Raw genomic sequence first — 72,089 nt, 5'->3', positions numbered from 1 at the left:
GCACAAAACTGGTTAAGCCATGTCCAACGCCTCACAAACCTTGGAAAAGAGCGCTAATATCAGATACAAAAATACTCAGTAAATGGACATAGATTTCTGAGAAAAACAGAACATATTCATAGCTTAAGCATGGAAATATTTCAAATACTAAGCATGATTACCGCTGTGCCACAGTCCAATCCCACAGTTAAGTAAATATGCTTCGCAGAAGGCAGTTGCCAGGCAGTTATCACCTGTATCTGCAACCAAGCTGCAACTTACAAACAACAGATCAGTAATCTGCTTGATTTCAGTTCTTCTTCAAACCCAGCTATGAGTAATCCTAACAACACTGATTTACAAAAATATTAGATGACATGGGAGTATTGCAGCTTAAAGAAAACAAAAATACCCTGTTCTACTAAGAAAACTGCAGAAGCCTTGATGTTTCCAGCAGCTGACAGAAAGACACACCATGCTCTGCTGCTTACCAGATGTTTGTAGTTGACAGAGTTGATTGAAGCAGAAGATTCACATGGACATGAAAGTAAGTGACAGTTACCATGACCTCTTACTGACAGTCTGGAACATGTGACTTATTTCAAGGAGATGGACACTACATAGCAAATGGAAATTAAATATGAAATACATAGACATTAATCTTAGGATGTATATGGATACCTACAGATACCTAAGGTCAATTATGTTTCCATGATTGGTGACTATTATTCAGAAACTTGTGAATATTTCACATGGCAAACACATTTTATGGAAAAGGTCAGTGATCCAAGAATTAGTACACAAAAGAGGAGACATCTCTTTCAACTTCATCTGTAAATATCTTAAATCATGCAGCTTAGAAGAAAGTGAGCTCTGCCTGATGTTGACCCTGACCTGTGGGCTGACATCCTTGCACGGCCTTGACTCATCCTATTCCCCATGGTCTTGCCCAGACATTACGGGACTACCTCTAACTCTGGTTCCTCTCACTGGGCATGATCCTGAGCCACACCTGTGGGCTCATGTCCTGACCCATCCTTGAGCCATTCCTGTCCTCAGGTATACACATGATGATGGGGCTGGGAGAGACTCAAGCACTATCTGGCTGCCCCGTCCTGGCTGGAATGATGGAATGAGTCCTGGCTACCAGACTGTGCCCTGACAGACCCCTGGGGAGCCCCCAGCACTCCTAGTTTTCAACCTCGTGGAGCCATCAGCCTCAGCTGTGTCCTGACAATGTCTGCTGAAGACAGGTGCATCTTATAGGGTGACATAAAGCATATTTTCTCCTGGAGGATTCATATAAAATCACCCAGTGCCATGACAATTAATTTGTACTCAATGGAAAGGGTAGGTGAATGCTACCACCTTATCTCCAAGCCCCAAATACTATGTAATCTTAGCAATAGAGGCTTATGGGGTATACTGACATAAATCCAGCTGTCTAGAACATTTATTGTTCAGAAATTTTCCATACACAAGGGACTGAAAGAGAGAGGGGAAAAAATGTTAATTGTGGTCTTAGTATGCAACAGTGATCTCTGGCCATATCCAGGCTTACAATAAAAGTATAGATAAATCAGAAGCCAACAGTAACTATGGAGAGACACAGAAACGTGCCCCTAAGTACAGTAGATAGCACTGAGACAGACATTAGTGCAGTGATATGAGGATACAAGATCAAGAAAGTAGTTTCTACTTAAGTAAACTTTGAATCCACCACAGCCAGTCTAAAATGCATCTGTATCAGTCCACTTTCATCAGGCAAGTATTGAGGTGGAAGACCTTCTGGAGGACCTCCTGTCTTCACAGAATTTGCCACTATAGGTTGTACCCAGGTGTCTGCATTTACTTTGAGCAAAACTGCTTTGTACATATCATCAGGAGTCCTCCCAACTGTATTCTTCAGGACACTGATTACAGATTGAGTGTGAACTTGCACTGAAAAAGAACATTTGTACACTGAATTGCTGATGCAGACACACAGTAACATACTTCATACCAGACAGCTGGCAAATCTGGGAAGTGTATTGTCAGGCATGAATGTGAGTTATAACTTCATGATAGGTGTGCATGTAACAGAGTTTATTGCAATAAATTTCAAATAAACTGTTTTACCAGTCAAAGCTGATTCAATGAAATTGAGGGGTTTTTTTCTCTGTAAAAGCATGCAATTGTTCAAAAATTTATCATGAAATATATTGGAAACTTCTGAGCTTTAAACACTTGCAGTCTCATTTTGAAAATTAAAAATGCCCTTTCAAAAGTTACTTTATTAATCTTGTTGATAATCTTTTAGTGGTATGGATTGATAATGTGGCACAGAACATCTGAAAATATGTGGCAGGAGAGAGCAGTACAGATGGGCTCCTTCCTCTCATTTCTGTTTATAAATGAAACGAACTACATCTCCTCTTAACTGCTTTTCAGAGTACCTGACAGGGATAAAGTTTAATTTTAATCTTAAAGCATATTATTGAATCCTTTAATGTCCTAAATATTCCTTTTTGGAAAAACCACACGCAGTAAAATCAAATCTAAATTAATATTTTTCTTTTCTGTAGTTGTAGTTTTAATTTTTCCAGTGGCATGGGTCAGGTAGAAATTAACTATGTCCTTTAATTTTAATGTCAAGTGGTAATTCAATTAACTGAACAACACACTGATCTTTTTTGCACTTTTATAATCTGTAGAATCAGTTCGTATTTGTTGCATAGTTCAATTGATTGCATAGTTATCTGTGACAGATGCACTCAACCCTTTAACCAAAACAGCAATAATCTGGTATAAGCTCCAAAGGAGGTAAAGGCCTAAGCGATAGCCAGCCCAAGAACTCCTCTAGTTTCAATCTCTCCTCTGAAAACCCACAAAAGGCCTGAGATAGATGTGTATGAGCTTGAAAACCAGTCATGTCAGTAGCACATGAATAGCCTTTGGCTTTTCTAAGACTCATTTATTTAGGAACAAAGAAAGTTCTGGATGCAAGTGGTCACATGCCTACTTTTCCCATCACATGTAGTTCGACTATGAGTCAACCACTTTATCCCATAGATATGACAGCCTGACTGAGCCTTTTTCAAGCTCTCGCTGTGAGGCAGTGTTTGGTGCGTGGCTGTGATCTCCTCTTGAGCTGGGATACCAATGTCAGACCTTTGGTAAGGCAACCAATATCACAGATAACCCTGTAGTGTGGTAACTTCAATTTGTGCTTTGATAACTTTAAATCATTGTTCAAATGACTGTGCTGTAATAGAGTGAACCTTGCCATCAAACTTTCCTAAAATGCACTTTTACAACATCATCATAATACAACTTTTGCTAATACTTTGACAGTGGTTCTTCAAGCAATCTAAATCACCCATTCATGACATTATGCTGAAAATGGTTGAATAATTAAATCCTACTTGGTTGAATAATGAAGTTTGCTCCAGGGCTCTTGGTTATTCTGTAACATGGGTACAGTGTTGCATTTCTAATGTGCTACCCCTTTTTGCCATGGAGTGTATGTGTGTGTGTAGAGTTGGGGAAGTGGAGGTGCAGTTACTGCCATTATGCCTTTAGCAGGCTAAATATTACTTACTCCCACCAGGCTTGTTCCTGGGCAGTTCACAACTTCAGAGCTAGGTTTGAAGCTTCTGATTACCTTCTGAGAGATCTAGTTTGTGACTAAACCTCTAATTCAGTGCATAAGTTAGTTACTGTATCTAGCCCAATGAAACAATTATGACCCTGATTCTTCTTTATTGATATTCCAGATTCTCTAAATAAAACCAACAAATCCACTGTAATTTTAGGTATTGTCTCCGCTACTGCACATGTAGTTGGCAGGCAATGGAAAAATAGCACCTCTTGCCACCTTGGCCAGTTAAAGACAAGCCAATTTTCAAGCACAAACAGATTCCTGAGTTAAAAACCTCTGTTTTCCTAAATCAGCAGCCAAATAATCCACAGGACTGGAACAGTAGCCTTTATCTTATTTATCTATGCTATGTACACATGGTCTGAACTTTCTCAGGAGACCACCATATGGCTGGACCTCAGACCAGACAAAATAAATCTGCACATTAAAAAAGATACTATGAAATCTGAATTATTCTGTGTCATCCAGAAAGGAAATGGAATTTCAAGGGTAGTTAAGAGAGTGAACTTGGTTTCTACAGCTGTAGAAGTATATGCAGGTCATCTGCTGAAGATATTGAATCCAGGTAGTTCAGGTCCTTACACAGAGACCTGGGGACTGCATACAGCCTTGAAAATGTCCAGAATAATTAAAAGATCATTTCTATACACTGGAATGAAATACTAATTCTAATTATATCCCTCTTTGGTTTACTTCAGCCTCTCTGTAACAGTGAAGTACTATAGGAGTACAGCATTTCTGAAAGCACAGTTCTCATCAATGAACTGAAAATTACTGCTATTATTTGAAACTGGGTTCTTTGACACAGTTTGGTTGAACTAAGATATCTCTAAATTCTAATATGCAATTTGATATCTGTATGCAAGAACATTTAATTAATTAAGCATTTGTTAAACTGTAATGGAGAAAGCACTTATTAGCCAACCACAACTGAATTTCCATTATTCCCTCTAGATTTATACTCAATTGTGCTTTTCTTTCCTGCTGAAATTTTTGAGGCAGAGATATCTTCATTATATCATTATTATATAGTTCATACACTGTTTTTCAATACATTAAAATTACAACTATTAAAAATCTATTGACAAATCCAGGTGTTGTAATCAAAACTAGATGCCTTGAAGTTATGACTGAAGTTACTGAACCCAAAACCACGATTTGGAACATGTAATTCAGGGACTGGAATCAGTTTACTGTGCACTGAAAGAAATAGCTGCCTTGAAAAGATGATCTATAAAATTCACCATCTGTAACTACTTGATAGAGAAAAAGATGTTCATTAAACTCCAGTACTGGTCTTTCCAAGGCCTCAGTGCATGAATCCAGACTTCAAGTGTCTTCTTCCTAGAAGGGCCAGGTATCAGTAAATATTTTTTGAAACTATTAACTTCTTTGGCAAAATTACTGAGTTATGATGTTAAGTACCCCTTATAGTTAGAATACTTCACCTGAATACAAAGGTTAATTCAAGTAAAATTTAACCTCTACAAGAACACAAACTAAATTCCCAGCTGCTTTGTGAGAAAGACTAAAGTCTTCAAGAGTTATTATTCAGTTGAAATTTCAGAAATAAATAGAAGACTGCGAAACTGGAGTAATACACTGTACTAGTTTGAAAATAAACCACTGGGAGGCACCAAGTCAGAATAACAATTTAACGGGGAAATTAAAGAAAAGGAAAGAAACTAAAAGAAAACACTGGTTCAAACTGACAGAGTCAAAATACAACCTGAGTCCCTGTTAGGCAGGGTGGTGGTAGCAGTCTGGTAGAATGGTGGCTGCAGTCCTCTGAAGCAGTGATCCTGTAAAAAAAAAAAAGGCCTGCTCTTCCTCAGAGGGTCCAATGGTGGCTGTGTAGCTCCCATCCTCTGGAAATCCAGTGGAAAGGGCTGTCTCTGGTGTTCAGAGTCCCAGATTATATCCACGATGGGATGCTTGGTTCCTCCCTCTGGGTGGAGCATCTCACAGTGGGGTAATGAGTCATGAGGCCAAGTGTTGATTAGGCTCATTAACAGAAGATAGTCCAGAGGGAGTTATCTCTGAGTCATGTGGCAGAACAATGATGGGCAATTAACAGCAAGATAGTCTGGGGGGAGGAGGCAAGGAAACACTGCCCCACCTGGTTTCAACAGCTCATGAGGATGGCAATAGGATACACTGCAACCCAGGACATACACACACACAAAAGGAATATGCTTTTTTGAACGACTGGTTTGACTTTTCTTTTAAAGTCTAGGGATTTAAACATGAATAGTATATAAAAAAAAAACCTCAAAGGCCAGCCCAGTCCTCCCTTTTCCTAAGTAACTAGCTGATAAATAATTTCATACTTCCAATCCTCAGTACAGCCAGTACTCATTCTCCTTTGGCATACTGAATCTTATGTTAATTTATGCAGAGCAGCTCTGCTTGAAGAGGAAGGAGCAGCATTATTCTACATCAATCTAATAATTATTTTTTCCCATAAATGGATGTTTGGGTACTGTCTTGCATCCCAGAGTTGCTTTTATCTGCAAAGAGTTGTGGTAAGATCCTTGGTGCTGTGGTAGTACGCTCTAACCAAGAAGTACATAAAGAAAGGCAAAACTCCTACCAAAATTTGTAATAGACACAAGAATCTTTGAGGTGGATGTTCCTTATAACAATTTTTTTTAGGCATTATGGGATATATTTATCTGGTGACCCTTTAATTAGAAAATTCTGTGCTTTCAGCAAATGGTTAGATATCTGTGGATGTGCTTTCTGTGCAAGACTACTGTTTTTCCTGCTTTTTTACTTTCTAAGGTCTCAAAAACTGATGATAGCCTTGCTGGTCCCAACACCCCAGACAAATTTCTGTGACTTGTTTGTTTGAAACCTCTGTATAAAATTAGGTTTTAAACTCCCCATTTTTATTCAGCATGAAGATCAATTTTTATATGTAGCAGTTTTGAAATAGGTGTTCCATGTTCCCTTCATCCCTCATGCTGCTTCAGTGCATATCATAAATAGGTATTCCAAGTGACCTAGTTTTTAGTACTTATCTCACAAAAATGAAAAAACTCTCAGGTGTTCAACCTAATAGTTGTAGCTAAGGCACACAAAGCCAGCACAGATGTTTGAAAATTTAATCTCAAATGAAATTAGGATATCTCAGAACCTGAGTAATCATACAATATCTCAAAAAAAAAAAAAAGTTTTTAAGCTGTTAAAAATATTTATCTGTAGGTAAATTAGATACTTTCCTATTTATTTACTGGAGAGAAGGTTTTTAAAGTAATACCAGATATGTGGGGATAAAGGTGATGGTACCAGAGGTGTGAATAAAGTCTAAACATAAGAGAAAAAAGGCTTAAGAAATTTTCACCAATAAACGCATTCCTTCCAAAAGTTCTTGTTCAATAGCTAAGGTATTGGAACTCCCAAGGTTATAGATTATTTTTTTAAGTAACTAAAATTCCTGATTTTGGAATGTTCATCACCAAATTTCCAAGTTGGAAGCCACCAAAATAGATCTGTTAACGCTCATGTTCTTTTCACATGTGAAGCCAGAAGGAAAAGACAACTAGCTGAAAAGTTTTAACATTGGTTTTTGTTCTTGTCTTGAACTGATTTGTTAAACATCATTTTAAACCTTTGCAAGTCTAAGTACATATTTCCCAATGTAACACACCCTTTAAAAAATATGGGATAACATATTTAGCTAATAATATGAAGTGCCTTTTTTTAATTCCTAATGAAATTTATACAGTTGAAAGAACTTTTAAAAAGCATTTTTTAAGGATTTTCAAAATCAATTCCTTTTAAAATGCCTAAATTTGATTATAAAATACAAATGTGCAGATTTGTTGATAATTTTAATATCTTAGCATTGTAAAAAATCACAGTGTATGCACGTTTAAAGTTTTTTGATGGTAAAATAGGATAATTATTAGCATTATTATTCTAGGACATTTATTCTCATGTCCTTACTTATAGGACAAATCACTAAAGTTTGATTCTTTTTCTTGAGGAGGCACATAAAATTTACTTAAATTAACTGGCAGGTAGGTAGGTTGTAGTAATGTTAGGAAGACAAAAAATCTCAACCATTGATGGAGACTCTGAATAACACTTGAGAAAAAAAACCAGCAACAATTAAACAAAACACAGGATGTGGCAGTGTAGGGAAACTGTGAAAAAAATAAAACATTCCTGGAGCATTGGAGAGAAGTCCTAAATATCATGGCGATGTCTGAAAAAGACCTGAGGCAAAGAGAAAGTTTCTAAAATCAAAAGACTAAGGCAGAAAACCCTATTTTAGCCAAATATTTTGTCTAAATCATTTAATGTTTCTAGGAAAAGCCTTTTGATACATCTGAAATTTTACAGCCTTATGTGTTAAATTGCAGCTTTTTCATACTGCCACCTATCATCCCCAACAGGTAGTTTAAATGTTAGAAATAACTCCTATAAGAGATTGATTCTCTGGATTTGCCAATATATGACCCCACACACAGAGCATAGAGTTCAGGCCAAAACACAGCTAGAATTAAGAAAAGTACTCACTTCTGCTTGCAAAATAGCGTGCCAAGAAGAAAAAAAATTGAGGTAGTGAGGAAAAAGGCAATTGAAGTTAGAAAATAAAACAACAATCTGAGTTTTAATATTATATAACATAAATATTTAGTTGGATAATTGAAAATGAGGTTTCTAGATCTTTCTCACAGTCCAATAACCTTGGACCTGAGTATTTTAGATAGTCTATGCATGGGAGGTGCAATGTATAACATAAAATTTACTTATCTGAAGATAGTTGATGTTACACAGGATTTCTGATATATCAGAATGATACAAAATATATTGGAAAAACAACAAAATTTTAAGATACACTTAACAAAACATAGTGATGGTAATACACAGTTCAATCACAAAACCCATGCCATCCCTGTTACCAGTCTCTATAATATACTTACCATCACAACACTGTGTGCTCCTATTAGTCATGAAGAAAAACATGACTTGACATCATCTCAAACTCCTTGCTGTCTTCAAAACTCTTTTGTCAGGTTTTCAGGTTTTATACTCAGTGTTAGGCTGAACCATGTGTACTCTCTCCACATTGCCGGTCAACTAACTCAGGGATACATTCGCATTCTTAACAAACATAAAAAGAAACTTGTAATCCACCAGCTGATCTAATCAAATGACGTAGCTTTTTATCTAAAACAAAACTCACCTGCTATGCCTTCTGTGTTGGGATAAAATCAGCTTTCATTACAGCAGCTCTGGTCAGTCACATGCTACCTATTCCCTGACCTTCATGGGCACCTTTCTCTGCCCAGTCTTCACTGAGGGTCTTTTTCCACTGTAGAAGTTTACTGCTCAGTCACAGTCTTCTTGGTCTAAAAGACCTAATGCATAAATATACTTAGATTGCAACAAATTTTCTAAGCATTATATTAAAGGGTGCTTAGCCATAAACAGCCAGTGTCTGTGAAGATTACATAATGCAGCGGAAAGCAGGCAAAAACACACAACAGATGTCTGACGTTTAGCTGGAAGTGAGGCACTTGAGGATATTCATTACATCAGAACATTATTGCTTCAACATGTTATTGCTTTGTAAGTGTAATACTATTAAAAGTTGTAAAAAAACCCTAAATTCACTGAAATCCCCAAATTAAGCATAACAGCATATCTGGCAATATAAACCTTAGTTAAATTTACTGGTATATACACAGAAATTGTAATTTAAATAAATGAGGCATATAGAAGGGCAAACTTCCAAAAAAGGGTAAGCCTTACTGGTATCACACAGTATGTCACCCAAAATCCAGTGTTTTATTTTCCTGGTGTGCCTTTCACTGTGTCATCTTGCATGTGAATCTTTTAAACTGTGCAGTTTTGGCAGAGATAAAGTTGATTTTCTTTACAGTAGCCAGTATCAGGCTGTGTTTTGGATTTGTGCTGGAAACAGTGTTGATAACATGGGGATGTTTTAGCTAATGCTGGACAGCCCTTACATAGTATTAAGACCTTTTCTGCTCCTATCCCTGTCCCACCAGAGAGCTGTCTGGCAGTGTGCAAGGAGTCGGGAGGGAACACAGATAGGACATCTGACCCCAGCTGACCATATGACATCTTGCTCAGCATATAAAGTTGGGAGAAAAGTTGTCCAGGGCGTTGCTGCTCATGATCTGGCTGGGTATCAGTCAGCTGGTGGTGAACAGCTATTTTTATTTGCATTGCTGATCTTTCTGGGGCTTTATTTCCCTCTCTTTGTTGTTTATATTAATATTATTATTAATAATAACATTAATATTAATATTATTATTATGAAATTTTCCTTATCCCAATTCCCAAGTTTTCCCCATTTTAGTTTTCCAATTATCTTCCACCCATCCTGCTGGGGCAGGGGGAGTGAAGGAGCATCTGTGTGATGCTTAGTTGCCAGCTGGTGTTAAACAACACTATAAACAAAGGTACGTTCAGAGTTTTTTTAATTAGGATACCTAAAAATCCTGCAGAGATGGAGATAAACCAGTCAGGAACCAATCCTGATTGTGACCCACCTGAGAAATTTAGTTGTTTGGCAACCCAGAATAGAGGTTTAGCAACTGGAATGGCATAGAATTGTAACAGTACAGCACTTCAGATCTCCTGAATCATGAGCTGCAAGTGGCCTGAGTTGATCTCCTGGTGGACTTAAGGTCATTATAACTTTGAATAGCTCTAGGTTCCTCACAAAATCTCTTCCAGAGAACCTGAGACATTGGTTTTAGGTGTAATCCTTCAGGTACAATCTTGACAAGTTTCCAGAATAAACCAGGAAGGGTTTATTATGTGTTCAGTGTGTTTAGTTCTCTCTCTATACTAAATAGGACTTCCATTCAACTTTTTAGGTTTTCTTTTGGGCCTCATTGCTATATTGGTTTATTATTTTACCTTGATTCTTGACAGTTCTTTCAATCAGAACCTACCTATTCCTGTACTTTGATCTGTCTAATAGGTTGAAGTCAGTTTTTCATTTATATGACTCCCTTTATTTCCAGTATTTGGGCATTCTTGGTTAGGGGTGAGCTTAATTTGAACAACAAGGATGGAAGCACTCAGATCTTGCATATAACTTAGCCTCATGGCTAGGCGAACACTCCTGGAATGAGTGCCGAACTGAGAAAAAGCTCAGATTTGAAGCACCTTATTTCTCAGGCAAGCAATTGAAAAATGATTTTATTATGTATATGTTTTTATTAATTTTTATTGTCATTTTTAAAAACCCTAGTGGAATTAATCAAAATATATCATTAATTGATTCTTGTAGATTTCTCTAGAGAGGAAGTAAGTAAATCTTCATATAAACAGAATTGTGTTAAGAACATGACGGCTTTGATTCCATTGTATTCTCGTGCTCCAAATGAAGAGAACTGAAAATACTGCATTTTTTAATACTTTTTAGTGTACCTTCTTAACTCTATCGTAGCTCTGGTAAAGTCTACTTTACCTCCTTTCTCTCTGTGTACAACTCCAACAACAGTAAATGCTAAGCCAATTTATGATAAACATCCATTTTACTGCTAAGCACTGGTGAAGTGATTTAGAAAGAGGTGTGGGAAGGATGAGATGTAGGATGAAGGCTATAAAGCTGAAAATATATGGGGCTAATTTTAGAAAAAGATGAATATAACAGTGAAGCTAAAATCAATAAAAAAGAAAAGTATTGTGGTGGAAACAGAAAGTCAGCTTTAAGTACAGCATAGAAACTCTGCTGGGTGCTGCCATACAGGATGATTATAATAAATCCCGAAGAGTGAAAGGAGAAAAGATCCTGAGTAGAGCCATTTCTATCCTGAGGATAACCTTACTTTGATTTGTGTCTCTATGCATGCTCATCCTTTTTTTATTGCAGATATTTTACAGTGCATTGACTGCACCATACTTTGAGTTTCAAACAGAAAAATTATGAATTTGGCTATGAGTGCCTAGGTGTAGGTTATTTTACTACATATATTAAATTAGTAAAGAGATATACCAAGAGGTAAATTACTATATCTATACCTAAATGTATGCTAATAGTCAGATATGTTATGAAATATTCTCAGGATATTTTCATAGTTCTTAGTTCTTTCATAGTTCTCTTGTCTACAATTTTGCCATCTAGTTTTTCCTTTCTTTTTTTTACCCTCAGAAATGCTTATCAATATGTAATTAAAATTAATTGTAAGTATGATGGTCCATTTTGAGTAATACCAATTAAACTTATATATATTTATTTTTCCTTACAAACAATTTTAAAGCTTAGTATATTGTTGAGATTGGACTAACATGATCATACTTACTGAGAACACAGCCTTCTATTTCATAAACAAAGTGCAACATATTTTCCCATCACTTCATGCATACTCTAGCAGAATATTTTCTATAAATTTGTTTGCTTCATTTCTGAAAATCAAGTTATTAAGGTGGGGATCAGTTTACTGCTTACCCAATATGTGTAAATACTCTCCTCATTATATATAGCAAGCTATGCTTTCATGTACTTAGTTCTATTGGTGTCCAGCCATAACTATTACGCTTCCTGAAAACCTCAAGCTATTTCTGGTTATCTTTCACCTTACTCTATCCTTTCTGATAAGCTATTGCTATCCTCTTTTCATTTATACATCCAGAAACTATTTAACTGCTATATATATATATTTATAAGCTCTTTAAGCTTGATATTTTCCAGATTTCTCTTTACCTTTCTTGAATTTCTTGACTTCTGACAACAGGGATGCAACTGTTTGAGGGTTTTGTTTGTCTATTTTCAATTTTTTGTTTACCTGTTGTTTTCCCAGGTGCTATTTTTATTAGGGACTTTTTTTCCTAAGTTTATTTATGACTTCAGCTCAAGAGTCCTTTTCTGGGATTACTTCAACCTAATAGATTGGTGGGTAGAATGGGTAGGTTGTGAGTTCAAGAACAACCAAGAATCAAGGTAAAATGACAACCCTATATACTAGATAGTGTAACAAATATCCCCAAAAGAATACTTATGAAATTAATTGTAAGGTGAATCCTCTTTAATACTGTCCATCTAGAGAACTAAACTAATCCCATCCCTTCGTGGTTTGCTCTGGAAATTTCTCAAGCTGCAGGCTGGGCAAGAAAAGCCCTGGCAGAACAAGCCTGAGGAGTCTCAGTCCTGAGGCCTTGCAAGGTCAGCACAAGGCTTACAACAATACTCTAACCACATACATGATTACAAAACCCAGAAGTCTCAAGACTCACAAATTGCAGAGAAATAACCATTTTGGCAGAGGAGAGGGAGCTCTTTTAATTGTTCCAGTGGTAATGAAAGTTTTTTGTGAAACCTATTCTTAGTCACTCAGGTCAGTCAACAAAAGACAAAACTGTAAGAAACCCGTCCTAATTTTCTAGTCCATATGAATCTTCTAGTTTCTTTTTTTTCTGTCGTACTGTCTGCCTACTATGTTTTTATTTTTTACCTCATTTCTGCCAGTAACTGGCTGAATTTGGTGCTTTATAGTATTGGGGGTAAAAAAAATCATAATCACTAAATCTCTTATGCTGGGAAGCGAAAGTTCTTTGAAGGATTGTAATAATTTTCCATTTCTTTTAAAGCTACAACTGTAGTCTCTCCGGTTGATAGTACAAAATAAATATACAGTGTTCAGTATTTGCTGTGACATATTTTATTCCTTTGTTCATCCTTTACATATGGCTTTTATCCTTTCAGACGAGAACATGTATTTATACATTATGTGTCACTTTTTAAGCAGTACTTTGGAATTTACTTAATACCTTAATAAAAAACCATGAAGGAAATGAAAGACTTTAATAGATGCCAAGTTAAATAAATTTTAAAAAAGGCTTAGGGTTTGTTTGGGTTTTTTTCCCCTTGTTGCTTTATAACATTTCAATCATGCAAGAGTAACCACTGTTTCATTTTACTTTAACTGTAAGCTAGATACAGTATTCCTGTTGGTCCTTACACAACAGAAACACTTTATATGAAATGAAAATTACACCAGTTTTTAGAATGGTAAAAATGCTATTAAATTATTTTAAAGGGGGGAATAATACGAATCCAAATGGGATTAGACATTTATAATAATAATAATAATGACAATATTGACTACTAAATAAAGATGACATAAAACTTGCTCTAGCTATCTATGAACATGAACAAATGTTATATAAATAATGACTTAGCTTTACCTGTTGCCTTTACCATTATTCAATAAAATGGAAAAAAACTATTTTTCTATATCTAAAGGTAAAACACCTTCCAAATAAATAACTACCTCCATACTAGCTTTTCAGTGTACTTTGCAACTTGTGGTAGTTACAATGCAGTATATACATAGTCTTTTTTCTGACCGTGTTACAGGTACTAAATCCAGTAGAAGCCAGCCTGTATGAATTAAGGGGAAAAAAAGGAATAGTTCTATGATTTGCCGGGAGACTACCATCTTTGTCAGCAATTGAACCATGGACACAGTCTGGCACGGAATCTGAATCATTTATTCAAAGGAGTGAGTTGGTTTTATACACTTTTCTAAGGCACAGTATTTCCTTATATGGCATGACCCATCCCGTGTTGCCACATCAGCAACACGCTCACTCAATGTCCTTCTGTGGGATGGTCACTCGCTGTTCACCCGTGGGTCAGCTCCCTGCAGCCTCCTCTCCATAGGGGTCTGCTGTGTGACACCTCCTCCCCCCAGGGTACGGTGGAGACAAACCTCTGTGTGCTGCCATGTGCTCCTTTGTGCTGCCATGTGCCTCTGCAGGCAGGTTTTACAGCTCACAACCCAATTCTACCTTATAATTCCCCGTACATCTTGTTTAAACTTGAGCTTCATTTGCTGCCTTTATTGTGATCTCCTTGTGTGATCATGTCCAGAGTTATAAATATTAAGTTATAGATAGTAATACAGCAATTCCCACTTCTGTACTGCTAATACTAGTAGTAAACATAAGGAAGATACACCTCACTTTTGTTCCACTTACCTTTGCACCCTTTGGGGATGAAATACTAGAATTATGAATGTTTCAGTGCACAAGAAACAACTTTTGCTTTTGATGCCTTCACAATAACATTTGCATATTACTCTGCTATAGTATTCTGATTTCATTTGATTCATCTGCCTACCTATTTGAGAATAAACTATTTGCATCCTGTTTGTATCACTTCATGCTTTATATATTACATGCTCCTATGTCCTGTGAGAAGGATTAATGAAATCCAGCCCCAGATCCACATCAAAACAGGCTCCCCAGGGAAGTGGCCACAGCACCAGCCGGACAGAGTTGAAGAAGCATTTGGACAACAGTCTTGGGCACATGGTGTGACTCTTGGGGATGGTGTTGTGCAGGGCCAGGAACTGGATTCAATGATCCTTGTGAGTCCCTTCCAACTCAGCATATTCTCTGATTCTGTGATTTTGTGATTGTAGTGAGAACTTTAGCACCTAGCTCACATGTAAGCATTTTAAACTACAGTGGAATGCCATGATGAATGTTGAAAATGTAATTTAGTTGCCCATATGCAGACAACTGCATTTGAATTGTTCTAGTGTACCTGGTTGAGCTCCAGCTGTCATTCAGACATACCTTGAGGAGGTTACCTACATGTCACATCTACCAACCCCCTTCAGAAATTTTGAACACCCCAAAATATTAGAGATGCTGTTAGATGTCCATATGTGGTAACTAAATTGAGACCAAATATGGAATTAGCATTTTATTTTTGTAAAGCATACACATATTTACACCCCTCCCCTCCATGTACTTGACATCAAGTACTATGGGAAGATATAAAAGAAGATGAACATGGTTAAAACAAACTGGATAGCATTATTGCAGATGTTATTTAGGTTTTGAATGTTGGAAAACTATAGCCTGGGATAGCTAAAAAAAGGCAAATCAAAGTTCTTGGACAGATCAGGCATCTGAGGAAGGGTAGACTGCAGGAGGAATAACTTTTGTCAGCTGTCACAGCGATTCTGAGCTACGCCCCACTCATCACCCCGGCCACTCAGAAAATGTATGAATGTCATAATTTTAATATTCAGCTGTCCTGCCCCTTGGCAATTTTTATTCCCACTGTAGGAGTATATGAACTTTAAGTAGCAGTGACATCATTCCATTGCAGTTTATAAGTGACTGTATTAAAGCTGGCAACAATTTTGTGACATCTGATAGGATGAATTCAAACTGCTACAGTTCAGAAGTTGTTAGATGAATACCTGAGGCAATTTTATACTATGCAAGAAGAAGCTACTAAATAAATGGGAAAACAAATGGGGAAAGAGCAACCATGAATGTTCTGTAGGAAGTCATGCTCACTGCTTTGTCAGAGCCCAAAGCTTTATTGCCTTAATCCAGCTATAGCCATTTTCTCACTAAAGTGACTAAATGTCGGCAGAATAAAGAACTCATTGGTTATAGCTCTTGATATTTGGCCCACAAAATATGGCAGCTGCATGGTCTTTAGAAAGGCAATGTCCATAGCACAATATTGCACATTATTATTATTATGAAATTGTCAGCTTACACCCACAAGTAGCTCCCACATACAAAACCCACTTATTAATGAGATGGATAATGGGGAAGCGGTGAGAGAGGAGGTTGGGACAGCTGAACCCTCAGAATGTTTTTCACTAAAACCATGCATAAATGAACTCAGGAGGGATTAGTTTGCAAAAGGGAAGATGGCAATGGTAACTGGGGATATAACTAGGTCAGCAGACAAAACATTCCTAGTTGCTAATGAATGAAAGTCAGTACTTTGTGTATTTCTATGTAAAATGATGTGGTCCCCAAAAAACTTATTTACAGAAGAAAAGCATTCCTATAATTATATTAAAAAGTTATCATTCCTTCACTGTTCATGTTGTTGCTAAAGGCTGAATGGTCAAGCACCTGAGTTATCACAGGGGCATTCAGACTTTCAGGATGCAATTCTAAACTGAACATCTTCATTCCTGGCATGGGAAAAAAATTTAAATGGTAGTACTTTGATTTACTTCTTTGCCCAGTAAGAATGTATCCTGTTACACAAGAGTTTGCAAATTGCTGTGCAGGTCCATGACAATTCCCCTTAAATGAACAAAGAATATTGTTCTTAGCTAGAAAAAGAGTTTTTCCAAAGCAAAAAAGAGATTTATGAGTCTGCCTCTGGACATAGTTGAAGTTTCTCCACTTAAATAGAAGAACTCAGGCTTTTTATCATTGCATTTTACATGCATATCAAGGACTTTTCAAAAAGAAGAAATGATTTGTGAAAATAGGAATAATAATCCAAATAATTTTTGAGAGTTGTTGACTTTTTAAAATTTTCCTCTTTTAAATATTTATTTCATAGATTTTAGATTGTAATTTTATAATATTTGCAGGCCATATGCTGGTGCAACATCATCCCTGCCCTTCCTTTGTTCCCATACTTTGTTATTTATGTACTGTGAATCACGTAATTAAACTTGGCATTACCAAAAAAGTAGTTAGCAAGAAGTAATTTATATTCACGTAGAAAGTAATCACATAATTTTTAAATTATTATTAAACAGACTTTGTTTTTAAAAAAGGTGCTACTTCATTTCTTCCATTCATATTTCACATGTTTTAAAGGGAGAGAAAGAAAGCCTTTCAGTATTTCCTCATGACAACATCATAAAACAATTTTTGTTTTTTTTTTTGAGCTGGAAAAATTCAGATATTTGCGTATTGACACAAAGCTCTGCTGATGTCTGAGGGAAGAAATATAAGTGCATTCACTACTTTATGAGACTACATTAGGCACATACAGTGTTTTTGTAAAAAGCAATGAAAATCATAGTAGTTATACTGGTAACTTATGACAAATAAACTTGTATTTTTAAACACGTGGCAGGTGCTTTTGTTTCACAGTGAGACAGGGTAGAGAATTGGAAGAGTAACAGTGAGAAAAGTCATGGGCTGAGATAAGCTGCATACACAAGCAAAGAAAACAAGGAATTCATTCACTGCCTCCCACGAGCAGGCTGGTTTTTAGCCCAGGAAAGAAGGGTTCCATCACATCTTGGCTGTTCCTGGGGAAAACACAAACTACCACAGTGAACACTCTTCTCGTTCCTTCTTCACTGAGTTTTATATTCTGAGCATGATACTATATGGTCTGGGATATCCCTTTTTTCGGTTGGGGATCAGCTCTCCTGGCTGTGTCCCCTGAAAGTTCCCTGTGCACCCCCAGCCTTGTCACTTATGGGTTGGGGTGAGGAGCATGAAAGGCCTTGGCTCTCTGTAAGGGCTGCTCAGCAATAACTAAAACAGCCCTCTGTTATCAACACTGTTTCCAGCACAAATCCAAAACATAGCCTGTACTGGCTACTGTGAAGAAAATTAACTACCCCAGAAAAAATCAGCACATGGAGACCAAAAGGTTTTAGTTTAGGTAAGTTCATGTACTTCAACACACTCATGTTGCAGATTTATCTCTAAATACTCTGGATATTATACATGATAAGGTGAGATAGAATAGGCCCACAATCAATGTATGATGAAAGTGTTATCTTTGAACTGTTGTTGTGCCTGTGATCAGATGGAGTCCATTAGAATATTCAAACACATCTCTCAGGATAATTATAAGGTTACTGACATAACAGCGTTGAAACCCAGGTGCATTCCCTTGATCTTTTTAGATCTTTTGTTAATAAACTGAAAACTTGAAAACATTATTGTTAATTAAGATCTGAAGAAAGATTCATGACAGAAAGAAAAATGACACCTTTTTGATGTTTTCTTTTATGAAATGACTGTGCTGATTGGCAAGACTAGATACTGTATATTAAGCATGTACCACACTAAATCAGCAATTCTCTTTGTTTTGGAACCTTTTCTTTCCTTAGCTTTTTTGATACTACTTGTCAAAAGCTTCCTGACATGAATATTTTTCAAATAAATACACCTTTTTTAGCCTTCTTTGCTGTCAAGCTCCTTAGGAAATTTTTTTCATATAGGGAATGTGTTTAGACTAATTCTCTATTATCCACCTCCTCTTGATATGACACCAATGTTTTCATTATTTACTACTTTTATTTGAAAAGCTGTTACGGTCCCTGGCAATGTGTGAGGACTGCAGAAAATAGAAATTAAGATTCTGAACACATATTTCCCTACGTTTCTTTGATTTAGTATCTCAAATTCCCTCTTCATTTGCTAAGAAGGAGTATTTCCTTATTTTGGGTCACTAATTGCCAGGTTTTCCTAGACTTACAGTCTCTTTTTAATTGAAATATAGTATTCAGTGAAAAGAAAAAAAAAACTAGACAAGAGAAAAATGGACTTTGCTGTAACAGGCATTGTTTAATTTGGCTCTCTGGGGCTGCCTACAAATCCTCATTCTTAGTTGTAGAAACTGCTAGCCTGGAAACAAGCTAGTGAAGAAAGGAAATCTAATTTCTTGCTGTTTAAGTTTTTACACAAAATATGAGGTCACATTTCTAAGCATCTGCCTTTACTTGATTAAATTGCTATTAGGTTGCTGGTGGCTCTATCTAAGCCTCTTTGAACTGATGACAATGATTTTGGTAATACTAAGGACATACCTGTAAGGACTATATAGTTATTAAATTGAATGGCAACTGAGAACAAACCTGAAGATGAGCAAAATAATTTAAATCATAAAGTAAAATGATCAGTTGATCATTTATTATAAGCAAATTTCAGTGTTTGTAAAAAACCCTGAGAGCCCAAGAAAGTAGTCAAGTGTTTACTCAGCCTTTTTGGTTAAAGTCAGTATTGGTTAGCCCTGAGCCCCAAAGATTTTAACTCAGCTTAATGTGAAACATGTTTTATGACACATTATGCTTCTTCAAAATTGTTGTGTTTCTGAATGTGATTGTGCCAGTAGACTTACTGATGATCTCCGGAATACAGACTTGGCTCTAAAACTCAGATTCTTGTTCAACTTAACAGTATATAGGAAATAAAATCTTAGTCAGAAAGGCTTTAATTTTTTAATGCCTGCCAGGACAGAACATTACAAAAACACATTGCAAACAATTCTAACTGCCCCAGAAATGTGACCCAAATCTGTGAGTACCAGAATATTCTTAAAGTTTGAATCTGAAGCTGATGAAGTGAAGCCCTGTTACTATCAGAGAAGGTTATTTTTCTTAATGATTATTCCATCTCTTATTTTCTACAAAATAACTCCACATTTTAATTAAATAATTTAGAACAAAAGTCCAGATGGATGAATAAAATGAAATTAAATGATCATTTTATTTTCTTAGTCTCATAATAAAGTTTATAATGAGAATTTTTTCCAACAGATTATATAATTTTATTTTGCTGGCTTTGCTTTGGACAAATTGAAATATAAAGAAAAAAAAACATTTTTTAACATCAGCAAATAAGCTGTATCCTTGAAAGTACTGTTGATAAAATGTTCAGTGCAGGCCTTAATGTTAAAATCTAAAGATAAATTTTTTTAACGGTAAAACTGGTGAAACACAGGAACAACAGAGAGAGGATAGAAAAGAATGAGAAACATCTGAAAGAAACCGAAGGAAAGCTCAGGAGGAGGACAAGCTCTCCATGTCAGAGCAGATATCCACACCACAGGGCATGGAGAAACCCATGCCAGATCAAGTTTGCATTTTCTAAAAGAATTGCAACCCACGGAGAGCCCACATTGGAGTAGGGTATTTTTTCCCTGAAGACACTGCAGCTAGTGTAGACTGCCAGCAGTGGAGCGGTGAAAGGTGAGAGAGAAAAGCACCAACAGAGAAGAGGAAACAACTGTGTACTAACCATGCCTGTAACCATGCTGGTCAGTTGGGGATAGAGGAGTCAGGAGCTAAGGAATGAAGCTGAACTCTGAAGAGACAGTAGTGAAGGTGTTGTTTTAATGTCTTTGTTTTTTACTACCCCAATCTATTTTAATTGCCAGTAAATTAGATTATCTTCCCCAAGTTTAGTCTCTTTTGACCACAGCATTAAATGACAAGGGGTCTCACTGCCTTTACTTAGACCCATGAATTTTCACATCCTGTTTTCTCCCACTGAGGAGGGAAAAAAAGATGGCAACAGGGTGCAAGTTGGGCACTTAACCAAGACTAACCCACTATGGATGCCTAAGTCAGATGACGACCTATACATATTTTCTATAATGTATCCAGTCAACCCAATGTTGGTGATTTTAATTCACTCTTTTAACAATGAAGTAATTAATTTACTTCCAGTCTCTTCAAATCAGTTTTCAAAACCAGATCTTACTATATTCACTAAAAAAACTAATGAACAGAAAAATTACAAACTTCTTGAAAATTCTGCAAACTGTATTTATAGAATTAGTGAATTTCAGAACCACAGAATGGCTGTGTCTGCTGAATATTCCTTGGCTCAACCTCCCTGCTCAAACAGGGTCACCTACAGCCAGTTTTCCAGAACCTTGCACAGATCGTTTTTGAGTAATTCTATGGACGGAGACCTCACAACCTCTCCAAAAAAGCTCTGTCTGTGCTTAGTCACCCTCACACTGAAAAAGGGCATCCTGTTGTTCAGATAGAGCCTCCTTTTATTCATTATGAGCCCATTGTCTCTGGCCATGTCACTGGGCACCACCAGAAAGAGCCTGGCCACATCTTCTTTGTACCTTCATTTCAGGTATACTTTGATGAAATCCCCCCTTCTAGGCGAAGCAGCCTCATCCTTTTGTCATAGGAGACCTGCTCCAGACCCTTAATCATTTTAATGGTCCTTTGCTGGAATTTCTCCTGTGTGTCCATGTCTCTCTTGTACTAGGGAGCCCAAAGCTGGACACAATCTGTCAGGTGTCACACCACCAGTGCTAAGTAGAAGAATCACCTCCCTCAATCTGCTGGCAATACTCCTAATGCATCCCAGGATACTATTTTTCTTCTTTGCCACGAGGGCACATTGTTGGTTCTTGTTCAAGTCAGTGTCTGCCAGGACCCCTAGGTCCTTTTCTGGAAGACTGCTTTCCAGCCATATATTGGCATATCAGAGAATATATAGATTTGCAGTAGATCAAGGAATTACCTAATGGAGGAAAATCCATCTTTTCAAGTAGTTAAAACATTTTATCCAGTTCAGTTATCAGAAAAAAATCAAAAAATTCTTTTCCTGGGTAGAAAATACCTCAGCATTTATACCCCCAGAAATGGACAGCAGAAAGCGGATTCCTTTGAAGACGATGATAAAACCTCCATTCTGTTAAGGTTCTGAATATTCTTATGCATATATATTTATATAAAGTGTATGATGATCTCTACATTTCAGTGAATAGTAACATAAGGTACAGAAGATTAGATAATAGATTGTGCCAACATCCATCTGTCTTGATATATCTGATAGTCTTTTGCCTAATAAAGTCAAACCCATCCAGGGGTATAAATATAGTATCATAAAAACATTAAATATATGACTGCAAATTTAAAGGTCACTACTTGAGTATTAACCCTTTTTTCTGTGTGTGTATTGATCATAGACTCACCGAATGGTTTGGGTTGGAAGGGACTTTCCAAGAGATCACCTATTTGCAACTGCTCTGCCATGGGCAGGGAACCTACTACTAAACTGGGTTGCTCAGGGCCCCATCCAACCAGGCCTTGTTCACTTCCAGGGATGGAACATTATTCAAAATGCAGTATGAGGTCTTACTGTACAAACACTGTTTGATCTAAAATCAGTTTGTTTGTTTTTTTTCATGACCTAGTTTATAGACATTTAGTCTGTACTTCATAAATTTCAGTACTAAAACATTCTCCACTTCTCAGTTTGCGGTACTTGCTATTCATATTTATTTTCTGTGAATTCGTGAAACTTAGTCTTAAAAGTTATTGAAGCTGCATCCTACTGACAGAAAAGAAAGCTTGTATTTTTCATAAATTAAGACTGTGAGATCAAAGATTAACCATCCCAAGAGACAATATGTTATTCTCAGCACTTTGTTAAAATGATCACGAGACACTGGGGAAGAAAGAATTTTCTCCTACTTGAAACTAGCAGAATTGTTAGGATTTTCATGCCTTTATCTGTAGTGTGAAGAATTCTGTCTTCCAAGGATCATCTGGACATATTTCACTCACTTTTGGGGGGCTTAAAGCACTGCTTGAGCTTTTGATCTATTCAGAAAGCTTTTGTGCTGTTTTGTTTGTCTATTCTGTGAACTACAATATATTTGTAGGATTCTAGGGATGACTAGTTCAATGTTTAATGTCTATGTGCCCACAACTGCAGGAGACATATTCAGTGACCAAATCACCATTCTTACTTTCTTCAGCATGAAAGACGATACAACAAGGTTATATATATATATATATAATATATATATTAAAATGTTATATATTTAACAATAATATAACATTTACACATGCATAATTTAATTATGTTAAAGCAGCAAAATTTTAGCATTAAAAAATGTTCCATTTTCATAGTCTAGGAACTCTTTGTGGGGGGGGGGGGAGGGGGTGTTAAGATATATTTATGCAAATCTAAGGTTTGTTTTATTGAGTTATAGTTTTGTACAGATTTTTAAAAACAAATTGGGACAAAATTCCTCAAATCGAGCAGTCTGAAAACAAGAAAACTGCGAAAAATTTGGCAGTAGTTCAGGTTCACATGGGTATTATATCTGGTGATGTTACTTCAAAGTCTTAAGAATCTGATCCTTGTACTGGAGTTTGTTATAATAACCTAAATGCAAGCTCTCTATCTAAACTATTTGGAAAAAATATGTATTCAAAATATGATTCACAACAAACACTTTATGAATTGGAATTACGAAACAGTGCATTTCAGAATAATTTTTTTTTAGCCATTAAGAAGTATAATTTCTGTATTATTACCTTGGCACTCCTGCAGACACAAATTTCTTCCAAACACATGCCTTATTTTCTTGGAAGATGATTAACTGTTTTATTTAAATGTATAGCAAGTAAAGCAGTGGTTCTGTGACTTGCCCAAAATATAGCACATGAGAATTTTTTTTTTTTTTTTTTTTAATATGCTTTTCTTATCTACTTGAGAATATTTTAAATCTTGATTCAGTCTTGATTCTACTTAGGGTACCTTATTTTGCAACTTACAGAGCAGGTCATGTGGATGAAGTAATCAGTCTAAATCACTCTGTTGACTTATTTTGATCCTAGACTAAATAATTAATTTATGCAACATATGAAAGTAGATTTGAGACTAGTTTTAGCTTCCACTGAGACAAAACTGAGCTCTGGATCCAGGTCTTTTTAGTTCTGGGTAGGTTATAGGGTTGTAAACTTGAGATCTTCCACACAGAACAACACAGCTGAACTGAAGACAGTAAACATTATCAGTATCAGTAAAAGAGTGTATGCAGTGGGTTTAGATGAAGACAGAACAATTTTGAATTCAAACATATTTACGAGAAGAAAAGTAACAGTCTAATCAGAAATGTTTCTGTTTAAGTTTAGGTGTGCTTTTCCTTGGACAAAGAAATACTTGTCCCACTCTTGACTTTCATGCACCTTTAGCATCTCAAATGTGATTCTCTAACCTAGTCCTAGGGTAAAATTTACAGTCTTCAGTTTTTAACAATTCTCAGATCTTAGCTATGTAGTCTTACTCATTTTTCCTTCAGCTGTTTTCTCCTCTGGGGATTCCATTTAATAATCTATTGACCAGATCCACTGGGTATTCTGTCTGACATATGTTCATCCTGTCAGCTTTTTTCTAGTCCTGTTAGAGTTCATATTTCAAATGACTCTTCTTAACTTCTTTTTCAGCTAGTTTCCTCTTCATTCCAAACTTGTTTCCTCTCTTTTCTTGCTCTATATTATAGGTCTCTTTTCTTCATGGTTCTTTTTCTCTAAACCTTTGTCCACCTTCATGTGCATCCACTTTCAACAATCCCATTATCCTAAATCCTTCCCCTCTGCAGTTTTAGATTCTATCCCTCACAGACTTCCAATCACAAAAGTTTCCCCTCATTCCACATAAGGGCAATTTAGCCTAATATAACAAGCTAAGCATGTAGTGATAATTCCCCAGATAATTCCATAATTTTCACTAATGAAATTCTTGAGCCATTATAGTTTTTCCAAATTTAAAACAGCAATATTGTCCTAAATACAAATATAAAATATTCTACAACTCTTTCCAACTTTACCAGAAGAAGCTGGAAGTCAAATAAGATCAGCAGCAGGTTTCCTGGTGAAATTTGTTGTCAAATCAATGCTAGATCCTTGGGTAGAATTAAGCAGAAGTGAAAGACAAAAATGTCAAGATGTTCAGAAAAGCAGGCTAATGATGATGATCATATCCTTATTGATTGATTTATTTTATAATATTTTAAATTAGGAACAATTCTGAATTATACATCAAGCCATCATTGAATGGCAATCTATGCACATCAGAGATAAAAATGGCACATCTGAAACTTTTAGCATTTTAATACTTATCCCATATTAGCTGTCCTATAAAAGAGAACATAGCTTTAATGTAACTTTGGGTGACATTCCAAATCTTTCTTTCTTGAGACTTTAAATTTCTTTGAAATGCTTATATTTCTATCAGTAAGGTATTTTTTTTTTTTCAACACCATCATATAAAAAATTATTTTTAATTATTTTATAGAGATTTTTAATAGAAAACAGTGTTTGAAATACTAGTTTATTGAAATGTATTGGATTTTGCTTATTATGACAGGGCAATTTTGTTTCCGAAAGCCCCCCAACAAATGCAAATATCTTACCAAGCTAAATTTTGTCAAATGTTTTTGACATGGATTTCAGCAGGACCACATAGAATATTCTGTTTAAGCTGCATGTTATCAACCCAGCTGTACTTAGATCACATTAAGATATTTTTTTGTATTATATAAAACATTTCAAATTTAGACTTGTATGCACATAAACCTGTAGAGTATTTCTCAGTGTCATTCAGATTTCTGTCTGGAATACTTATATAGCATTAGCCATACACCAGTTTTCATGGCAAAAAAATGAAAGATATTAGAAAAAACTTATTTCAATTTTCTTATCACTAAAATACTGAATACTCAACCTATGCTTCATGTTTCTATACTGCTACTATAGAAGTACTTTGTGATATCATGAAGTAGATTTGACTTTGGGTCCTATGCTCAGCAGCCTAATTTCCTGATAGAGTGGTAAAGCTAGACCTTAACAACTTCAATACTGGGAGGATTTGGAGTTTCTGAAATAGTTCTTACCACTGAATTGAGCTTCATTCAGATAAAAACTTTTTTACTAAATCACAGAAGGCAAGGGGGCGTGTTAATATATGTGTAAGTTGTTGGAAAACTCATGGTGTTAGTTCAGCTTTGCTTTGTATTAGCTTTGACAGTTTAAGGGTTGATCTTTTCTGTTCTTATGCACATATATTTGAATAATATATTTTTGTTCTCAGGATTCTATAAAATGTGCTTGAAACCTAAAATAAAGTCAATATCTTCTCCCCAAAGAACGTTCATTTTAGATTTACTGTAACATCATCAACAAAAGTAAGAAGCAGGTAATTGAGAAAAAGAAAACACAAAGCTTCTTGTTGAAACTAGTATATCTCGATAGTTTTGTTATTTTAACAGTGTTCTAGCTGTTTGGGTTACTGAAGCATCTTCAGAAACTAACTGAACTACTCGGTCTGCTGAAAGGCTTTTCAGTATTTTGAAACAAAGGCTGCTGCAATGGCATGTCTTAATCTTCTGGAACATGAATAAAAAAACTTTTGCTGAAATAAGGAATACATGCCAAAGTTCCATGTGGCAGAGGAATGCTTCTTGATATTTACTCAGGATGCACAGTGGTATCTCAACATGCAACTGTAGGGGCTGCTGTAATTAAAGAAACACACTTTGTAAAAAAGAAACTATGTATCTTTTACTTTTTGATTTTGTTAAACAAACAAAATAAAATATATCATCATTATTAATTATTCCTTATTTCTATTCTTCTTTTAACATTTACATCTATGAAATTTCTATTATTAATGTCAGAAGAATTCTTATGTCCTTGAATTCACACAGTGGCCATAAAAAAAACAAAAAACAAAAAACCAAAACCCAAATGAAAAAAGCCCCAAAAAATAAAAGGAAGAAATTAATAAATACGATAAAACTTTACTCTCTACTCAGTAAAGGAAGTATCACTTAACTAAGAAATAACACTTTATTTTTCTCACATAATACTTTTTCTCTCTCTAAATCTAACTGTCCTTGCAATTTTATTCTTTAGAAACTGTCTTCATTTGATTCTTCATTGCATGCAAAGAGCTTTGCAATTTTATCAGAGACACAATTTCCACATTTTATATTTTCAAGTGGAGTAAGTAAATTACACATATGTATATGAGATCCTTGCTTTTGGGATTCTCCCTGCAGGTCCTGCAACTTCTCTACATGGCCTTTTCACAAGGTTTTGTATAAATGTATGCATATGAGCAATTAACATTTAGCAGGTAATTTCCCCAAATTTTCCCATATGTTGTTTACTGACAATTAGGGATACAGCAGTTTTCTCAGAAACAAACGGAAGGTAAGAAAATGTCTCCATTCCAAAACTCATATGCCTAGACGACACTTTTGTCATCGTACCATTTTCATGCTCAATAGTAGAAAAATGGATAATGATTCTTTGGAAAACGAGTATCAGAATTATTTTCCTAATTAAACAGCATATCAAGGTATTCAAAGTATTCAAATATTTGTTTCTTGTCCGAAAGAAATTATAAACATGTTTTCTGAATTTCTTTTAAAAATTAACTACTCAGTAGAGAGGAAGCAAATAACTTTGCACTAAAAACTCCTTTTGGGGGAAAAGAATTTGGTAGAGACACGACAACTGCAGCCCCTCAATATCTTCTACTTGTACATCAAAACAAGATTTTTTGGTTTTAGAAATGAAATAAATTCACCACAGTGTTAATCTTCTTTAATTCCAAAATACAAAAAAACCCACACACCCTATTCCTAGGTAAATGCATGTTCTCCAAAATAAGTATATCTTTCCATCACTTTGCTAAATAATTAGCTAAACCATAGCCTATGAAACATAAGTGACTTTGGAAAAGAAAATTGGAATAAATCTAATCTTTTCCTGCTAAATTATTATCCCCTTGTGATGACATCACATGTGAGTATGTAGCAGGGGCATACGAGTTACATAACAACTACACTATTTATGGCTTTGCAGAAGTGAATCACCTTTTCTAGAGTGCTTTACAGCTCTCCTGTTACTATGGAATGAATAAATTGAAAAATGCTTGTAGAAAAACTGCAGGTTTTCAAAGCACAAAATGTAGGTAGAACTTGAGAAAATAATTCTCATTTTCTTTCTTTTATTTCTCTGTTATTGTAATCTTCTACCTCGGGAACCAACTTCTGCAAATGATCAAATAAAAACTCGAAAGAAGTTGTTTTTCTTTTTTATGTTAATTTATGTCCAAAACAAGCAAGTTATTTTATATATCCCTATTATTATTCAGATAAAATTTAACACTAGAAAATCTAAAGACAAAAAAGACAATTGCCTGTGATAACTTCACCTGACTTGCTTAAATAGATCAAATCTTTATTTGAAATTTGATGTTAATGAACTCTTCCTGCCCTGCCTCTTCTACGTGTTGGTGGTAACATTTGCACTAATTAATCCTGCTTTATAGAGCACATTCTATTCTGTGCTTGTATTAGTTCCAGAAAGAAAGCTTTCTTACTACTTATACTATTCTAAGTTAATTCCTATCTCTTTTGTTTTTTGAGAAATTATTCACTCATAGATTTCAGATGAAGAAAGACATCGAAGCTAGTTACTCTTGTGCAATTGTTTGTTAATCTGGGTACTATGATGCTCTTGATGGAATTCCTCTATTACAGAGGAGATATAGAGAAATAGCCTATATTGATCTCGCAAGTCCAATAAACCTTTTAAATTTTGCTTACACCACCTATGTACAGTACTTCATATTGTTTAAAAATGAGAAAAGCTTATTTTTATGGGCTATCTCAAGACACAGTATACATTGTTTTAAACTCTAAAAAGTTTATGGAAGAGAAAAGGATACCACCAGGAGGAAAATATTGTTTGAGGTTCCAATCTTAGTATCAATTTCAGAAAATGACTCCCCAGAAAAAAAGATAAACAGAGATATAAATCACCGTGTGAATAGAAGTTGATAGCTTATAGTCTTTTCTACAGAACTGAAGCTGTGGACTCTGTCATGAAGAAATATGTCTACAATAAATTTGGAATCTTAGCTTCATTCCCTGTCCTACAATGTCTCAAAATACGAAGCAGACACCTTATGCGTGCAAGGCTTTATATAATTACCCTTATTTTACAGAATTAACAGGGGAAGACAGTATAAGCTGTTCAAACAAAACAGACAGCAGAACAGACAGAGTGTGAACTCCTGAGTTCTGTTCAGATTGCTGTTTTACTGGAGGGAAAGAGAAGATGATTTGTTACTCATTCAAGTCAGTGCTGCATCTTCCATGTACTAGCAGATATTTTAAGATAAGTAACACAGTGAGTGAATTATCTAATAGGTGTGTAAAAAAAGAAAAACCAATAAGCAAAGAACTTTCATCAACATCTGTGTTTGGGAAAAAAACCCCAACCCAATACCAAAGGGGGAAGTGGTAGAAGTTCAGCTATAATACTAAAGGATAAACAAGGATACTACAAACAGGAAAATATTAAAAACTTAGTCAACTTTCAAATAAAGTTCAATATTTCAATGCTGTTAATATTACAAGTCAATAAAATTTAACACTGGGAGTACAGAAGAATCAATTTTTTTATGCTGCTCAGATGAAAGCACCAAACTTCTGCCAAAAAGAATATATGCCTTTGTGATGACTTCAGGACTGCTAAATTATTATGTTGACCTGAGCAATTTCAAGAATGAAAATAGAGACATACATTTTACAACCATTTGATATTATATTCTTGCTTGTGAATAATGGAAAAAGAGAGAGAATGTAACTGTGTGCCACAATCTGAAATGAATATGGAATACTGAGTGTTTAATTTTGAGTTCATATTAGAATATCCTGGGTTAAATTTGTTATGTATGGTTATAGATATGAAGCAATGCTGCAGAGGCCAACATTTCTGGCAGCTGTGCTCTAGCCTGTTTGAAGGAAGGTGCATAGAAAATCATAGCCAGTAGATATTATCTGCAATGATGTAGCTGGTGTTTTTTCAGGTAATGATAGTGCTGCGCCAAAAAGAAGTAAGGCTGCCAGGTTATACAGAATGGTGGAATGTGGAAGGTTTAAAATACACTTAGCCTTGTAACAAGGTTGAATGGGAATTATATTTAATAAATTTTGCAACCTGGAAATGTTCAAAATTTTTTTGGCAATGAACATTGCTATAGAAAAAAAGTCTGCTAGGTATTTAATATATATCATATTCCAGTACACATGAAAATATTGTATTGTGGTTTAAAACTAGACAACAAGTGAGTACCAGAATCCCCTGATTCTCTTTCTTCTGAGAGAATCAGAAGAGCAAAAGTTGAGAAATATCATGGGTTGAGATAAAGACAATTTAACAGCTAAATCAAAAACCATGCATGCAAGCAAACCAAACCAAAGAATTCATTCCCTGGTTCCAGCTAGAGTAGAGTCAATTTTCTTCACAGTGGTCAGTATGTGGATGTGATTTGGATTTGTGGTGGAAACAGGGTTCATAATATAGAAATGTTAAAACAGTTAAAAAAGGCAGTGGGGACTGGAAAAGGGTACTGTTTAACTAAGCGCTTATTTGGAACCTTAGAGAAAAATATTCCTGTCCAAGTGTGTGATTTATAATGCATTTTGTTTTCAGTTTTAATCAAGTTATTCCTTTGTGTAAAGCCAGATATCAAGAAAGCTTCTCTTTCTCCTCTCTGTTTGTATACAGTTCCTATTAGTTTTAATAAAACTTATCTAAAGCCTCCTAAAGTCAATGAGCCAAGGCTTCTTTTCATTTTGGACTGGACTAAAGTTGTCAAACCAGAAGCAGACCAGTCAAAGTTCCAGTTCTATTGCAGAAGATATTTTGAAATAACTGACAAATCCTATTAATATTTTGAAAGTTAGTTTCTGGACTGTGAAATGAATCCCAAACTGAATAAGACATTTATGCAGACTTTGAAAAAATTACTTACTATGCACATAATGTCCTATTCAGGCTGTTTTGTATAATGAAAATTGACTGTAGCACCTTTTTTTCTCCACTATTAGGGGCTTAACTGATATGTTCGATTACATAAAGGTGATTGTTATTAGCAACTCAGACAAATAATGGGACTAAATAGGACTTTTTTCCCAACTAATCAGTAAAACTCAGATCTCACTTCTAGAATCAAACCAAATCTAGTTTTCACAGATGCCTCTGTAGAGGCACTAGTAGCAAATATATCTAACAAAGCTTCTAAAAGATAGTATTTTGAAGAGGGTGAAGATTTGTTCTAGATGGACATTTGACAAGCTCTCTGAGCATCCTAATCCAGTGCTTAACCAACCAACCTGTAAAATATTCTCTATTCATGCTGAGTTGGTGTTTTTCTTGTTACAACTTATGCTCACTCTCAACCTGAGAAAAGCTCAACTCTTTCTCTTCTGTGTCGTCTCACAACATACATCAAGACAAATTACAGCGCCTCAGCCTTCTGTTCTTCATCCTGAACAATCCCAGCTGTCTCAGGCTGTCTTGATACATCAGGAGCTTCACATGCCTAACAATTATGGTGGTTTCTCAGAAGGTTTGCTTCAATTCGACAGCCTTTCTTTTACTGGTTAGTTCAGCACTGGACCCAGCACTCCCCATCTCACCAGCACCAAACACAGGAAAGACCTGCCTCAACATGCTGGAAAAGTTCTTTCCAGTGCAGAAGAGGATGCCCTTATCCTTGACTGATGCTGGAGCAGAACGCTGGCATATGTTGAAGTGTTCGATCTGTAGGGTGCTCTCTGCCAGCCCATCCTATGCTGGTACATTGAATTATTCTGTTCTCATTGTAAGACATAGGTTTTGCCTTTGCTGAATTTAATGCAATTCCTATTGTCTCACCAGCAATGAAGATTCCACTGAAATGGGTTGCCACCATTCTCTTTCACATAGCCAGTTAAAGGTTTCCACACACTGGGGAGAGAAAACACAAGAAGAAATTTCTCAAAAATCCAGGCAGATGAGCTAGCTAGATCAAGTTACAACATCAAAGCAGTATTGGGTACTGAATTTTACGAACTATTGAACTTACAGGTTTGAAAATTTGTCTGAATTTCACAAGACCTCTCTATAACCCAAAACAAAAGAAGGAACTACATTCTAGCAAGATGTTAAGCACAAATGCTTAATTTTAAATTGATATAATATTTTTAAACTTCAGTGAGGCTAATGCATGCTTGAAATTAAATGTGTATTAAGTGTCTCGAAGAATTAGAAATGTGAACAATGACAGAAGTTCAAACAAGGTTATTTATGGAAACATAATCCCAAAATCTTTGGAGGTTGAGATCTTAATTATTGATACCTTCATTTTTTCTTATGCTTATAATCCTAGTTTTAGTATGGTAAACTGATGAGTTGTTGAAAATATGTATTGGCAATAAATATATGTAAGAAATCAGCATTTCTATGTTTGAAAGATCTTGGAACACATAATTTCTCCAGCAATACATTTCAAACAGATGAGATATGAATGAGTCATTTATGGTTTCACATCATAAATAGAAAACAGAACAGAGGAAAGTACAAGTTTTAGTGTTTTTAGTATTTTGTGTCTGATAAATTTAAAATCTTTTCCTGATGACTAGATATGCCTAGTATAATATCTCAGCTGCACTTCAGATACAGCAAGGATCAGAAATTACAGTTCCCTAGAGAAGCAAGGATAAATATAATTAACAGAAACCAAGAGATGACAATAATTTACAAATGTTTGCTCTCTTAGTAAAGAGAGTGTTCTTTTCCTGTGGAGCAGCTCTTTAACTTACTATTTTCATTGACTCACTTTGCCAAGAACCTGCAATTGTGTAATGAAGTTCAAGAGCTGCAGAAATCTAGGGAGTAATATTACTTTCAGGAAGGAAACTGTATCATACTCGGGCAAGGAAATGAGGCTGAAAACTATAACATGTAGCTCCCAGCACTGTGGTTTAAATTAATGGGGGATTTACACCTTGAGTTACAGTGGTGGGTTTTCTTGGCTGGATGCTAGGTGCCCACCAAGTTGCTCTATCACTCCCCCTTCTCAGTTGGACAGGACACAGAAAATAAGATGGAAAATAACTCGTAGGTTAAGATAAAGCAGTTTATGAAAGTAAAAGCGAAAGGTTGCCTGCAAAGGTTGAAGCAAATTTAAAACCCAAAAATTTTATTCTCTACTCCTCCCATCAGCAAGCAATGTCTGGCCACCTCCTGGGAAGCAGGACTTCAGCACATGTAGCATCTGCTCTGGAAGATTAATGTAAATGATGAATGCCCCCCTTTCCTCCTCCTTCTCTTAGCTTTTATATCTAAGCCAATGTCCTATGCTATGGAATTGGCCTTTAGTCAGCTTGGGTCAGCTCTCTTAGTTGTGTCCCCTCCCAACATCTTGCCCACCCACAGCCTTCTGCTGAAGGGGCAGAATGTTGGACCGTGCCAGTGCTGCGCCAGGACTGCTCAGCAGCACCCAAAACACTGGTGTTTTATCAACACCTTTCTAGCCACCAATGCAGAGCACAGCACAGTGAAGGCTGCTATCAGAAAATGAACTCCTTCTCAGCCAGACCCAGTACAGCCACACACACAAAAAAAAAAAAAAAAAAAAAAAAAAAAAAAAATTTCTTGGCATGCTATCAGTGACTAATGTCCTGACTACAACATAGTCACAAATAATGCAAATAATATTAGGATGCTACTAAACCCAAGAAAAGCAGAAGTACTATGCCATTTTACAAGGTTGTGATAACACTGAAATACAGAAAAGTTTAAAAAAATTTAAATATTCAAGTACAGCAAATTATCAGCTAAAGTTCTATACTAAACAGGCCCAAAAACTGTTGGGAGAACAGTCCAAAGTAAGCCTGGACTGTTTAGCCCAGGAAAGAAAAAGAATCAGAAAAAATATGATGACTTGTCCCTAAATCATTAAGGAAAAACACCAGAGAAGAAAAGCTATTAAGCTGATGGACAAATGATGTCATGAGAGAAATGCCTATAACATAAGTATGAATTAATTCAGTTTGAAAAATAAAGCTTATTAGGATAAGATTTTTTATAATGGTAAGAATGATCTCAGAACAATCTCCTACAAAGCTAGTGTTTCTATCTTTCCAATAGATTTGCCACAGCCAGGGACCAGTATACACGACCTCAAAGACTGCTTTAATTTTCATGTTCCTATGAAAGATACCACAATTTCTTTGATGTATTGCTACTGTATCTATTGTTTTCTAGCTTTTTGCAGAGCACAGTTCAATTTCAATACATCCCACTATGTTGCTGAAAAGTCAATTGTTACGATTTTCTTCTGCTTCTTTGAAGATATTCCCTACTGTAATACTGCTTTGTTACATATTATTGTGCCAGTAATATTTGAAAAATTTAATATTGTTTAAAACCAACTGCATTAATACTTATGTTTAATCAGTTTTTTAAAATGGCTGATTGCCCATTGCGATTTGGTAAACAAAATGTTTAAAAAATTATTTTTAGGTGAAAATAGAAAACCGAGAAGAGTCTAATTAACCTAACAGAGTAGTGACAAAATTATACAGAAAAAAAAATCAGACACAAAACACACAGTGTCAAAACTAGTGACATATTTTTTTCTCCTGAATTAATTCAAAATTTGTTGTCAGAACATAGGTGATTTTCCTGAGTCTTGCTTTTTTAAGTTCAAAATCTTTTGTACAGTAGATATTACTTACTAATTTAGTATTGTTTCAAAAATGTAAATATTTCCTGATTCTAAAGTGTATTCTTTCCTGAAAACATGAATAAATATACTGTATGTAGGAGTATACTCTGTGATTGTAATTAATTTTGATTTCTCAAAAGCACCATAGTTCACTTCAATACTGCAGAGCCTTTCTCTAGATAATTAAAATACTGTATTTGTTGTAGTTATACATAAATACAAGTAACAGTAATTTTGAGAGTGGGACTGACTTTAACATTATGTAGAATTTACTTCTGATGTTTTGGCTCCTTCACCAAACATCCCACATGTTCAATGAAAGATTTGACAGCAGATTGAACAATTTATTAATTAGATCTGGAATACCTTCTTTTATATACAATCACATCTGACCTCATAACCATATTATATACAAGTCTTTTTCTAATAACTAAATGGGTCTTTTTTTTAAAACAAGTAAGGTTTTTTTTTTCCCAAGTTCCATTTCTATAGTAGTTTAGCTCTTATTTGGATTCAAAACTGAAGCTGTTATCTAGCCTGCAATGCTGCAACAGTGAGTTCAGAGTACCAGAATATTTCTGTTAGGCCTTGACTAACTGCATTTGTATTTCAGTTCATACTGAATTGCAAATATAAACACAGCTAGAAAGCAAATAATTTCTAAAGAAAAATAATAATAAGGTACCTGATGCTTCAGTGTTAAGATAAAACAGGTTTTAACTGTTTCTAGTGCTAATGCATGCTACTCTCTGCAATAAACAGTTATAATTGTCAAAAAATCACTTGTTTTTCAGTGTCCAGTGAAATCAATTACAAGGTAACACCTTCAGAAAGGTTTGGGATTATGGCCTCATGCATTTGCTGCATTTAATATGACCCCTACATATGTCACTAAATTTGAAGTCAAGATGAAAACTGCAGTTTTGGCATTAATGCAATTTTGGTGTAACTGGTTCTGCCTTACTATACTTCAAATTTTATTGAAACTATTCACTTTTTCATTACTGATTAAAGGATTCATTCAAGAAATATTATCTTTTGTAAGCCTTAAAGAGCTTTTCTAGAGCCATCAAATTTATTGACATAACCATATTTATTTAAAAATAATATTTTGTCCTAATATATTTACTTTGAAATAGATTCCATATGCAGATATGAAAGTTTTCCAAATCTAGACAGGTTACAATTTAATTTGATCTCCTTTATCTGTGATACAGAGATTCCATCACAAAAGAGCATTTGAATAAGTTTGCATTTGAATAAGTGGCAGAGAAATATTCTCGGCACTCTGGGTTCCTACAGGTTGACTACACCCTCTTGGATAGGACTTATGTTCATAGCCGTGGTCTTAAAATGTTTTCAGCTGGACTTGCAAATTTTAGAAGTAGATTGTGATGGGCTGATCTTGACAGGCTGCCTGACCCCTGCTAAGCTGTTTTCTCACTCCCTCTCTGCAACTGGACAGGAGAAAAGAGAATGAAAAACCTTCTGGCATAAGATAAATACAGGGAGATCACTTAGCAATTTTCATCATGGGCAAAACAGGCTTCACTTGGGAAACATTATTTTAATGCATTGCTAATTAAAATTAAGTAAGGTGGTGATAAATGAAGACAAAATTAAAATCACCCTTTCCTGTTCTCCCTTCTTCCCAAACTCAGCTTTAGTTCTTCACTCCAGAATCCTCTGCCTCCCCACTCCAAGCAGCCCAGGAGTTGTGGTCAGCCCATAACACTTCATCTTTGCTGCTCTGTCCTCCTCGCACTTTTCCCTAGTCCTGCATAGGATCTCTCCACAGGCTCTACTCCTGTAGCCCTGCTCCTTCAAGGGCCCTTCATGAGCCAGATTTTCTTCAGCAAACAGCCATCCATTCCAGCAAGTGGACCCTACACTCTTCCATTGGCTGCAGGGGAATCTGCTCGTGTGCCTTTCCTCCTCCTTCTGTGGCCTTCAGGTTCACAAGATTGTTTCTCTTTCTCCCACCTTCACTCTTCACACTGCTTGGGTGGCATTTTCCTTTTCCATAATAAATTTTCTCAGATGTTCCCTCACCTCAGCTGGTGGGGTTCAGCTGTGCCCTGTGGCAGATGGGTTGGAGCCAGCTGGAAATGGTCGTGTCCAGCACAGTGCAGCCCCAGCCACTGCTCACAGATACTCCCTGCAGTCACTGCTGCTGCCAGCACTTGTCCATCAGCACCCTATACAGAGAATTAGAGGTGTTTTTTTGGGGTTGTTTTAGTCTCTACTGGAAAATAGAAATGTCCGTGTTCTGTATTGTATTACAGTCTGAGTGAACTCCACTAACTGCTTCACTACATGAACTGAAAAATGGCAAGAGTGAAATGGATGGTTCAAAGAAGAAAAAAAGAATGTGAATATTTCACCAGAGATACTTGATTTGTATGAGTTGTTATAGTCCGAGTACGACTTCTAAGTGGTGAGTGTCTCAGTATATTTCGGATTTATAGCTCAGTTTCAGTGAGAAAGGCATAGTCTTTCTGGATGATTTTCTTTGTGTGTAGCACCAGATTTGGCGTTTGTAAGTAAAGAATTTCAATAGTAGGAAATGTTTAAAGGTGATTCTGTGATTTGTACAAATGTTTTCCAGGGACTAAGCAGAGATTATCAAACTCATTTCTCTTTTGACCCAAAGCAGATCTCTTAACCTAGTTCTTTGGTGTCCAAAGGCTTGTGCACTAATCCACTAATCCTCCTAGCCTCACAAATTATTGAAAGTCTATTATCTACAAACTCAGACTGAAGATTTATTGGAAAGACTGTGAACTCAGGGAAGCCCAGATAGTGACATATTGTGGGGGGAAACATAGTGACTAAGGATGAGGAAAAGGATGAGGAAAAGGCTGAGGAACTTAATGCCTTTTTTGTCCCAGTCTTTAACAGTAAGACCAGTCTCCTGATCTGGAAGACAGGTACAGGGAGAAGAATGAAGACCTCATAATCCAAGGGGTAACAGTGACCTGCTATACCATTTAGAAGGCTCCTCATAGGGCTCTGGACAAGCTGAATCAGTGGGCCAAGGCTAACGTTATGAGGTTCAACAAGGCCCAGTGCCAGGTCCTGCACTTGGGTCAAAACAACCCCATGCAGTGCTACAGGCTGGGGCAGAGTGGCTGGAAAACTGCCGGGTGGAAAAGGACCTGGGGGTGCTGGTCAATAGCAGCTGAACATGAGCCAGCAGTGTGCCTGGGCGGCCAAGGCAGCCAATAACATCCTGGCTTGTGTCAGCAGTAGTGATAAATTCTTTCCAACTACCAGTCTGAATGTCCCAAACTTCCACTTCTTTCAGCTTCTTTTTCATTTTTCATTCTAAATGGATAAGTATCTGTGGTCTTCTCAGCACACTACTAGAAAATGCATAAGAACAATGCCACATTGTCTTCTGTTTCTTTGCTCTTTGCTAATAAATATATCACTTATCTGTGAGTGTGCACCTTTAATATCAACACTAGCTTGAAGCCTTCTTCAGAACTCCCTGGTTCTAGCAGTAGCTAATATGAGTTGTGGTGACATAGTGAAACATAAAAAGCCTCATTATATTTATAGGATTCCACATGTTGTACTTATGTGGAGTTTCACCTAGTTGAGAGAATGTGGATACATAAGAATGACAGTCAGAAAATATATTAGTAGAAAAAGCACTATGAACAATAGCTTGTGATAAGAACTGGAATTATGTGTGTGGTTGGTTATACATGTAACGTTTTTGTGTAACTTAAAAGGTGTATTTACTGACATAATAAACACTTGCTGACCCAGATACTTTGCTGAATTATTGGTAATCTAGGGGAAAAAAAAGCTTTCACTTTTGAATGTTGTATGCTGTAAGATGTACTGAAGCTATGTATTGAATTCATTCTGCATTCACACCTAAAGAGAAAAAAAAGTGTTGGCAATTATAATGTCAAAACCTATTTTTTCATTATTGCTTCAAAGAAGAAACAACAGCAACTATTCAAGGCTGGCTTCACAAAAAACCATGAGGGACTCTGCCTATGACAACACCACTGGACAGACTGACCAGATTTCCCTCTGCCCACATTAATTGTGATAATGAAATACTGAAAAAGGATAATGCAAATTTGAGCTACCGCATTTGAATCAAGTTAACAGTGTTTATTCAACAGACATAGGAGGGCTTGTCAGCTCTTGTTATCTGTCTCTGGCAATGCACCACTCAAACACAATTATTTCATGGTGAAAGTGAATTGCAACTTAGTGTATCTCTCACTAATAATAGTCCTTTCATTCACAACAGTGTCCAGACATCTGCCCAATTACCCATCAGTGTCACAGGTTTAGATCGCTGCTACTAACTTAACCTTGACTTTGTAATGAATTTTGAGAATGAAATCTTAGTATGTGTCATTCCTATACTATAGCTAGCATGATATCACCTAGATAGTTTTGCCCTCTTGCCTAATGCCAACAACACGTATCATGACACAGGAAGCCTGGAAAGAAGGGAGTGGAGTGGTGCAGGAGAAAGTTTTCTGGTTTTGTCCTAACATATCACTTGATATATCTTACTGCATTTCATTAATAGATTAATTCAAATTAAAATTCTCTAAGTTTATTTTGCTGTGATAGTAATTGTTAAGTGATCTCCAGTCTTTATCTTGACGTATAAGCTTTTCTTTCTCCCCCTGTTCTGTTAAGGAAGAGGAGTAGTGTGGGACTCTGGCAGCCAACTAAGGTCAACCCAACACAAAGGCATATATTTACCTTTTGTAGGATGTCAAAATTTAAAGAATTTGTCTGCTTTGGACACACACATAGGATGTTAGCTTTATTTAGCATGGTACTAAAATAACAGGGTGCAACTTCACACGCACCTCAAATACAGGAAAATGTATATGTAAAATGCATATCTGTAGCCCAATATTGTGGAACCAAATAAGACAGTAATTGCCACACTCAGAAATCTCCACTGTCTTTTCCTAAACTACAGAATTTCCCTATCCCTCATGTAAAAGTATCAGGATTTTAGCTCCAAAGCTTTATTCCATGTATTTTACCTCTGAAGCCAGGCCCTGGTGTAAGGGATGTGTGCTAGCTAACACACCTAAATGGCACATATCCCAGACAGAACTCTCACAGGATTACCTCACGAGGCCATTTGCTCACAGACTCCAGTTATGCATCCCAAACTCTCATTTAAAGAACAATTCCTTGCATGAGAGCTCTGATTAGATGTATCTTTTTTCTGAAGACAGAGTTGTGTTTTTTGTAGATGTGGTTTTTCTTTCTTCTGTAATATTTTACAGTTCTTGATTCAGATTTCTCTAATCAAATTGTCTAACCTCATCCCTGTTTTAACATCAGACAGTGTCATTCACTTAGTTCTGCCACATGAGAATCTTCACTGGGAAGTGCTTAAAACCCAGGTGCCAATCTACTAGCAGAGAAATTTTTTGGCACTTTCTTTTTGGCACTATTCTCTGTCCACTCTTCATTTCCCAGCAGGGCAATTAGCTTCTGCCTTTATTTCTAGGAGACCATTTGTCGTCATGGGAAACCTGTCTTCTTGAGCTCCCTGACTACAAAGATGATCACCAAACCAGGGACAGTCCTACCCCTTCTTTGCTTTCTGATTCCTGAGGCATGGGTAGTCAGGATAAACTCTCTGATCCCTTGTGGGAAGCTGATGCCTAGAGTGCTGGCAGGAGTTATTTAGCTACCTGAAATCCCCCAGATACGATGATGAGGATGAGAATTCAGAAAACTCCAAAATTATATGGAAAAAAACTCCCTTATGGATTAGATATCATCCACACAATACTGTCAACTTGTTTCAAGAATGGAGGAATCCAGGTACCAGGGGATATCTAAGGCCAAAGTGCAATTTACCAGAAGTTACAGGAGGTACAGCTTTTTTGTGCCATTCCTTGCTTGGATTTGTGCCATTCCTTCCTTGGATCTGTCCCCCAGTGCTTGCAGGGCTGCAGCTATAGAAGTCTGGGTTTTCTGTTCCTTAGCAAAAGAGCAACAAGCAATAAAACTTACCTGTCCCAGTTGCAGTTATATCCTGATAAAAATGTTCATACCATGCATTAGTACTCTAGAACCAAGGACTGAAATCAAAGATTATTCCCTTCCGAACTGCACACTGCTCAATGCTAAACAATAGAAATAGGTTTTTTCTTTTTTTTTAGACACAGGTCACAAAGCTTTAATTCTCTGCTGAATCCTGACAAAGTTTCAACAGAGAAGTGGGAAGGCATTTCCATGATCTCTATTACTGATTAATGTATTCTCAGAGTAGTAGGTTTCAGGCTGTCAATTTGAGCCTTGTGTTCCTGAAGTGGATCTATTACTATTTAGAAGCGCTGATAGGTGCCTGTTTTGAGAAACAGACCACCATATAGACCAGCATAAATTTTGCAGTCATGAGTTATTTTCATAAATGACAAAGAGGTATGGACAAATCAACCAGGTACTTCACATTTCTTCAGTACAGACTGCACTCGGAATAGATTGAGAGCAGCCCTACAGAGAAGGACATGGGGTATATTGGTGGGTGAAAAACTAAACATGAGCTGAAAATGTGCATTCACAGCCCTGAAAGCCAACTGTATCCAAGGCTGAATAAAAAGACGTGACCAGCAGATCAAGGGAGGTGATTCTTCCCAGTGCCATACTTGTGAGACCCTGCATTGCATACCACATGCAACTCTGGGGCCCCTAGCACAACATAGACCTGTTAGAGTGGGTCCAAAGGAGAACCACAAAAATGGTAAGAGGGCTGGAATACATCTTCCTTAAAGAGAGGCTGACAGAGTTGATATTGTTTAGCCTGGACAAGTGAAGGCTTTGGAGACACCTTATTGATATTTAAAAGGGGCTTATAAGAAAAATGGGGAGAGACATTTAACCAGGACTTGTAGGGATAGGACATGAAATATTGGTTTTAAACTGAATGAAGATAGATTCAGATCATATATTAGATTAGCTATTAAGAAGAAAGTATTTACTGTGAGAGTGATGAGACACTGGAACAGGTTGCCCAGCAAAGTTGTGGATGCCCCATCAGTGGAAACATTCAAGGCAAGGTTGGATGGGACTTTGAGCAACCTGATTTGGTGAAAGAAGTCCCTGCCCACAACAAGGAGGTTGAATTAGATGATATTTAAAGATCATATGTGGACAAGGTACAACACATTTTTTCCAGAAAGAACTAACACATTTTATTGCTTTAAACATCAATTTGGAATTCATGCCACACTTTTATGTTGGAATGGGACTACAGTATTCTTATCAACAAATGGTGTAAGGTGGTGTTATCTTTAGAATTTGTGGGATTTTTTTCTCAGCTGCAAATTTTAGCCAGTCATCTTCATCAATATTTTCAGCATACTAAAAACTATATTTGCACCAGGCAATCAAATCTTCACTCTACTTTTCTGTTCTTCCTACTTAGGAATTTAATAAAGCCCATTCCAGCTTTTGAAGGCCAACCATCAATCAAGTTTTAAATAGTGGGATATCATACTGAGAAGTGAAAGTTTACTGTATTGATATGGAGCTTTAGTATACTCTGGAGCTGCCTGAGATTCACAAAGCAATTAGCCAATAATGTTAAGAAGTAATGGCTAATTTAACTAATGCTTAATGAAGCCTACTAACGCTGTCAGGATTGATGAGTCCTGTGAGATTTTGTGCAAGAACACATTAAAGTTAGGGTCCTCATCTCATTTTGTCAGATTAATTATTATCCTAAATGATACTGTTTCTTTCTGCTGATATAAAAAATATGTATTTTCTTCTTTCTAAAATATCTTAAAGATATAAGTATGCGTAGTAGGACATGGATTTTATGTCTAAGGAAGCGGTCTCATTCTTATAAAATAAGTATATATATATATATTTTTATATATATATAAAATAAAGTAGATATATATATTTGAATGTCATAATTACTGGGACAAGTAACAGTTATGTGCATTGGCGTCGATATTTTCTTAAACGAATCATTAGGATTCAATGAAAATATGAGATAATAAAATAATACTAAACAAATAAAATGCTATAGAGGAGAGTTAGCCCCAAAAAATATTAAAAGATAAGAAAAATTGCATCATATCTTAAAGACGGAAGCCTGAAAGTTGTAGTCTAAGGAATGAAGACCTTTTGAAATTGGCTTTTTCTTTCATTCATGAAGAGGTGTGTGCTTTTACAAGCTGTTATGTTTTCCCACACAGCTCATGTGACAGTGTAGATATCCTTCCTCTAGAAAGCTCTGTAACCACTGTGTATATTTCACTTGCCTCCAAAGTGAATTTCTAAGTTTACAAATTCAGGTAATGCATCAGACACGGGATTAACAGATAAAAACAGCTTCAATAAAGATCTGTATTCCACACTGCATATACACATGCATACTAAGACAAAAAGGAGATCTTCCCTAAAAGGAAGACTTGCATCTGGTAAGTTCCATATTTGATGGAATTATGAAACATTATTTGCAATTAGGTGAAAATATATAAAGCATTACTCCTATGAGGGAAAAAAACATTGAAAAAACCAAAAACTAGCCAAACATTTCTTTTCACTTAGCTATTAATGTTGGTGTTTTGCTTATGGGACTCAGGCTTGTAGTGCTATGAATAATTAATTTTATTTAGGCAAAAAATGCAGACGTGATTCTGTCATTAACCCTGTAGCTACTAAATGAAATGTGTTTATCAAATCTAAAAAAACTATCACAGAGATAGGAAACACAATTTTCAAGACAAGTATGGAATACCCAATTATGATTAATTATTTATTTCATTTATTTTATTTTTAATTTATTAACAGGAAAAAACACTCATGAGTTGTGGAAAACGTCTTGGTTTTATTATACAGAAGCAAATGATCTCCTTTCCTTTCTTCAGCAGCATTTAAAAACATGTGTAATTAATTAATAGTATGGAAAAAATACAGAAAACAGATAATACTAGTTGTTAAAGTCTAAATGAAAGCCCCATATAACACATTGTAGCCAATATTCAAATAAAAATAAAAAATACCATTTGTACCATAGGAAAACAGAGCTGGAATAGTCTAAGCTAGTAATTTCTGAAACAAAGGACATGCTAAAAAAATAAGAAGCCTCAAAGTAAATTTGGCCTGTCACAGCAAGGACACAGCAGCATTGTAAGCACTTATTTTCTCCACAAAGAGAAATTGCTATAAAACTATCACATGCAAATTATAGGGACATTTTATATTAAGGAAATTTATTATTAGGGTTATTACTTTGCATAAGATACTTGACAAAGGATACAATTTGAAAACATCCTTATTTCCTGTTCATAAACTATTTATAAATTGTATAATGTGATCAGTGTATTTCAGTGTTTCTTATATTTAAAATGTTTGTGGATTGTTTACTGGTGGCTTCCTGTAATTACATAGTGAATTCATTTTTTTCCGAGAAATCTTAGGAACATTTCTTCAGCAAACAATGCTTATGTGAGCACTCTCCCATTTAAGCAGAAATTTGCACAGAATTCAGAACTGTTGATTTTAAAAGGCAAACTTTCACATCTCAGGACCATGGACAAAAGGCTGATACTTTTATAATATTATTTCTGGTCTTCACAATTTAATAAATACATTCAGATAAGAAATATTTGTAAACCAGAAGATAATTGGAAACAATATTTTATTTCTTCTAATTAATCAAAATAAGTGCTGTCAGGTTTTTTCATATTACCGGTTGTCTACCTCTCCTTTCCTTCTCAGACATAAATAAATCTAGTTTTTGTTTTATAATGGTGTTATTAAAACGAATAAACAAACAAAACCCAGACTGACTGTATAATTCTCTGAATAATGAAACATCAAGGTGAACAAGATCAGTAGGATGAGATGGCGTTCAGAGGGATGTGGACAAGCTCGACAAGTGGACCTAAGGGAATCTCATGAAGTTTAACAAAATGAAATGCACAGTGTTGCTCTTGGTTCAAGGCAACCCTTGCTATCAACAGAGGCTGGGGGATGAACAGATCAAGAGCAGCCCTGCCCAGAAGGACTTGGGGTGGATGAGAGGCTGGACATGACCTGGCAATGTCCATTCCTAGGCTTCATCCAAAGCAGCGTGGCCAGCAGGGCAAGGGAGGTGATTCTGCCCCTCTACTCCAATCTTGTGAGAACCCACCTGGAGTGCTGCATCCAGCCCTTGAGGTCCCAGCACAAGAAGGACATTGACCTGTTGGAGTGAGTCTAGAGGAGGGCCATGATGTTGATTAGAGGGATGAAGCACCTCTCCTACAAGAAAAAGCTCAGAGAATTGGGATTGTTCAGCCTGGAAAAGAGTAGGCTTCAGATGACCTAATTGCAGTCTTCCAGCGCCTGAATGGAGGCCACAAGAAAGATGGAGGGAGACTTTTTACAAGAGCATGTAGCAACAGGAAGTGGGAATGGCTTCAAATTGAAAGAGGGAAAGTTTAGGTTAGATATTAGGAAATAATTCTTTTCCCTTAGGGTGGTGAGGCACTGGAATAGGTTGATGATGGAAGCAAGTGTTTAAGGCCAGGTTGGATGGGGTCTGAGCAACCTGGTCTAGTGGAAGGTGTCCCTCTTCATTGCAGGGAGGTTGGGAGTAGATGATCTTAAAGGTTCCTGCCAGTCCAGTCCATTCAATGATTCTGTGATGATTCTGTGGTTCTATGAATTCAAGTCTTTGCAGATATGAGGGACTTTATTGGAAGGGTAAAAGTGAGAAAATGTGTGGTTTACATAAAGACAGTTTAATACGTAAAGTAAAAGCTGCACATGCAAGCAAAGCAAAACAAGGGACTCACTCACTGCTTCCCATTAGCAGGCAAATGTTCAGCCATCCCCAGAGAGGAGAGTTCCAGCATGCATAAAGGCTATTTGGGAAGACAAATGCCCTCACTCTGAACACCCTCCATTTCTCCTTAGATGACAACCTTGTAACAACCTCATATACTCATTATTATGTATAGACACCTTAATAATGTCATTGATAATTTATTTTTATGTATTTATGCTATATGAGAGAACTATCTGCTATCTTAGAAATTTTACTTTGTCACCTAGGATGTTCAAACCCTTAAATGAATAACAATGGTTGCAGGTTTTAAAAAAATAATTAAAAAAAAAAGAAATAGAGAAAAACACTAAGCATTTGGTATTATATTTCAATAAGTGTTTAATACTCACAGTCTTAGGTTTTAACTAAAATGATTGTGATATAAGTAATGCTATAGCTATAATGTAGTGTAAACAGTGTAATGTTATGGAAAAATAAAGGTAGAAAGGAAATAGCAAGAAAATAAAAAGAAGCACAGCTGATAGTTGTTCCAGTGATTTAGGGACAATTTCTAAGAAGCTCTTATCTGAAAGGCTGAGAATATTTGTAAGAAAACAGGAAACGTTTTAATGTGTTTCTGAGAAATGAAACACTTGAGTTTTCTTCACTGTAAATGTAAAAACTTGGACCTTAACATCTATACAAAAATACTAATTTCAACTATATTTTTACCTTTTTATATATATTTTCTTTTACTCATCTCACCTGGAAACTGAAACCACCTCTATCTTACAGGGGGAAAAAAAATCAGCTAAACTCTTTCTTTTCTGCAACTATATAAATAAAAGTTTTCTCAAGACCATTAATTCCGTTTTTGAGCTTAACCACTAAGAAAAGTATTGTATTCACATGCCTATTAATTGAAGGTTTGGGGGTTTTTTGTTTGTGTTTTTGGGTTTAGTTTTGTGTTTTGGTTGGCTTTTTTTCCCCCAGCAGTTGAGTCGGTCAACCTGCTTTCAAAATACTGCTATTTAGATAACTGAAATTGTTTTAGTATAAATTATTTAGGTTGTATTCTAGATATGATCTACAATTCTGATAAGACTCAAGGAAATAGCATATTAAAAATTCCAGTGTTTTTACATACCTAAGATAGAGATTCCAATAGCAAAATAGGTGCCGTTGCAGTAAAACAGATACTTTTTCCAGTGAGAATCATAATATGATATTTGACCTTCTCCTGTGACAGATACCTAACAAGGCAGCCTTTTACACTGATAACTGGTGACTTTAAAGAAAGGTCAAGACTACACAGTGTATTCTTTTCATTCCTTCAGGTAAGAAATTTCCAAATACAGACAAGTCCAGCTCCTTTGTATACTGCAGTGAGCAGTTCATGTTTGTTTTTTCTGTAATGGAAACTAAATTAATATATCTCATATCTTTTCTTCCAATAATTATGCATATGTTCAGAATGTTACCCTTGAATAACTTCCATATTGCACATACCAATTGCAATCTGACAGCTTGTTTAACTAAACACAATTGCAGTTCAGCTGGAAATCTCATTTCTAAATGGTGCTGTAATGAGAAATTTGAAGGGCAGTTTTTGGGTTACTTTGCTTTAGGTTTAATTTTGAAATGATTGATTGAAGATCAGGATTTACATACTTCTTAATTACAACTAATGAGTTGAGTAAAGGCTTTTCTTTTCCTACTTTATTCTTGTTATGGGAAGTATTTTTCTTATGTTCATTTAGAGTAAAATTTGCATAAATAACTAGTTCTGGGCTACAAGATTCATATTTTTACTTCTCTGATAGATTGTTTTCCAAAAGGCAGCATGTTTGCCTGCATGTGAACAAAAAGGAGTTGTTTTTTTAATATATTATTTTTAGGTTTAAGTTCAGAATAGTTAAATTGTTTGAACTTACTGACTGATTTCTCTTTTGCAGGAAAAAAAAGGCCACCTTTTGATCTCTTCTTTCTGTGTAGGAAATTCATTCAGTGCCCCTACTTTTATGTCTTCCACTAAGCTGAGTTCTCTTTCACAAGGCATTCTACCAAGGTCAACGGATTTTTGCAAGATGATATTACAATCTGTTCCCTTTATGACTCATTCATGATAAACTGTTCCAGGAAAGTGTAAAGACAAAAGACAGTACAAGAAGACTTCTCATGTCTGCTTCCCACTACTGTGTTCAAAGACACTAGAACAGTAACACAGGCCTAAGAAGTAACAGGATTCCTGCACTTGGGCTACATCCACATATGTACAGGACCAAGAATGTAATATCTTATAATCACTGGAAATAATTTTTGATAGTTCAGTTACTTTAGTGAGGCACTCATCTCTTGGCTATGGCAATTTAGTACATGTGTGGCTTGTGGTTGGTTTTGAGGGTTTTTTTTGCCCATCACATACTGCAGATCTCTACTGCTACCTCTGCAAATGAGTCAGAAACTTTTTTCTGCAACATTTTAAATACAGGCTACCACTCAAAGCAAAAGCTTTTGGTAATTTTGTTTGCAATTATCTATTACTTCAGAAAGGTAGATCAATTTATTACAAAATATGTGTTTGCAATATTTATAAATACTATTTTCTACCTTTTAAAAAATTTTATTATTTTATATATAATGGCCCCATGGCCTGTTAGGAATGATTAAAAAAGAAAAACAAGCAAACTTTGATCACGTTGGACTAACAAATGCAGAAAGAAGCCTGGAGAATGCCTGATGCAAACACTGATTTTCTGCATGTCTCTCACTCAGAAAATAAATTCTTTAGTTTAATTTTGGGTAGTTTACTTCCCGGTAAAACAGGTAAAATCAAATTTTAACTTAAATATTGTTGCAGTGGTTGAATCCACTGCAGAAATGACCAAGAAGCCACAGAGCCCCAAAACAGTGGAGGTCCACTGGTGGGCAGGCTCAGAGGTTTAAGACCACCCCCTTTTACCTTTTTTAAGTTCATGTTCTAGATAGTTCTCCTTTCCTTGATTCCCCACTGGTTCCCGTGTCCCTTGTTCCACCCCTCGCCTTTCCCACTGGTCACCGTCCTGTTACCCCACGCCCTCTCCACCCCATGGCCCCCGAAGGATAGGCTCTGATGTTCTGCCCTCCCCCAGTGCCAATCCAGATAAAACCCCAGACCCCTCAGTGTTCTGTGTTCTTGGTTCCTGGATCCCTTTGGGCGGGGACCCCAATAAACCCCTCGGAACTCCATACAAAGGACCCCTCCTGCCTCTTTGTCCCCGGCTATGCTGCAGGAGCTGTCCAGCTCTGTGTGTGTGAGTGGCTGTGAGTACCCACCTACTACGGTGTGCCACAGTGTGTCCAAGTGCATTTGCACAGCACCACCGGAGTGGCTCTGGCGGGACACAATCGGGACGGACACGACGCTCTTTCCACCCCCCTACACCCAGTGCGTCAAAATATCATTTTGCCTTCTTTTGCATTTTCATCTTTTTGTTATGCTATGATCTAATGAAGGTAATGGGCCTTTGAAATGACCTTAAACAAAATTCAGGCATACCAATGGAATTGCCATTATCTCTTTTAATGAATCAAATTTCCTTTCCATGAGTAGCGTGGTACAAGGACTTCAACTGCTTTTTCTTTTTGTATTAATTGTCACTTAGAGGTTTCTGAATAACTGAGAGCAGCACAGGAGGCCTTGGGTTATAGGATGCTTATTCAACAGGAAGAAATGCCACAGTGAGACCAACCCACTGGCACTGTGAGCCATGGTAGTGCCTGACACCACAGCAAATGCTGCTGTGCTTTGCTTCAGAGCCCCTGAAGTTAATTCCACCATAGTTTGCATAGAAGATAAGGCCCTAAAAAACAGATTCCTGGAAACTGGGGAAGACTAGTTAAGATAAGTAAAAAAATATTTTACAGATTATCCTGGATCATATTAAAAGGTATATTGAGATCTGAGTGATAAATAATAAATAGATTACATGTGATTTACTCTCTGATCAGTAGCTGAAGAGTGCCACAGAACCCAAAACTTTGTTACATTTTTGCAATCATTGCCTGTTCTTATCACACGAAATTTTCTGGAAAGTCTGTTGCCATTTCTGCCCCATGATACTGACAAACTTCCTACTAATGATTCATTCCATTGTTATAAGCTAAATAAAATAGAAATAAAGTAGAGGGTATAAGTGAAATTTAGAAAGAAGAATGTAGCCATCTAAAAAAATTTAGAAAGTGAAACTGTAAAGACATTGCAAATTTAACTACAAACCTAGTGACCAGAAATTCACTGATGTTATATATCTGTAAATGTCTTATTTTAGTCTAAATAGTAAAATATACTATATCTCTATTGTGTGCAAGTGACCAAATATTTAACAATCTGATTTTTTTTTGAAAAGCATTATTGAAAAATAAAATACAAACATTGCCATATTAATATACTGTTTTCCTCTAGTCAGATAAATTATTAAATGCATTAAATTAATTTCAACTCACCTATAGTGAATGACTCCATGAATGTAATAAATTTGCATACATCCAAAGTACAATATCAGTAATTAGGAAGCATTTATTTAATACAGATTCTTTCATTGCATACCAATTTAAAATATGAACTAAATTCCTTAAACAATTTCCATAAACAACAAAGTTTAAACAAAAGGGTTAAAATTTTATGTACATTTCCATCAAAAATTCTGCTACAAGGAATCTTAAATAGTACCTAAAGTCTCAAGTTAAAGGTTCAGTTTAAAATGTTATATTTAACAGAATAAACTACAGAGGAGAGAGCACATAGTAGAAACGGAAAAGATTTTATCTTACTTTGTCTTCTGATCTGGAACAAGTAACCTGTGAGATCAGGTTCTCCCCTCAGGGAAAGTGAAGATTTGCATGATGGTTTTTTTATGTGGTCCTCATCACCATATTTTTGAGGTACTTCATCTGAAAAAAGGTCAAGGCTTTCCTTTGCCTAGACAAGTTAAAGTTCTTAGTGTATTTCTCAAGTACAGAAATACTGTCACTATCTCAAAGGCCAAATGTGGCACTTTTCCATCCACAAGAAAAATGTATTGGAAAGGTACACCTTTTTGAAACAGAATTTAACAATGACTCTTTGTTGCTTTGTATTAGAGTGGAAAGATTTTAAATTTCCTTTATTTAACGGAATGCAAAAAGATAGCATTACCATTCATTCCTGAATACTTTGGTGCATATTTTTCTTGTCTTCAGCTAGATGTTCCATGCACTGCTATCCCTATAGTAGTTCAGTTGGCTAGAGCAGGGTGCTAATAACATTATGGTTGTGGGCTCAAGCTCCATACAGGTAATTTACTTAAGAGTTGGACTTGATCATCCTTATAGGTCCCTTCCATCTCACAATATTCTGTGAAATAGCATCATTTTAAGAGGAAGATATTATCCCATTTTAACTACAGCCTGAACAGAAATGAATTTCACACAGAAAAAGCAGAGATTCTGGATTTAAAAACTTATTATTCCATGTTCTATTTAAATACTGATTTTTCATTATTGTAGAATTATTGGCAAATGCATTTTTCCTAATTTAGAGACTTAAATTTTTGTACCAGGGGTCTTTGAGTTTTCTCTTATGTATGTATATTTTTATCTTCCAGCCCCCAGGTTGTGCAATTTGTAGTGTCTTCTTCTCTCCATATACTCTAAGAAACCCAGTCAATTAAGTCATCCATTTTGATTCTTAATCATTTCACTCAAACCCAAAGATAACAGCATTGTAAGTCTTCACATTCTTGAAAATCATTTTTATCAATCTTATTCATTCTCAACCTCCACAGCTTGGTGCCTCCTATTGGTTAGAGTTGTAATAGCCAAGACACATCCATATTTAGCATGTTTGTAATATAAAAAGCAAAACCAAATGGTTCAAAAAATATTCATCTGCTTTAATGATTTTTGATGGATCAACATGTATTTATAAATGTCTAGTGAGGAAAAATCCATAATGCATGTAGGCAATCTATCACAGGTTTTAAAAATAGCTTATGCTTTTCCTAATCTCTAACTAAAGTCTCATTTGATGCAATTTACATCCATTACTTCCAGTTCACTTGACTGTGGGTATGCAAAACAGTTTATTTTTTTATCTTTGGTCTTTGCAACCATTTTCTTGTGCATTTGAAAAAGGCTAGAACCTCCTCCATGCCTCTCCACCCATGAAAATACAAATATTTTCAGACTGTTCTTGTAAACAACATTTTTATAGCCCTGACTTTCCCCAGCTGATCCACACTTTAGAGACGCTAATCCATATACACTATAATTTAACAAGTTCAGATACAGAAGAGCCATTACCTTTACAGACATATAATTGTACACCTCAACCTATTATTTATCTTTTTTTCAGAACAGCAAACTAGTTCAATAATAGTTCACCACAGTTTACTTTGTATCATAATCCCCAAATCCTACTCTGGAGATTGCAATCTACCCTCACTCTGTTCTTCCAGTTTCTGAAATCATTTGTTCCCTAAGTCTAGAATTGTACCTTTGACTTAATTAAATGTTTTTTTTCATAACAGTTTTCCAGTGTCTCAAAATGATTGAAATTCTAATCCAGTCCTCCTGCAATTGAAGTTGTTGGTTACGGGGGTTCTGGGGGTCCAGTCGGGACGGCCGGACGTAGACGGTGACGGATGGAGACGAGAGATCTCTATAGGCAGGTCTTGGGACACAGTCGGTTTATTGTAAAGGGCGTGGGTATTGGGGCACTGCTCAGAGCTGGTAGACTCAGCTCTGAGCAGGCCCAAGAGAGCAAGAGAGTGAACGGGTGAGAGAGAGAGAGAGAGAGAGTAGGAGCAAGAGTAGAAGTGGAAGAGAGGAATGAATAGAAGAGAGAATGAATAGAAGTGAGAATGAGAATGAGAATGAGAATGTCTGAAGTCCTGGTTACAATACAATAAATCATCTTCTGCACTGAATATTCTAATTGTCACTAACCAATCTAATACAAGATACAAATCCTATAGCATTTACATACAGCCTATAAGAGTTCTTATATTACCATAGAGTGTTACATCTTAACTTCTTAAAACTACTCTTTGGACCCCTTCTGCTGAGCTAGTAGGGTCTGCTCTGACCCTTGGACCTGTTTGCAAGCAGAGGGTATTGTTCCATCAAGAGGGGATTACTTCAGTGGCCATACCATTGTTTTCTAGTTGTTCAGTAACTAAGACCTGGTATTTCAAAAGTGGCTTTCATTTCGATGTTGCCTGTAGTTTTCATATTCCCAAAATCTTTTGTCAGGCAATCATATTTCCAAGGCTTTCCTGTTTCATCTTCCCCAACAGAAGTTCCCTCCAATGTGGTAACATATACGGTTGTAATAAATATTAATAAAGTAATGAATAGCGTTGAATAGTACTGGATAGAACCCAGGGGAAGAGAATCTCAGTATGTACTTCCAGTTTAAAGTGAACCATTGTTAACACTTTCTAAATACAGTTTTGCATTCATCAGTTCTGGATTAGTGATACTATTTGTCAAGGATTAACTCTTGAAAATTTTAAGGTGATATGATACAAGTCAAATGGACAAAATGTTTGTCGGTCCACAGGTAGTGTAAGCTATATTTTTAAAATGTGTATTTTCTCTTCCTGTCTGATGGGTTGTGGTTTAGGTTTTGAAACTATGTAGGTCTCAGTTGAAACAATTTCATATTCATAGGTGGTATAAGAGTAAAAATTTATTCATTTTTTCATAGAAACTATTGGGTTTTTTATTAAATATCAATATTTCTATAGATTAAATATAATCTCTATTATAAAGTTTTTGACAAAAATGAAAAAATTCCAACAACTTTTAAAAAACATTCTACTACACTGGAATTACTACTTTCAGTACTTTAAGTAATGAAAAACAAAGCATATGTTTAGACATTTCCATTTACAGGAAAATATGTATATGGCCCAGTAACTGTATCAAATTAGGACACCAGCTAGTAATAAAAAAAGAACCTTTGAGACCATTTTAGCAGGTAAAGGTTCTGGCAAAAAAAAAAATACAAAGTGAATTATAAAGTGGCATTCTGCAATAGAAATATCATGTCAGAGTTCTTACTGTATTTGAGTATTATTTGCAAAGTATTCATTATGGCAAAAAAACCCCTAAAGCAAATAAAAATACCTTATAATACTGTGCATTTCACATGGTACGGTGCTAGATTAAAATTACAGAAACTTTAACTATTATCAAATATACATTGAAAATGCTATTAATTCAAGAACATATATTAACATATACTTGTAGTTTACTTTCTTTTCTTCCCTTATCACTTGAAATATAATTTCCACAGTGTTTTACCCAAAGAAGAAAATAATCACAGTTTTTTCTTTTTTGAGAAAAAGAATACTTGAAAATGCCTTGAAGCTTAAACTAAGAAAAATAAGAAAACAGCCAAATTAATTTACAATGTAAAGGACAGGTTGAATGAGGACCTTGAGCAACCTTGACACCTAGGGAAAGATGTCCTGTGGTGGTGGCTGGGGGCATGGGGTTAGACTAGGTGGACTTTAAAAAGATCCCCTCTGACCCAAATCATTTTATGATGCAATGACTTTCAGGACTGTAATATGGCATACCTTTATGTGCAGCTGTGTGTGAATCATTATATAGTTTTTGAGAGTCCCTTCACAGTTATGTCTAACACTTCAGTACTTATAATAACAAATTTCTTTTGGTTGCCTATGCTGAAACCCCTCACAACAGATATTGTACAATCCCCCATAAGATTATATACTGTGAAATTCATGTCTAACTTTTTGAAAATTTCTTTGGAAGTAAGCACATCTTATCATAGCAGTAGTAAGTATTGTGGCATTCAAAATATTTTGGAGGCAGCATCCACATATCTGCTACCTGCCTCCACAGACTGCTATGACTCAATATCTTCCCGGTTACTTGCTTAAAAATAATCTTCTGAAAATATCTTCGTGGTCAGAGTATGGTTCTGTCTGCTTTGAAGGACTGCTAGAATCCTAAAGAAACTTTGTGATTCTGGCTGGAAAAGAGAGATTCAACCATATTACTGTTGGTACAATCTTCTGAATGTACACATGCAAGAACCAACATTTTGCCCATAGTATTTTTGCCCAGAAGGGCTGCAATTATCATTTGGAAATTCGATCACCAGCTATGTTCAGTGAAAAATGTGTTTCATTAATATATATAACAGTATAATATACCTCAACTACTTTTACCTCAACCACTAAAATGCTATTCTTCCTTTTGAATTCTTATTTGCTTTTTCTTGTGTAATCTACTTGCTCTTAAAATGAACATGATAATTTCCATGGGAATTATAAGGCTGTGTGTGTCAAAGCTGCAGATATAGAACCTGGCTGAAAACAGAAGCATATGTTGAACCTCTAGGGGAAAGAATTAGTCTCCAGAGTATTGGCTGAGATGTTTGGTCTCTGATCTCCTGATCCAAAGGACAGGTATTTACCACCTGTTTGATGTGACTCACTGGTAGACCTATTACCCTACAATACCTCATATTTAGGCAATTGAAGCAGACCAGGAAAGTTTCACATTCAAAGAAAATTTTATGAATGAAGGAATAAATAAATTTAGAAGTTAATTATTTGTTTATGAAACTGATTTTTTTGTCCGAGATAACAGAAAAGCTAGGACAATTAAATAAATCTTCTAGAAAAGTAGAGTTTGGAGTTTTACCACTTCACAGAATAACGGAAAGATTGTGATTTATGTTCAATATATATTTTTTGTTATTATGCATATCTATACATGTTTCTTTTAAAAGTGTATGTCTTTAAATCCTCAGACAATGCACTACCCTAACTATCTTAATTCTGTCGTTGAATGGGAAGAATAATTTTTGGAGAAGTGGATCTGATGAAAGTAAAAATTATATTAGTGTGATATGACAAGAAAATAACTTCCTGACTCTGTATGATCCAGCTCCAAACCATTTTCCTTTTACTTATTTTTTTTCTTTTTTTTTCTTCCCTCTACCCCTTTTTGAGGATGTTCTAGGAATTGTTCTTTGTACTAGCACAGAATCACTGCATAGTCTGGGTTGGAAGGGACCAGAAGGATCATCAGGTCCAGCTCCTAAGTGAATGGCCCATGTGGGGATCAAAACCATGACTTTTGCATTCTTAGCACCATGCTCTAACCAACTGAGCTAATCTCAGGGTCGTGTTCTTCAAGCACATATAATTGTAAATGTAATGTAAATTTTTCCCTCAAAAAAGATGAAAGACATAACAGGGAATCAGATCATCTAAAGCTGTGTTATCTCACTCTCACACTGTGGAGAGTCTTACTGAAATTCCAATTTCAGTAAGAAATTCACATGGCCAATTCACAATTGGACATGTACAATTCCTGTCTTCTGAATCACAAGCAGAGTTTTTGTGATAACGGGAGACAGTTGAAAATCAGATACATGCTTCTCAGTGTATTCTAAGTCCAAGGCTCTTCCTGTCAAAATAAGATTCATCTACTCATTTGGCAAACCTGAACATTTACCTAATGTGACTGTTAGTTTTCTATTTTAACCATTAATTGTTCAGTTGTAACTTTTATATTTACTGAGCTTTTGGGGTTATCTGCCTTTTGGCTTTTGTGTGGTATGTGTCTTATGGACATTGCCCTCTTGCTTGCCCTTGAATAAAAATCTGCATATTTTAAGTCACAGTTTCCACAAACACTGAAATTTCAGAACCATTTTAGATGGAAAGCTTGCTTTAGTCAGGAGCTTCTTTTGTACAATTTAAGTAGAGTTTTTACATACTAATCTGTCTTTCAAGACTCTTTCAAACCTTCCCCAAACGAATGTCATTTTGACCTTCTGACTTTTTTCTTTTTTTGTCTTTTTTTCCTCTTTCTTTTTCTCTTTCTTTGTATTTTTCTTTCACTTTTTTTTTCCTAATTTTTTTTTAAATTTCTCTATTCAAAGAAATACTTCTGTGTTAACTGTGATTTTCTTAAAAATCAGAACCTTTCCTGTAGGTTTTTCTGGTGAGAAACCCTACAACAAAATACATCTCTTTTTTTCCTTTTTTTGTGAATATTTTTTCCTGTGAGACTCTTGATGGGCTCTGGACTGTTTGACTTGTCACCACTGCTATCAGTGGAAAATGAATTTATTTATATTTTGCTGTATCAGTAACTTAGAAGTATTGCTTCAGTGTCTTCAGTGTAAATAATGCAGGTTAATTCTTATCTGTATTGCCAAAATCATCAGTATTTCCTGAACTGAATGGCTATTTGATTTAAGGATCAAAGTGATCTGGAACAATCTAAGTCTGACCTAGAAATATTAATAGTGTCCTGGAGTCCTAACAGTGGCCATCTGTCATTGCCATTTATAATCAATTACCTTGCAGAGCTTTCCCCTGTAAGAAGAGTGGAATTCTAAAGTTACACAACACAAATCCTAATCTATTTTTGTGATACTCAATAGAATATTAAACAGGAGTAGAAGGGTTGCTAATTGGATTAATGGCCAGAAACATTCACTGTTTAATGGGTGGATTATTGTAGAAAGAAAATTTCTATATTGTAGAACTATTGGGTTTTATTCTTTAGATTCTTTTTTTGTAAAAATGGGTGTACAAATACTTGTAGGAGACTAAATATTTTATATTCACTAATATGCCAAGTATGAATCTTTCGAAGCAAATACATACTTTTATGTTTATCAAGGTACTGTAATTTTTTTACTTAGAAATGTTATGTAACAAATTCAATGTGTAATTTCTGCTTTTGCTTGCTGTTTCCAGTGGAAATAATCAAATTAAAAGATTGAACAATTACCTATAAAATACTAAACATTTAAAAACATGAGAGCCTATGTATATGTACGTGTGGCTAACCTGGATAAAATATTAGAAGTAGAAAGATTAAAAATAAACATCATATGAATGGGGAAGTTGCATTTTATAGTTGAAGCTTTATATGAAAGCACAAAATTTTAGGCTGGATAGAAAGGGAAATAAAATAATGTAAAGAAAGTTCACTTTGACCACTTCTTCCTTCTCTCTTTATTCATATTTTCTTTGCCTGTGCAGAAAACACTGGCAGTCACCCTAGTCTAAAGTCGTCCTTGAATAAAGAATGATAACAAGGTGAACTACAACTTCAGGTTAGATATGCTATTTTTTATCTTGGAAGAGAAGTTGTAATTTTTTGCAGATTTGTCTTGCAAATGTTAAACTCAAAGAACAAATTTATCTAAAAAAAAATATAGAAAGAAAAGTCAGTCAGGATAAAGTTGAAAAAAATTATCATGAAAACCCCCTATATTTTAATCAAGCAGTTAAAGCAGTTGGGAATTAAAACCTTCACACTGAAGGTAAAGACCCTAGCTTGAGTTCTCTCTCCTTTCTGAGAGGAATTGATTCACCATGCATTTAGCTTCTATATTCTACTAGACAGAAATCCTTACTCCCACAGAAACATGGCTTCTCTTTGTTTTTAGGTGTTAGTGAGCTGAGGCAGCCAAAAGTCAGCAGAGGTAACTACACTTGAGAGAAGTTCAGTGTTTCGGGGTAAAATTGTATCCAAAACCACACAGCACTAAGAATTTAATCAGTTTAATTACTCTATGCTAATTTTTGTGCTTCCATGTATCTGCAGTCCATATTAAATGCATGTAGAATATCACCATCATTATTGGTGTTCTGACACCTTCTAAATAAGGTACAGGAAAATTCAGTAGGGAGAGTCAATGCTTCCAAATTGTAAAGCAAAGAAAACAGTGACATTTTTTCAGAACATTATGACACTGGGATGACTTTTTTCAGGATGTAGCAAGTAAAACCTAAATCCTTTACTGGAATTTTGTCACACTAATTTCTATAAATTTTCAATGATTTAATCATCCAGATCTCTTTTTAAAGGTAATTTCCTCAAACCAGCAACATTAGCTTAGGATTTAGAGTCTAGGGAGCTGTGAGTGAGAAGGTTTTATATACATATATATATATAATAATTTTTAAAATAAAATTGAGGGGAGAAGCTTTTTTCAAATTATAGTGTTAACCATTATATTTTGCTACAGAATTTGTTTAACTCCTTTCACCATATATGTGTGTTGTATGTGCAGAACTGATTTATGCAATGGATTATGTGAGGCACCCTCTGCCCTCTGTGCATCTTTTACATTCCCAAGGTGCTGTAGCACTACTGCTTTGGGCTTGACACTAAGGTGATTCACTTAGAATATAAAGAAAATATATATATTCTTTGTATTCATTAGATTTCTAACAATCTGTTTTGCTGAAGGATTTAGCAACAAATTCCAAACCAAACAATTGAAGATCAATTACGATGTCCTTGCAGGGGAAACTTCACATATAGGTTTCTAACGTGAACACATGTAATCAAGTTTCTGTGATCCTTTGACTTTCCCTTCTAAACACCTTCCACTTATCAGTGGACAAATGTCTAATGGATGATAGAAAAGTTGCCTGGAATCTAGAAAAGATGCAGCTAGCAGCAGCACCACATCTATATAATGATGATCTATATCTAAATTCTAGTATTTGTGCTAAAAAATGCAGTTGTAGCTGCAGAAATCTGTCTAAAGCAATTAACTACCTTTTACAAAAAAACCCAAAAAATTAATTAGAAAATTATATTAGAATTATTTTAATTGGAAAATAAAATTAAATAGTAGAAGGTCTTTATGAGCCACTCCTTTGTAATGGGTACCTCTTCATGAGAGTCATAGTTCAGAAACAAGTTCATTTACCCATTATCTTCACCTACACCCTGGTGTGCCATGCAATCTGCTTCCAGAGTGCTAAAGCTGAGTGCCTTTTAGATAAAAATAACATGGAAGAATGATTCCAGGGGATTATAACTAATGGACACCAACTGCTGACAACCGCTAATTTCATAGGACCAAACCACAGACTGTTTAAACTAAGTCTCCAACATGGATAATGTAGATAGCAGTTCCCCCAGTACCTGTTGTTTTGCCATAAAAATTGGATTCTGTTTGCTTGTTGATGCAGACATAGTCATACAAAAGCATATTCTATAAATTTCATTTATAATTATAATTATATAACTCAAATTATAATTCTATAAATTATATTCTATAAAGTTGTTCTTGTCTTTCAAATTAATTTTTAACTATAGTTAATGATGGTTTCTCCTTTTTATTTGTCATATTCAGTAATGCTGCCTCATCTGGAGTTTGTTGTTATTTGTGACATTATTAAACACTTAATGTTGATTGCCTTAAAACATCTTTTAAGTGTGTCTGTATTGTGCATAAAAACAATATCATAAGAGTAACAATTATATCTAATAACTTGTTCACTATTTCATCTCTAATTAAAATTTTCTATTTTCCCCCAAAACTGATAAAATACAAGAGAAAGATAATATACTTAAGATATTCTGTGACAGAGTTCAGTAAAAATTAATGAGAAATAGTTTCTATATGACGGGATATCTTGACAAAATATGTCTGCATTTCAGTTTAGAACAGGAAGTACGAAGATTGGAGCTCCCTCTGGCATGAATATTCTGAAAGAAAATACTAACTGGGGGGAAAAAAACCAAATCATCAAATATTCTGTTTGAATACTAAGCTTATTCATTTTGATATAGGATTTCACTGCAAGTATGATCCTAACCTCATAAGATGAATATCAGTTAAACTATATATCTGCACAGTTTCTATTAGAGAAGTGTATTGAAATGCTATTACCATCCTATTGACATAGAATATTAAAAATAAGCTAAAATTAGATATTTATTATATATTGTAGTAGTTACTGTTCCATAGGCAATGAAACTACTTTTGGGGTAGGTGTTATACACGCGTATGATGAGGTATCCCTTATTGCTGAGGATCCCAAGTACAGCACAAGAGAAAACAAGTACTTTGATAAACATTGGAGTGAGACCAGGAAACAAGAAGACTGGTCAGTCTGAAGTGGTGTCACAGATTCATGGAAGTCTTTGATATCAGTGGGGAAGACCCCTTGGAACAAGAAGAGGAGCAGTGACCTTGTTTAGGCACTGCCAAGCATCGCTCTATGACAGCCCCACTCTTGCCTGGGCCAGATCTAGCAGCTCCTCATGGGGCATGAGAGCAGCCTGCACCCAGCCAGGCTCCAAGGCACAGTGGTGGGGGAAGTCTCCTCCAGATTCACAGAGGATCATGTGGGGCCACATGTCCGTGCTGATGCCTTAATGAGGTGCTAGTTACAGAGATACATTTTTAAATTTCTAGGTGTATAGTAACATTTTCCTACCCTGCCTGGGTTGTGTTTTATTGGTAGTATTGCTGATGTGGAACCTGAATGTATAGCTGTCTGATTGCCAAATAATTATGGGTCGTTTACTACCTCTCTGGTCCTGATATGATCTGAGCTGTGTGAGTTGAACAATATTTCTCTATGACAACAATGAGGTAGCTTTGTTGGTAGTTATAGGAGCTTAAGAGTGGGAGAAACTGCAGAGGAGTTTGTTTATAAATTTAACCAGTGAGTGATAAATGTTGATATCATAACCATACAGATGTAGAAGTTGACCTTTCATCATTTTGTGACAGATTATGGGTAAGAAGAGCAACATGAAAGTAAACAAAAATAACTCATACTCTATATGATAAGGGAATGAAATCCAGTTGAGAGATATAGAGAAGGTAAAGATTTCAAGCTTATGAAAGCTATTCTTTCTAATATTATAGCAGCTGAATAGAAAACTGAAAACATTATAATGAACATTTTTCACTTTGCCTTCATTTTTTCCTTCATTAAAAGCTGTGTTTTTCTGACAAGAAATAATTTAGTTGAAAAATATCTAACTGGATCTATTATTGTAAGAAGAATTGATTTGCTACTGATTTTACAATTTCCATGTAAATGCTGGAGTTTGTTTTTTCCTTTCTGTGTTTGCCAGCAAAACATACAAACTATACATTTTCCCTAAGTTTTAACACTGTACTGCTGAAAACTTGAATATACATTAATTAGTCCTAAAATCTGGATATCTAGTGGTCCCTGAAATTTATGCTGAGATCATTCCCAAAGGTTTGTAAATTCTAACAGTGTAACAGTTCCAATTTTCTAGTTTAGGTTTCAGTTTAAGATATTGAAATGGATTCTCTTACCCTCCATAGCTGTTCTTTTTGTAGTTCACTCTGAGGAATATTAAAATTTAGGTTCCAGTAAAGCTTTTTTGCTTTAAGTCACAGAATTATATTCCTAAATCTAGATTTACTTGAAGTCCCCAAAGATTACTTCCAATTTAATCAATGCCCTGCCGTTATCTCTAATTTTTGCCTATCAATCACAATGTTAATAAGCAGCTGAGGCAAATTATCTGATTCCTCTCTTTGCTTGAGACAGACCCAAATGTTTAGAGCCCCATTTTATGAGGGATAATTTTCTTTTGGATAGATTTATCTGTTCATTTATAAAGTAGTAAAATGTTTTAAACCTCTTTTCAAGTTTAGACTATAGCCAAGATCTTGATTTTTATGAGTCATCATCTGGATATCAAATTTGTAAATAATATTTCAATTTTCTCATAGAAAAGTGAAACTGTGGAAGTTTTCTTGTTTTGTGGTATTTTTGATGACTTTCTAAGTTGATCACTAGCTTACTTCTTCATTTCAGATCTGTGCCATCCACAACACAGAACTATACTCAGTAGGACTTGGAAGAGATCTTCCACAGTCTCAAAACCAAAAAAAAAAAGCAAACAAAAAAAATCCCTTTACAATATCACAGATGTAGTCAAAGTTTCCCATTGTTATTATTTAAAAAATAATTCCCAGGGAATCCTTGTATTTAAGTATGCCATGTCCTATTTTATTATCATGCACATTATTAAAAAACTGTGTTTTATTTCCTGATTATTATCAGGCAGACAACGTTCCTTTCCTGATTTCCTTAATGACAAGAGCTCGTCCACAAGGAGCAGGGACTGTGAGGATGCATCCTGCAATCTTTCCATTATTCTGGGGTGATAAATTTGGAATGAGACATTATCAGTACTCTAGCACTACAAATTTAAGGCTTAGTTTGGGTGAGGAATAGTTCATGTCCTAACCTTATTATTTTGAAATGCATGCAACAAATAACATAAAGCCCTGTTTCAGGGTGATTCTGAAAAACAATGTTGTAAAATCTGCTTTACATGTAAAAATATTAGTTCTTTCTTTGTCACAACTGAACAGTATTGTACTTCATGGGTCCTCTAGGGAAGAAACACATTTTCCTCTCCTGCTTCTTGTTAAAACTCTGTGATCAATTACCCTAACAAACTTTTGCTGAAAAAGCAAGATAAATATTTATACGTGACATTTTGAGAAACAATGAAAATGAGATTTTCTTAAAGATATGTAAACCCCCTTCCACAGAACTTAATTTAAAATAGTGCTAATCACTTTACTTGTGAAATCAAGAACAAGGATTTTTAGATTAAATTGCACCTCATTTTATCTTCTTTGGTTAATTCCTTTATCTTTGGGGTACCTTTTCTCAAATTCTTAAATATAATTATGGTACTTTCTAGCCAGTCAATTATTATAAATCTGTACATTCGTATATACTTTCTTTCATGTGAAAATGCTTTTCTTCCTTCACGTATGTGCTGTGCTGCTTGGGTCTTCTGTTTATACGTTGCAACAGTTAACTACTCCAACAGAGGTACTGGAATAAATACCTTTGTAACAACAAACAAGAAAATGAGATAAATATTATTTGGAGAGACTGTGAGTAAGGACTTATTTCATAACGTTTTTTTTCATTCTCCTATTTTCTGTGTAGTCTTACAAGACTTCATATCTCTTTTCTCATCTGAATATATAAAAGAATTGCCCTGACTTAAAGAAAGTACAGATTACTGAAGCCTAGATATTGCTCAGGTTTTTGACGTACAATTTAATTGCTTATTTTCTGGTACTTCCTTGAAAAGTTTTAGCTGTCAGGAAGGCTGTCTGGTTTTTTTATTTGAGTAATTGGGTATATTAGTTTCTAGAGGCAACTAATAGATGGATATGGATTTAGTTCTATAATTCATTCTTTATTGCATTGCTGTTATAAAGGATATAAAATGTAGTTGAAAATGTTTCTATGGAAAACACCCCATGAGACCATATATTTCCCTGGTGGGTGATAATTTTGTTGGCATATTTTATGTTGTAAAACATGTTCATTAGTAACCAGCACTTCATTTTAAAGTTTATTTTTTGTTATACATTCCTGAATTTTAAAAACCTGTACTTTAAAGAAATATTTGAGCCACCAAAAGTGAATTAAATGCCAAAGCTTCTATGAAAATTTGGAATCTCAGATATTTCTATAAATCAGGCATTCTGACATCTAGGCAATGAAACACTTTCATTTAAAATTTACTTTTTATAATGTGAGCTGTTTGACCATGTCTCTTATTCAACTTGATAAACAGTTTATGAATAATTAAAAAATTGCTCTCTGAAAGTCACAAAAATGATGTTGTTGTAGAATATTTCATTAGTAAGTATTGATAGGACCTCCAGGTCTAACGTACTGATTGGATTACTTGATTGAAAGAAGAGACAAAAAATTTATAATTTTATGTCTAAAATGTCCACCTGCTTCAGTTTATCACGTATTTAAATGCTTTTCAACCTCCATCTCTTTTACATTATGTAATTATCACATAACTTTTGTAATGATACTATGGTCAAAGTGGCTAAAACTGGCCACCTGACAATAATGATATCAAAACTCTTTTAGAAAAAGTACTTACATACATTTTATTATACATATCATATATGCCACATGATGCATATGCATTTTATTTTCTTTCCATTATAACCAATGTAAAAACTAGCCCCATAGCATCATCACTGTAATGGGTTATATTTTTCAAATAAATTTCATAGATTTTCAAAAACCTGACTTACTATTGCCATTGCAAATTATTTATCAATTCTTTTAGGCTTTGCTTTTTTGGTCAAAAAGGTTTGGTTCTTTTTTTGTTTCTTTTTTCCATTCCAGGTCTTCCTGCTCTCATCCTTGAATATCTCCCTTCCAAGATATCTGCAGTCTGCTGCTACACTTCTGGACTGTCAACGTCAAATTTTCTGATTTATTATCATCAAACTTCTCAATGTTGTAAGTATAATCTGCTCCACAACCTCAGGTGTGTATATGCTGTGTTTCAGAAACTTCTAGCTAATGATGATGCGCTTCTGCAGTACTGTCAGCACTTGCAGGTTCTCTGAGGTGATTGCTATTCATTACACCCACCACACAAATTGCCCTTTTCCCTTTTCCTTTGCTTCTTAAGTAACTTGCATAGTTCTCTTCCCTAGTTCTAGTCACCAGCTATAGCTGAGGTCAAGCAGAAGGTGATGTTTCATCAATATTTTATATTTCATGGTGACTTATAAGTAAAAAAATCAGTCTAAATTTCAGTTAAGTTATATTATTGAGACCTATATTAGCAATAGGCTCAATTATTGCAATTTTCAAGTTAATGCTTAGACATATTGCACCTGTTTATTTCTGTCTAGATTATTGCCCTCTCTACCCTCTTCATGAAAACTGAAATATGTGTTTGTTCTGTTCAAGTCCATGTATACAATTATCCTATTTTTGCTGTAAGGGAAAGAGATATGAAAGACATGAGTGATTTTGCTTAGGTCACATAGGATGTGTGACCAAGAATTTCCCCAAGAAGTTTGTCAGCTGTTAGAACCTCTTTTTTATTGTTTTCTTTTTTCTCAAGGGGCTATATTTAATCTGAACTATACATATATGAATGGCAGAGCAGCCACTGCTGCTGGCAAAGATCAGTCTGCTTCATTTTAAGCATCAAATTATTTTTTTCCTTAATAGGGACAAATACTGGGATTACAGAGGAAATCCAATAAAAGAGCAGTAACTGCATGTTTCTACTGCATTTGTCCACAATCACAGCTGAAAATATAGGGACAGTGTGAGAGATAATTTTATTGCCTTGGGTAATATTAGAAACTTTTTATTACGTGGTTTTAAAAATAGTTTTGTTTGATGATCTTTTTAAATTGAAAAATCATTCAGCTATGAGAATAATATGTATTTTAATACTGGATTTTAAAATGGAAAGTTTATGTTTCCTGGCTTCAGGAAAAAAAGGATTGCAAAAAATCCCCAAACCACTACATGAAAATAGATAAAAGTGTATTGAAAAGCATTAACTCAAATCAATATTCTGGAACATACAGAAATGAAGCAAAACACAAGAAATAGTGTGTTTGGGAAGGAATAATAAGACTTTCTGAAGTTACAGTGCATGAGTGGGGAAAAGATATAACTGGGAATTGCTTCAGCTATGTGGTGAAGTTGGTTCTTTCCATTCCCGAATCCAGAGTTTAATTCCATCTTAAATTACCAAAGTCATTAGGTTACACAGAGGGAGTGGAGCCTTCTAGTATTTGCCAAGGAAAATCAATAACCTGTGTCAGGTATGAAGCTGCACTAAGCAACTGCCATTTTCTGATCATTTGCTTTAGTAAATATTTTTTCACAGCATATTGAAATTGCCCCAAAATTTCCACTTTGAGAAATTATTCTGTTCTTTTAGAGTTGCTTAAAAATATCAGTCATTAATGATTGTGGCACATTAGCCACTCAGAAAAGTTCATATCTAAATAATTGAGCATAAAACAAATGAATTCATTTTATTTTCTAGTATCAACTCCGGTTGTTTTAAGATGTCAGAGCAGCAGAGTGAACCATAACAATCTTATCACTTACATCCAAAATTACTGCATGAAGTTAACATGGTTAAGTTCAGATAACCATGTCAAGTGGAAAGCACTTAGGAGGAAACAGATACCCCAGCTGAGTACTCTTACTGCTGCTACTGAGTCAGTGATGCAAGTTCCAGATGTAGGTTATTCAAAGCAAGGTCAAGAAGTACTTTACGGGCTGTACTTTGTGCTATATACTTACTTTGCAACCCCAAAATTATATTCTTATGTTCCAGATGACATATAGTGTAGTTAAAGGCTATAAACAAATTGCTATAGATAAGATCCAAGCAGCATTGAGCAATTTAAGTATAAATTAGGTGGATTTAGATGCTTAGTCCAACAGAGAAATCAATAAAAACCTTCCAAAAATGGTAAGCAGCATCAGGATGCATAATCATTTACTTGAATACTCATTTAAACACTGGAAATTTTGCTGTTCGTGCCCTGAAATCTCACTGTCTGGGTTGAGTTCAGCATCAGATGCTGAGTTTGAGTTAATCAGCCTCATAGAGCAGCAAAACAGATGAACTTGAGGTAATATAGTTGCATGGTTTCCTGGCCATATATGTTTCAGATCTAGCCAACTCTTGTCTGACTGTGACTATCTTCTGTGTCAGAACAGTCAACACATAGTCAGGTTGAGACACAGAAGAATATCACCAAGCATCTGTCTCTCTCATTCTAGTTGAGTAATGTACTGGTGTATTGCATGGCTTTTCAGTTCTACATTCCCTTCTATTTTCTGCTTTAGACTTCAGGGAATGTGTGCTCCATAGCCATCCGAAGGTTTCAGTAACAATTGGCATTTCCTTCAGGAGTCACCAAGCAGAGACAGGTGCATTTGGAGGAGAGAATGTCAGAAGTATAGTAGCAATCTCTTCAGCCACAGTGATTATTGTATCCCGCAGCCATAGGGAGGAGAGGAGAGAAGATCCAACAGCAGGAATTGTGCAGCAAGATTGATTTATTTAACTATTTTACACTCTTTTATAGACCTTTTTCTTTATAGTCTAATTGGACAAAGGATCAGCCACCACCTGGGTGGATTGGCTAGAAATCCTAAACATCCATTGTCAAAATATTTTTGTACTGTACCATAAACTTAGTCCTACAAGGTCGCAGGTGTTCATCGCTTATAGAAGTTCTGCTATTATCTTCTGTGAGAGAGAAAAGTATCCCACCGGTTAGAAAGAAGCAAGAAAATTCTTGCTAGCAGCAATATTGTATCCACACACAGTAGCCCTGATAGGAACAGGGGCCAAAATAATCCCCACTGAGGTCATCAGACATGAAGTGTCACCTCGGGAAATGGATCTCAGTGTCGCAGTGCTTCAGACTGCTATAGGACTCCTGTCCTTCCTGACACAGACAGGAAGTCAGTGGTCATATGTGCACAGCACAGCCAGCCCTACACAATCCCTGAGGAATCAGAGATTCTCTAGTGTAATGCTACATGTGTGAGAAATGCCAGCAGTCTGTCAAGAAGATGGGGACCTGTCAGTTTCTCCATAAATCTTTCCTTGCTGTGAAGCCTTTTGACACATTTTTGTCCTCTGCAGTAGATCTGTGCTGACAGCTCCCTTTCTAAGTGATATTACCCATTTTTAAGGAATATTCTCCATGGATTTCCAGATTTTTCATAGACAGTCTTATTTCCCAGTCAGTTGCTTAAAGTCTGAGCTGCTGACCTTTTAATATTTTCTTCATCTTTGTTCACTTCACTTCACTGCTATACAGTACTAGAACCAGCAAACACACAACTGTGATGGGGGAAGGGCAAGACTCTGTTTTACACTTGGAAATCTGTTCCTGCAGTTGCTGTGGTTGCAGCTCCAGTTTTGTTAAAAATATAAAGCTTTGGAAAGGCACATCATAACCAAGAAAGCCAGCATGAACCCAAACTTAATAACATTTCTAAACCCATACCCCCCGTAATCCACCTTTCTCAACTTGCTCATGAAAACAGTAATTAAATCCACTGTGCCTTAGATAGCTGAACAGAAGACAAGACTGAGAAAATGGTGATGTACACTTTCTCCTTTCACCTTTTGTCTTTTCATAGTGAAGTACTTTGCTGATACGTAGTTCCTTTCATATAAATATTTCACTTTTCCAAATACTGCAATATATCTTCAAGAAGAACAGTATACCAAACAGAAAAAAAGATTCCCTCATCTCCATCCTTAATGACAAGTTTGAGGGAAAGGAAGGGGACGTTTTATTTTCCTCTGGCATATGTCTAATGACACGTATTTTGTTATATATCAAAACTACTAAAGTTATTTGCAATCTCTTGGATCCTATTATGCTGTATCATACTCGCGGGTCTGATTGAACACCACATTTAGATCATTGCTCTCTAGAGCTTCCTGAGGAGGTGAAATGGAGAGGGAGGTACAGAACTCTTCTCCCTGGTATCCAGTGACAGAGTGTGTAGGAATGCTTTCAAGCTGCATCAAGGGAGGTTCAGAATGGACATTGGGAAGCATTTTTTTTTACCAAGAGGTTGGTCAATCACTAGTCAAACAGTCTAGGCTTCCTGGAGGGGTGGTTGGTGATTCAAGCTTGTTACTGCTTAAGAGGCATTACAACACCCTTAATAATATGCTTTAACTTTTGGTCACACCTGATGCAGTCAGGCAGTTGAACCAAATGTTTTAGGTGCCTTGTAACCAAACTGTTCCATTCTATTCTAGTCAAAACTTGCACAGATGTAATTCATAGTTTTTATCAGTAGTTTGTGAACTTTTCTGTAAAACGTTTATTTTCCCTAAATGTCATTACAATCCTAAGTGAATTAAGACAACTGGAACTTTAGACCACCATATTTTATCCTACATTCTTCTTGTACCATCAGAGTAAAAGCATTGTAAACTGCAATATTAAGAAAATTATTCAATATTTTGTTTACAGTTTCATGAATGGTACTTGTTATATTTCAAGGAAGCAATTAATCCAAAGATAGTGAATATAAGAATGAGTCATAAAATTTCTGAACACAGTAACTTTTTATTTCTGTCTTACTGTACTCACAAATAAGATACTACCTTTCAGGGTGACACTGGAATTGTTTGGACCTCGAAGTGTAATGCTTAAATTAAAAATGTGCACTCTTCAAATCATTAATGAATTGGGAGGCAAAGAAATTCTGAATTAGTTACTGGCTTCTTGTCATTTTTTGAACAGAGGAGAGTAATTTAATTGTGAGCTACAGAATTATTAGCTAAGAATGTGTCACTTGTAAATTTATGCAGTTCAAGGAACTGTGATCATACTCTCAACCCAAACAGATCTGTTCATTTTAAGAAATAGAGTCAACAAAGTTATTAGTTTTTAGTAGAGCTGAGCAGGAGATATTTCTGTGAACAGATTTTAAATGTTTTTCTGTTGTCCACTGTGAGGAAAAAAAGATTTCAAAAGTCCTCTGTGAAAAACTTTTCTAAGAAAATATTCTTAGAATAGCTCAACATATAGGGCACTTGTAGACTTATGGAAGAGTTCCGTTCTATATTATGTTGTTTCTTTGGCTATCTATTTAAATTGAACAGGTTTAATAGAAAAGCTTTGGAAAATGGACCTAGATGAGAGAAACATTTGAAAACTTTCATGGCATTTGTAGAACTGTAACCCAGTTCATATTCTACAATTTTTTTTTCTTTATACAGAATAAGAGTCTAGATACATGGCAACCACAAAATCCATCTTGTTTTGATCAGATTTATTTCCTTGTCCTAGGAAACACCTAGGACTTAAAAATTATTTTATATTCATCATAATTTTCCAATTAAAAAGACCGCAACAGTTTTCAATAGGCCCTAGTTTCCACAGAAGATGTGTATATGAACTCATTTCTAAAATATAGATGTTTAAAATTTGCAAATCTTATGTTTTCAGTTTGTGTGAACTCTTTTACTGAAGCAATTCATGAAGGTAGAAAAGCTATCATGCATTTTAAATGTGATTTTTTTTGTCCTTTATGAGGAAACCCTATTCAATTAATTTTAAACAAAGTAAAATGCACTCTAATATTTTCTGATTTTTAATAACCCTAATGTTCAAAATCAGAGATAACTATCCAAGTTTTCTAAATATTTCAAATGCTTTATATTATTCCTAAAATTCACATAACCTTTAGCAATCAATAGAGTTGCAATCCTGTAATTGGAAAACACAATGACTGTTTGGGTCTCTGCTCTTTGAACAAGATAGCCTGGAGCAGACTCTGAACTTATCTTGATTAGCATAAAGAAATTTTGGACACAAGAACCACTTAGCAATTTCTTCTTAAGTCTTGCTCCCAGAAAGTTATTTTCTGCTCTTTTTTTATCCCCTCCTCTTCACACACAGTAGTATGGAATTTAAAAAATTTAACTCAAAGTTTATAAATAAACCAAAGGATCGAAACTCCATAAGATATTTTAAGACCAGGATGGACTCATTATTACAGATGAAAGGCTTGGGTACTTGCCTTTAACTTTTAGAAAATTATGAAAGGCATTATTTTCTCACAAAGATATATGAATACACTCATGGTCCTCACAAATTCCTAGAGAGATGAAATCAAAAAAAGCTTTCCAAAAATGAAGAGGTAGAGAATGAGTTCTGAAATTTCTCAAGTTATTTCTTGTCCTTACATTGATGGTTGTTACTGAATTGGAATTGTTGCAGATTTCAAACTGAGTATGATCTCTCAGATAGAAGAGTGGTATAATTGAACACCACAGCCTTTTAATTCTCCTTTCTCCTACTGAGAGATACTTTTGCAGTCCAAATGGGGGTATTTCTTTTCTGTAGGGTTTCAGACTTTAGAGATGTTAGCGTGCATATATTTCTCTCTCCATATATAGTGACTTTGGCTCTGAATTCCTTGAAATGTAAACAAAGGGATTAAACATTATGATGCTTAGAAATGTACTGCCTGGAAATGAAAGATCCACCTCCCAAAATGAAGCACATAATGTTGGCTTAGACACCCAGGTGTTCCTGTAGACATAATACCAGACTTGCTCCCCTATAGGGAAATGACAGCAGCATTGTCCTGAGTGGGAGAGACGTCTGAGTCAGAAAAAGGACAGCTGAAATTGCACTGTGGCCTCAGAGGACTATCTCAGGAGGTGCTCCTGTGAAATGAGTATTTTAGATTCTAATCCTAGAATCCACAAATTTGGGTCCTAAATTTAGAAGAATTTAATAAATTCACACAGAGAAAAAAAAAATTGTTAAAAACTCACTTATCAAGCTCAGATACTTCAGGCAATTTAATATCTAAGTTTTAAATAAACAATTAGTTGCCTTTAGGGTCTGGTCTTCTTTTAGTTTGTGATTACTAATTGACACCTCCGTTCAGTAATTACTAATACAGAGTTTAGTTATCTAGAATTTGGACGCATCAGTCTTTCAGTACTCATTTGTAACCATCTGATTTCTTCAATGTAGTGGAGAGCAGAAACTCTTCGTATGTTCCATAATTTAGTAGGTTGGAAACATGTCTGGGATTCCAGAAATTTAGGTTTGTGAATCAAATTCTTACACTGAAGTGGCTTACAGTTTGCTTCAACAACTACATTGGCAAGTGCTCTCCAGTATGGGATTAAAAATGCCCTTGAGAGATAGGTGTTAGGAAGTTATTTCACAGTGACAGCAGGGATTATAGTCAGAAAGGTTTTGCCTGAAATCTTAGTTGCCAACTTACCCAAGGCAGCAGGGCTGGTGGTATGTGGGAGGTGAGCAGCAGTATTACAAAGAATGGGTGAACTTTCTTTTCTCAATGCCTGAACATTTAGCTAAGAACAAATACAAGAAAAATAATGGGAAAAAAACCCCAAGTTCAAAACAACAAAAAAACCCCCAAACCCAATTCAAACAAAACAAAACAAAACCAAACGCAATGGACTCTTGAATGTAAATTACCATATCATGAATACCAATGTCCAAAAATTTGCCACAGAAACCGTGTGAGAAACCTGCAGCAAAGGATCTCTTAACATATTTACAGATAATGAACAGGGTACTTACATGTTCATTCTCATTAAGATAATCCTTCAAATCTATAAATTTAATTCCATTTCTGAGACTTGAAAATT

At 35.5% G+C, this 72,089-nt stretch overlaps 1 long non-coding RNA gene across 1 annotated transcript; it reads left to right on the top strand.

Moving 5' to 3' along the window:
• The first annotated feature begins 36,768 nt into the window (after positions 1-36,768).
• Positions 36,769-64,376, top strand: LOC125323954. The gene is made up of 3 exons (XR_007202725.1): positions 36,769-36,914; positions 46,507-46,594; positions 64,265-64,376. It is a non-coding gene; the product is annotated as an uncharacterized LOC125323954 (long non-coding RNA).
• The last annotated feature ends 7,713 nt before the right edge of the window (positions 64,377-72,089 follow it).

The sequence above is a fragment of the Corvus hawaiiensis genome, chromosome 3 (assembly GCF_020740725.1).
Source record: "Corvus hawaiiensis isolate bCorHaw1 chromosome 3, bCorHaw1.pri.cur, whole genome shotgun sequence".
NCBI classification, from domain to species: Eukaryota; Metazoa; Chordata; class Aves; order Passeriformes; family Corvidae; genus Corvus; species Corvus hawaiiensis.
Note: the sequence above shows the minus strand (reverse complement) of the source record. Positions and strands in the feature narration are given on the sequence as shown.